Below are 68,181 nucleotides of genomic sequence, written 5' to 3'. Positions count from 1 at the left end.
TCAGTGCCATTGGTTCCTGATAATATGCCACCTCCTCAAGTGGATGAATGTCGGTTACTTCTTTTTGGTATAGTGACTCTGTGTATTTCTTCCATCTTCTTCTGATGCTTCCCGCATCTTTCACTATTTTCCCCATGGAATCCTTCACTATTGCAACTTAAAGCTTGAGTTTTTTCTTCAGTTTTTTTCAGTTTGAGAAATAATGAGCTTCTTCTTTCCTTTTGGTCTATCTCTGGGCTTTTGCACATATCATTATAATATTTATTTGTCTTCTCGAACTGCCCTTTGAAATATTCTGTTCACCCCTTTTACTTCATCATTTCTTCCTTTTGCTTTAGCTACTTGATGTTCAAGAGCAAGTTTGAGAGTGTCTTCTGACATCCATTTTGGTCTTTCCTTTCTTTCCTGTCTTTTAAAAGACCTCTTGCTTTCTTCATGTATGGGGTCCTGTTAGCATTCCACAACTTCTCTGGGCTTCACTCATTGGTTTTGAATGCACCAAATCTATTCTTGAGGTGGTCTGCAAGTTCAGTAGGATATACTCAAGGTTGTACTTTGGCTCTTCAGGATTTGTTCTAATTTTCTCCAGTGCCTTCACTGTGGGTATTATCACCAACAACATTGTACTTCAGGGTAGATCTTCTAATTATCTTTTTGACGATGAATGCAACAGCATTTCTCTTCAATTTCTCATTCCTGGCATAGTGTACCATATGACTGTTCAATTCAAAATGGCCAATACCAGTCCATTGCCACTCACTAATGCCTAGGATATCAATGTTTGTGTGTTACGTTTCATTTTTGATGATTTCTAATTTTCCTAGTGTCATACTTCTTCCATTCCAAGTTCCTAGTATTAATAGATGTTTGCAGCTGTTTCTTCTTATTTTGAGTCATTTCACATCAGCAAATGAAGGTCCCGAAATGTTGACTCTATCCATGTCATTAAGGTCGACTCTACTACCAATTGAAATATTTCGACAAATGCATAGAGCACTGGAAGTGCTCACTCATCTATGCCAAGAAATTTAAAAAGACAGCTACCTGGGCCACCAATTGGAAGAGATCTATATTTGTGCCTATTCCCAAGGAAGGTGATCCAACCAAATATGGAAATTGTTGAACAATATCATTAATGTCATACACAAGAAAAATTTTGCTGAAGATCATTGAAAACTGGCTACCCAGTAAATCAACAGGGAACTACCAGAAATTCAAACCAGATTCAGAAGAGGACACAGAACCAAGGATATCATTGCTGATGTCAGATGGATCCTGGCTGAAAGCAGAGAATACTAGAAAGATATTTACCTGTGTTTTATTGATTATGCATAGGCCTTTGGCTGAATGGATCATAAAAAATTATGGATAACATTGTGAAGAATGGGAATTCCAGAACACTTAATTGTGCCCCAGAGGACCTATACATAAATCAAGAGGCAGTCTTTTAAACAGAACAAGGGGATAATGAGTGGTTTAGAGTCAGGAAAAGTGTGCGTCAGGTTTGTATCCTTTCACCATACCTATTCAAAAGAAAATTTTTTTTTTTTTATTCAATCTGTATGCTAACAAAATAGTCTGAGAAGCTGGATTATATGATGAAGAACAGGGCATCAAGATTGGAGGATGACTCATTAACAACCTGCATTATAAACATGAGATAACCTTGCTTGCTGAAAGTAAAGAGGATTTGAAGCACTTGCTGATGAAGATCAAACACTACAGCCTTCAATACGGATTACACCTCAACATAAAGAAAACAAAAATCCTCACAATTAGACCAATAAACAACATGATGAGAAACGGAGAAAGATTGAAGTTGTCAAGGGTTTTTCATTTTGCTCGTGTCCACAATCTACACCCATGGAAGCAGCAGACAAGGAATCAAAAGACACAATGCATTGGGCAAATCTGCTGCAAAAAACCTCTTTAAAGTATTGAAAAGTAAAGCAGTCACCTTGAAGACTAAGCTGCACCTGACCCAAGTCATGGTGTTTTCACTTGCTTCGTATGTGTTCGAAAGCTGGACAACGAATAAGAGAGAAGAATTGTTGTCTTTAAATCCCGGTGTTGGCATAGAATATCAGATAAGCCATGAACTTCCAAAAGAACGCACAAATCTGTCTTGGAAGAAGCACAACAAGAATGCTCCTTAGGAACAAGGATGGTGAGACTACGTCTCATGTACTTTGGACATATTTTCAGGAGGGATCAATCAGTCCCAGAGGAAGGATGTCATGCTTGGTAAATTAGAGGGTCAGTGAAAAAGAGGAAGATCCTCAACAAGATGGATTGACCTAGTGGCTGCAACAAGGGGCTCAAGCATAACAAAGATTGTGAGGATGGCTCAGGATGAACCAGTGTTTCATTTTGTTGTATATAGGGCCCATATGTGTCAGAACTGACTTGACGGCACCTAACAACAACAACAATGTAATTTACTAAATCATTTTGTGTACTGTGTTTCTTTATCATTGGAATGTAAGGTCTATGAGGGCAAAGACTTCTGTTTGTGTTTGTTTACTACTGTAGCCTTTGTAAATAAAACAATCCCTGGCACAGGGTGTTGTTGTTGTTTTGTTGTTTTTAGGTGCTGTTCAAATAACACCCTCACGTACAACAGAAGGAAACACTGCCTGGTCCTGCACCATCTTCACAATCCTTACTGTTTGTGCCCTTGTTGCACCCACTATGTGAATCCATCTCGTTGAGGGTCTCTCCTGTTAAAGTGTTCAAAACATGTAAGACAAAGTCTTACCATCCTCCGTTCTAAGGAGCATTCTGGCTTAAATTTCTTATCTAGGAGATGATGAAAATGAGATCTAGATGATTATTGATTATCCGTTTCCTGTAACAATATATTATATCTTATACTGAAACAGATATAACTGGATTTCATGCCTCAGTTTCCTTTTTACTGAGCCATGGTTATCATAGCTGAATGTGTTGGCAGAAGCGGTGAAGGGAATGGGGTCCTCTTAACCTAGAAGTTCAAATTGGAGCCCTTATTCCCTGTCCTTGGGTATGAAGAATGTGATCCAGATGGAGCTGGACTCACAAGGACACATCAACTGGGTCCTGAGATATAAAAACAATACTTAGCAAAACCTAGAAAACATCTTTTAGGGATACTTTTACATAAACAAGTCTTAAACAGAGCACAAAAGACCCACATATTTTCCACTGTTATCTTTGTCTATTAAAAACCCACTGCTGTCAAGTCGATTCTGACTCATAGTGACCCTAAAGGACAGGAAAGAACTGCCACCATAGAGTTTCCAAGGAGTAGCTGGTGGATTTGAACTAAGGACCTCCTTGTTAGCAGCTGTACCACTTAACCACTATGGCACCAGGGTTTCCCTTTGTCTATTAGTATTTAGTAACTGGCAAGGTTTGTCGGACCAGCTAAGACCTTCCTGACTATCATTACTCAAACCAGAACCAAGGATTACTAAGAAAGACAATTCAAAATGTAGAAACACGTGTATTCAACAATTTTTATCCAATCTGAAAAGGTAAACCTTTAATGATTTTCCTCATTTGTAATGTTATTATATACAGATGAATCTGTAACAGTCCTTGGACTCGGGCAGACATGGCTCTGGCAGTATGCTTTTCTGTTTCCCATTTTTGCCTCGTTGAACATTTATGGAGCAGAGACTTTATTCTTCCTTTATTATGCCTTTGTGGCGATTTTTACCCCAGGACAGCCCTCACTTCTAGGTTAGTTTCTATTATCAGAAAGATAGGTTTTTAACTTTTTTTTCCTTCACACTGTTTGGGATCAGCTTTCCCATCAGCAGCTAGCAAGTAACAACTTCCTCACATCACAACCAGCATTTATGAACATGTAGACTGGACCATGTGGGGAGGCTAGGCTGAATCAGCACCTCGTGCATAAGAAACTCACAGATCATTTGACCTAAAAGTGCACGATATAAGCACCAAAATGTTAAGGGTGTTGGGAATACAAGATAAACAGATTGAGCTCAGTTCAGGGGTAAATGAGGACAAGGAGGCCTGATTAGCATAGGAACTCAATACAAAACTTGAGATGGCCCCCCATCCTTCTGAAAGATTTGGATTTCACAATAATCCAGTATGAACAATTTATTTCTACATTTCCAGACAAGATAAATATAAAAACATAATTCCATCCAGATATTGCTGGTTTTAAAATCCAACAGCTTAGGTATTTGTCCTTCATACTATTGGGATAATGACACTATCCCAGACCAAAGACAAGTTTAGTTAAATGGGTTTTCAAATCAGTGAAGAACTGATTTTGAGAGAAGATTGGAAAATGCTTGGCCCCACAGAGAATCGCTTCTGAGGGAAAGATTTAATCTTTAGACTAGCCACATCTCCATGGGCTTCATACCACACTAAAATTTTGTGTCTACCTCACCTCCCCAAGAGAGCTGAAGGATTTCCTCCAATGTTTAGCCGAGATATTGATGTAGTAGGAACACTGGTGGTGTAGTGGTTAAGAACTCAGCTGCAAAACTAATATAGCAGCTGCTCCATAGAAACCCTGTGGAGCAGTGACTAGGCTTGATGGCAACGGGTGTCGATGTGCTATTGTGTGACAGTCACTGCCAATACAAAGCAAAACAGAAGTGGTTCCTGACATAATGATATAATGATGTCTTAGATTCCTATTATTGCTGTGACTGAAATATCACAAGTGCGTGGCTTAAAGAACAGAATTTTTCTTTTTCTTTCTCACAGTTTATAGGTCTAGAAGGCCAAATTCTATGTGTATCTCTAGGGGGAAGTCCTTCCTCTTCTAGTTCAGCTTTGTGTTGTTTTTTTCAGGCGCCATGGAGTTGGTTCTGATTCATGGCACAACTTACAACAGAACGAAATGCTGCCCGGTCCTGCGCCATCCTCACAATTGTTGTTATGCTTGAGGTCATTGTAGCAGCCACTACGTCAGTCCATCTCGTCGAAGGTCTTTCTGTTTTTCTCTGACCCTCTAATTTACCAGGCATAATGTCCTTCTCCAAGGACTGGTCCCTCCTGATAACATGTCCAAAGTATGTGAGACGAAGTCTTGCCATTCTTGGTTCTAATGAGCATTCTGGCTGTACTTCTTCCAAGACAGATTTGTTAGTTCTTCTGGCAGTCCATGGCAGTATATTTCCTGTGGTTCCATGGTGTAGTGGTTAGCACATTTGCTTTACACGCAGAAGGTCCTGGGTTCAATCCCCAGTGGAACCAACAGCCTTCAATCCTTCTACTTCCTGTACTTGTTTACAGATTCACTTCCTTCTGTTGTTTTCTGGTAGCATCCGCCTTCCCCCAGAGTGTGCTCCCTTCTCTCTGTGTCTAATCTGCTGTTTTTATATCAAGTATAAGTAGGTTTAGGATAAACCTTACACTTATCTGGCCTCCCTGACCCAACAAACAAACCCTATTCCTGAATGGGATTTCATCCACAGGTATGTTATTATTGTTGTTGTTGTTAGGTGCCATCGAGTCGGTTCCGACTCATAACGACTCTATGCACAACAGAACAAAACACTGCCCGATCCTGGCCATGCTTACAATTGTTGTTACACTTGAGCTCATTGTTGTAGCCACTGTGTTAGTCCACCTCTTTGAGGGTCTTCCTCTTTTCCGCTGACCCTGTACTCTGCCAAGCATGATGTCCTTCTCCAGGGACTGATCCCTCCTGGCAACATATCCAAAGTGTGTAAGATGTCAGTCTCACCATCCTTGCCTCTAAGGAGCATTCTGGCCGCACTTCTTCCAAGAAAGATTTGTTCCTTCTTTTAGCAGCCAATGGTATATTCAATGTTCTTCACCAACATCACAATTCAAAGGCATCAACTCTTCTTCAGTCTTCCTTATTCATTGTCCAGCTTTCACATGCATACGATGTGATTGAAAATAGCATGTCTTGGGTCAGGCGCGACTTAGTCTTCAGGGTGACATCTTTGCTCTTCAACACTTTGAAGAGGTCCTTTGCAGCAGATTTACCCAATGCAATGCGTCTTTGGATTTCTTGACTGCTGCTTCCATGGCGGTTGATTGTGGATCCAAGTAAAATGAAATCCTTGACAACTTCAATCTTTTCTCTGTTTATCCTGATGTTTCTCATTGGTCGAGTTGTGAGGATTTTTGTTTTGTTTATGCTGAGGTACAATCCATACTGAAGGCTGTGGTCTTTGATCTTCATTAGTAAGCGCTTCAAGTCCTTTCAGTAAGCAAGGTCATGTCATCTGCATAACACAGGTTGTTAATGAGTCTTCCTCTAATCCTGATGCCCTGATCTTCTTCATATAGTCCAGCTTCTCCAATTATCTGTTCAGCATACAGACCAAATAGGTATGGTTTAAGAATGCAACCCTGACGCACACCTTTCCTGACTTTAAACCAATCAGTGTCCCCTTTTCCTGTCCAAACAACTGCCTCTTGATATATGTAAAGGTTCTTCATGAGCACAATTAAGTGTTCTGGAATTCCCATTCTTCACGGTGTTATCCATAGTTTGTTATGATCCACACAGTCGAATGCCTTTGCATAGTCAATAAAACACAGGTAAACATCCTTCTGGCATCTCTGCTTTCATCCAGGATCCACCTGACATCAGCAGTGATGTTCCTGGTTCTATGTCCTCTTCTGAATCCAGCCTGAATTTCTGGCAGTTCCTTGTCGATATACTGCTGCAGATGTTTTTGAATGATCTTCAACAAAATTTTGCTTGCATATGATATTAATGATATTGTTCTATAATTTCCACATTCAGTTGGATCACCTTTCTTGGGAATAGGCATAAATATGGATGGTCCTGTCAGTTGGTCAGGAAGCTGCCTTCCATATTTCTTGGCATAGAGGAGTGAGCACCTCCAGCACGGCATCTGTTTGTTGAAACATCTCAATTGATATTCCATCAATTCCTGGAGCCTTGTTTTTCGTCAGTGCCTTCAGAGCAGCTTGGACTTCTTCCTTCAGTACCATTGGTTCCTGATCATATGCCACCTCTTGAAATGGTTGAATATTGGCTAATTCTTTTTGGTATAATGACTTTCTGTGTTCTTTCCATCTTCTTTTGTTGCTTCCTGCATCATTTAATATTTTCCCCCATGGAATCCTTCACTATTGCAACTCAAGGCTTGAATTTTTTCTTCAGTTCTTTCAGCTTGAGAAACACCGAGTGTATTCTTCCCTTTTGGTTTTCCATCTCCAGCTCATTGCACATGTCATTACAATACTTTACTTTGTCTTCTCGAGAGGCCCTTTGAAATCTTCTGTTCACTTCTTTTACTTCATCAATTCTTCCTTTTGCTTTAGCTGCTCGACGCTCAAGAGCAAGTTTCAGAGTCTCCTCTGACATCCACCTAGATCTTTTCTTTCCTTACTGTCTTTTCAGTGACCTCTTGCTTTCTTCATGGATGATGTCCTTGATGTCATTCCACAACTCGTCTGGTCTTTAGTCTCTAGTGTTCAATGCGTCAAATGTTTTCTTGAGATGGTGTACTAATTCAGGCGGGATATACTCAGTGTCGTATTTTGGCTCTAGTGGACTTGCTCTGACTTTCTTCAGTTTCAGCTTGAACTTGCATATGAGCAATTGATGGTCTGTTGCACAGTCGGCCCCTGGCCTTGTTCTGACTGATGAGATTGAGCTTTTCCATCGTCTCTTTCCACAGATGTAGTCAATTTGATTTCTGTCTGTTCCATCTGGCAAGGTCCGTATGTGTATAGTCGACGTTTATGTTGGTGAAAGAAGGTATTTGCGATGAAGAAGTTGTCAGTCTTGCAAAATTCTATCATTCGATCTCCGGCATTGTTTCTATCACCAAGACCATATTTTCCAACTACTGGTCCTTCTCTTTTGTTTCCAACTTTTGCATTCCAATCGCCAGTAATCATCAAGGCAGCTTGACCGCATGTTCGATCAATTTCATACTGCAGCAGCTGATAAAAATCTTCCATTTCTTCATCTTTGGACCTGGTGGTTGGTGCATAAATTTGAATAATAGTCGTGTTAACTGGTCTTCCTTGTAGGCGTATGGATATTATCCTATCACTGACAGCGTTGTACTTCAGGATCGATCTTGAAACGTTCTTTTTGACGATGAATGCAACACCAATCCTCTTTGAGTTGTCATTCCCAGCATAGTAGACTATATGATTGTCCAATTCAAAATGGCCAATACCAGTCCCTTTCAGCCCACTAATGCCTAGGATATCGATGTTTATGTGTTCTATTTCCACAGGTATAGGGTTTAGAATTTATAACCCATATTGTTGGAGGATACAATTCAACCTGTAACAATACATAAAAATTATAATTAACCCTTTAAAAAGCTGTGAAACTGTGTTTTAAAGTGGCTGTGTCATTTTACATTCCCACCAGCACTGTATGAGAGTGCCAATTTCTCCACATCCTTGGCAACCCAGGTTATCCTCTATGTTTTCTGGTAAAGAAATACAAGTAGGTGTGCAATGGTAGCTCACTGTGGTTTCATTTGTGCGTGCATATTGACTATGAGGAGCACTGGTTGCACAGTGGTTAAGAGCTACAGCTGCTAACCAAGAGGTCAGCAGTTTGAACCCACCAGCCACTCCTTGGGAACCCTATGGGGCACTTCAACTCTTTCCTGTGGTCCCTATTAGTTGGAATTGACTTGACAGCAGTGGATTTGGTTTTTTTTTTTTTTTTTTTTCGTTTAGTGACTGTGATGTTGAACGTCTTTTCCAGTCCTCATTAGCCATTTGTATTTTTTCTCTGGAGAAAAGTCCATTCAAATACTTTGTGTGTTTTAGATTTGGTCATTTATCTTATTGTTATTGATTTGTAAAAGTTCTTTACGTGTTCGGGATACAAGTCCTTCATGAGTTACGTGATTTACGGATATTTTCTCCCTGCCTACGGTTTCTCTTTTCATTTCCCTAATGGCGTCTTCCGAAGGGCAAAAGATTTTAATTTTGATTCAGTCCAGTTTATCAATTTTTTCCTTTATGGATAGTGCTTTTGGTGTTATATTTAAGAACTCTACCTCACCCAACGTCACAAGGATTTTTTCCAACGTCTTCACCAAAAACTGTTGTAATTTAAGCTCTTGTATTTAGGTCTATGATCCATTCTGAGTTAATGTTTGTGCACCATTGGAGGTAAGGTTCTAAATTCATCTTTTTTATGTGGACACCCAATTGTCCCAGCAGTATTTGTTGAAAAAGCTACATTTTCTGTGTTGAATTATCTGGGTATTTTTGTGAAATGGGTTGTGATGAGTCAGAAACCATCACTTGGCTACGAATCAGAAGATTCTATGTTTCACTCTCACTGGCTAAGTATCTTACAGAAAAAAAAAATTCATTTGTAGTTTTCATTTATAGAAATAGATCTAACTTTTTGAATGAATATTTTGGGTGAGAACAAATACCACCACTTTAATGTTCTCAATATTTTGCTCTTTGTTTCAGTCTTGAAAATATTTTCACAATAGCTCCTTAAAGACAGCAGAGTTCTACAGCCTATGGGGACAGATTCTGCTTTAGACACCGTCTTCAGAAGTGATTCCACCCACAGTCACATGGATTTCCTTTGCACCACTGGCCCCGACTAAGGATTACTGCTTCTTTCTTGTGGGAAAAGAAGCCATTTCCAATAATATTGAGGCATGTTAATCTCCACCATTTTAAATGAAAGCAAGCTATTGGCACAGTAATCAATTCATCTAATACTACATTCACTTAAAATATTATTTTAATGTAGTAAATAACTTCCATATCTCCAAATTCTACGTAAAAGAAATAGTTATAGGATGATCATAATTTTAGGGATTATATTTTTCTAGTTTCATTACCTAAGAGCATGTCAAGAATTGGATAAATGGTGGAATTTCTAAATTCATTGCCATTATTTTTAAGTATGAAGATTTATGTGCATATCAATTATAAATTGGGTACAATATTGTTTTATGACTTACCTATGCTCTAAAATCAAAACCAGGACAGTGAAATACACTTCTCACATAGTCATCACAACATTTCTCTGTGTCAGGATGTCGTCTTGGTGCTTTTTCAAAATGATACAAAATTTTTAACTCCCGAACTGCTACCAGTCTGGCCCAAACTACCTGCATCTCTTGCCTGAATTACTGTAGTAACCTGAAAACCGCCCTATTGCTGGTTAGCAGCTGCCTGCTAAGCCTGTCTCCAACCTTGATCTCTGTTTTGGTTGCTGGGTTGTGCCACCCAGATTTCTTTCTTTCAAGACCAAGGCATTCATTTCCTCAGCTGCCAGGAGTGTTGCTCCCTCATGGCACCAAGTTGAGGCCCTCTCTAGGAACTGCCCTCAGCTGAAAGGAACTGTCTCATTCAAGGTCGTGTTACCACTCTGAAAGCAGCCTACAGTAATGACTGCTCACTACATGTCTATAAAGGTCTGACTCTCTTGCCTCAACTCTGAAGGGCCATCCCATTTCCAGAGCTCCTTAGGGAATCACCTCAGGCCTCTGTTGCTGCCTGCCAACTTTTCCCCTTCTAATACTGCTTCCCTCACTCCCTCACAGGTATTGTTCCCATAGCATTCCCTGATAAACGTCTTGCACAGAAATATCTAATCCATGTGAAAGCAGCTTGTGCCAGGAGTGGTCCTAGGAACCATACAGTAAATGGGATTTTGGAACTGGATCACTCTCTATTGATATGGCAAGGAATCCTATGTCATTAATATAGTGAACCAATGTTATCCTCTCCAAATGTCCTGACAGTCTAAATATCCATGGACCACGTATGGCTCAGGATGTAATACTTCTCCTTCAATGGTTTCATAGAGGTACTCTGCCTTTATATTTTGCCCTAAATTGGAAATCATTCAACTTTAGTCTTTCATGGAGCACAAATAAGAGGCATCTCCCCAGGACTTAGGAATACACAGGGCAGATCCACCAGAGATCCTCCTTCCCATCTGGGGAGGAATCCTCATGCCCTGATCAACCTGATGCTGTCCCAGGTTTCAGAATCCTTCTCAAAGTCTCCTTGGGGTAGGCAGGATGAAGGAGCACTCTCTAGTGAGTTTTTCTCTCGGGATAAAATAGATAAGTTCTAGAACATCTTATTTTGCAATGGAGGAGTGAAGTTAGTTTGTACTGGAGGTAGTTTCTTTTTCTTTTTGTGGGAATGCAAAAAGAGGAATTAGAAAACAAAGAGAGAAGCTTGAAGAAAATAGTGTCATTTGCTCATAGTTAAGATTAGGTTAATGACAGTCTCCTTCGTATGAGTGAAGAGGGAGATAACAAACATAGTTCCTGGCACAGACTTCTTGGTGGTATGAGGATCCCATGTCTCTCTGTTCACTTCTCTCTTTTATATCTCAAAAGAGTTTGGCTTAAGACGCTAACTAATCTTGAGGACCTCATCGATATAACTGCTGCTAATCCATCTTATTACTTCACAGAGATAGGAGTTACAACGTATAGGGAAATCACATCAGAAGATAAAATGGTAGACAATCATACAATCATACCAGGGAATCATAACCTAGCTAAGTTGGCAGATATTTTGGAGGCATACAATTCAATTCATGACAGATTTTAAAAAAAAGAAAACAAAACTTTGCTGCACTCACTTCACACCCAGATGCACTTTGAAAATACATACTCTGATATAAAATCTAGATCAAATGTCAGCTTTATGTCTTTAATCCTCAGTAGTGACACCTACCCAATTACTCCCCCTCAAAATTGAGTGTGGTGAAGAGAAGAAACAGTTTTTGGAACAAGTGACATAACAGCTTAAGGTAGAAATTTTAGTTATAAAAGGAGGTTAGTAGTGGGGATGTCATTGGGGATGGGATGGATGTATGCTCATTCTACTCATCCTTTCTTCAGGGTCCAACGTACTGTGTTCCCACGTGACTGTCAAGTATTTTCTCTACCTGATTGTCTCCTCTACCTGACTGTCTCCTCATCCTTTGCGAGGCCTTTTCTTACTGCTGGAATAGGTACTTCTAGTTTTTTAGTAATCCCAGTGAAACACAATGCATATTTTCCTTCTTTCTTTCTTTTAATCTATCATTTGGCTTCCAATATAATCTCTGTCCATGAAGACAGATTTTCTTTTTTCCTTTTCTGGATCTGCAGAACCTAGAACAGTGCCAAAGTCAGAGTGAATGTGTGAAACTTCTTGATTTTCTCCTGACTTTCTTTTTTATCGTGCTACTCCCACGATCGTTGAAATACGCCATTTGTCTCTTATCTTAAAAATGCTTCTCTTGACCCAACATTTCCCTCTAGGTAGTGCCCTATTTCTCGGAGAACTTTATAAAACAAGCTCCTCTAAAGAGTTGTCCAGATTTGCTATCTCCAGATTCCCATCTGCTGTTTTGAAATCCACTACATTCTGGCTTTTTGACACCCCCAGTTCATGGAAACTTTCTGTCAAGATTACCAATGACTCTTCTCACTTTTTCAAGACCTTCTCTTCCTTGACTTCTCTTATGGATTCAGTTGTGTCCCCTCCATACGTGTTGGAATGAAAACCCCTGTAATGGGGATTTAATCTCATTTGGGAATTGGGAATTGGGTTTTCTTTGTTTTGTTAATGAGGCCATATCAGTGTAGAGTATGTCTTAGATGTAACCACTTATGAGTTACAGAAAGTACAGATTAGGCACTGAGACAAGGGAGGACTAAGTGGGGAAGACAGAAGCACATGTGAGGATCATCCAGGAACCCAGAAACTCTGGGGTTATAGAAACTGAGACAAGGATTTTCCCCAGGGCTGACAGAGAAAGAGCACCTTCCTTTGAGCTATGCCCTGAAATTGGACTTCCAACCTTCATACTTGTGAGAAAATAGAATTTCTGCTCTGTAAAGAAAACCACTTGTGCGATTTCTGTTACAAGAGCACTAAGAAACTAAGACAACTTCTCAGTGTCAATAAACACACTTACTGTCTTAAAACTTTGTTTTTTCTTTCCAGGACACTGCTGTCCTGACAGCCTTTCGACCTACCTCTCTGGTGAACCCTATTAATATTCTTTCAGTCTTTTGCCTCTCTTCTCCTGTTCTATAGTAGAGTGTCTCACAGATTGGTCCTTGAACTTCTTTTCTATATACACTCACTCCCTGGTAATTTCACCCATTCTCATGGTTTAACTCATTTATATGCCTAAATCATCTCATAGTGACCCTATAGGACAGAGTAGAACTACCCCATGAGGTTTCCAAGGCTGTAAACATTACGGAGCTTGTTTGCCCACCGGAAAGTCAGGGTTCGGAATCCACTAGCCTTGGCAACATGATGGGGCAGTTCTACCCTGTCCTATAGCTTAGTTTGAGTTAGGATTTACTCAACGGCAATGGGTTGGGTACAGTTTGAATCTTTATGGAAGCCAAATGCCACATCTTTCTCCCATGGGATGGCCAGAGATTTCAAACTGGTGACTGTTTCATTAGCAGTTGAGCACTTAGCCACTTGACAGTAAAGGGTTTGATTTTTTTGGTTTATATGCCTACAAATCAGAAAGTTGTATCTATAATCCATACAGCTACATTAAACTCCATTCTTGTATATACAACTGATTCCTTTGCATTACCATTTGGATGTTTTCTACTAGGCATATAAAAGTTAATATGTCTAAAACTGAACTCCCAATATTTCTTTAATAATCCTGCTATATCCATCTCCATTAGTGGCAACTCAGTTCTTTGATTTTTTCAGGCAAAAAACCTTCAAGCCATCATTGATTCCACTCTTTTTCTCACGTCTCACATTTATTTTGTCAGAAATTACTCTTGTCTCTGTCTTTAAAATATATACAGACTCTGACTACTTCTCACTACCTTGACTGTCACCATCTTCTACATGGTAGGAGAAGACTCCGGAAACAAATTTAACCAAAAGAGATTTTTATTAAGCAAAAACAAAGACAGTCGTTGCAATGAAGTATCTTCCAGTGTGCACTGGGCACAAGAGACTAGCAGAACCCACAGAATAATAAACAGGGCATCTGTAATATACTCTTGCAGAAAATAGTAAATTAAGGAAAATTTCATCATTGTCAAAGGTGGGAAACAGAATATATGGGAAGACATGCTTGGTTTAAGGAATCTTTGTTGGCTAGGTTCCATTTAGTTACTCTCGGAAGGTTCCCTTGGGAACAACCTAACAATACCTGCTCTTGGCTTAGCAACTGGCTATTGCTTCTCAGGTCAGTCAGGAGGAAATAGCAATACATTGCTTTGTGAGAGCTTAACTTCCCTGTATCATTGCAAAGAGTTAGGCATGTGTGAGGCAGAATATAAGGATGTTGGATGTCCCAGGGTTGGACTGTATAGAGTCCAGTCTTGCAAACCACTGCTACGCCATGTATCTGGCACGGAGGTAGGCATCAGGAGTCACCATCATTTTTTTTTCTTCTTTCCAAATGCTTTGTCCATTTGGTCTAATTAAAATGATGTATTAATCCTCTACAGATGTCCTGACAGTCCAAATATCCATGGACAATATAAGGCTCAGGAGATAAAAGTCTCTTTAGATGCTTTCACAGAGGTACTCTGTCTATTACATTTTGTCTAAATTAGAAATTAATCAACTTTAGCTTTTCTTTTTTTTTTTTCTTAGTGGTTCAATGACATTCGAGGAGAGCCATCAGTCCTACTTCCCCAGAACTCTTAAATGTCTACATTATTGTATGTACTGGATGCATTGACATCCTATCCCAGTTGGACACGGATAGATGTCTTAACAATTACACTACTACAACATGCTGAGGACATCCATATTCCACCCAGCGCTAGGATTGGGGTCTTCATTGCCATATGAATGGAGAGTAAGCCAGCTACAAAATCCCACTTAGTGTGTGGCTCCTTGGACCACTCCTGGCACAATCTGTAGTCACATGGATTAGATATTTGTGTGCAGGAAGTTTATTAGGGAATACTATGGGAATAGTACCTGTGAGGGTGTGAGAGAAGCAGGATTAGGAGGGGAAAAGTTGACAGGAAACAACAAGGCCTGAGCTGATCCCATGAGGAGCTCTGGAAATGGGATGGCCCATCAGAGTTGAGGCAAGAGACTTAGACCTTTATAGGCATGTCTAAAGCAGAATCTGTTTCCCCAGACTGTAGAACTCCATTGTTCTTAGTGAGATATGTTAGAAACATTATAAAGAATAAAACAAAGAGAAAAATATTAACAAAATCAGCTCAACTGAATAGTATTTTTTACAACCAAAAATATTTATTTTAGAAAATTAAATTAATTTTTGTAAACGAAAAATACAAGTTGTTTTTTTTTTCTGTAAGATTTTTAGGCAGTCAGAGTGAAACACAGAATCTTCTGATCAGAGGCAATTGAGTTTTTTTTAAACAACGATCCTCAGGCAATTCAACACAGAAAGGACTGTCTTTTCAACAAATAGTGCCGGGGCAATTGGATAACCACACCCAAAAAGCTGAATTTAGAGCCTTATCTCAAACCATTCAAAACATTGACAAAATGGGTCATAGACCTTATTGGAAAATGTTAAATTATAAAATGATAGAAAGTGCTTATAGAAATTGAGTAGTCCTAATACTGCCAAGAATTAATGAAGTAAATTTGTTCTGACAAAAGGTTTCACATAATATGTAACATTTTCTTAATGTGTCAAATTCAAAGCAGTCTCCAACATGTCTTTAAGTATGGAATGTGTTTTCTTAAAAGAATTTGGATGGATATAGGTAGTTGTAGAAGGTTGGAGGAAACTTGTAGAAAATTGAAAGGAGGTTAAACACCTGACAGTTTTGAAAAGATTTGTTTCTATTACATAAAGAGAAAAATACTACAAAAGTTTCTTTAGTATGTTATGAATTACATGAAACACATTGTCAAGTTGAGATTACCACATTTTCTTTGAGTTAAAATTTGTATGTCAGGATTTTATTATTTCAGTTGCTAACTTAGATAGGTACTGCTTCCTTTCAATCTAGCGTCATCAACATTGATAGTTTTGCCTTTCAAGACATGATTACTTTCTCCTTTGAAAAAAATTTTGATGCTATGTGTTTTCAGTCATGTTGAATCAAGGTCTTTCTGAATTTATGTTTTGAGTCATGAATTTTGATACATACTTTGTGGGCAACACATGTTCCAGCACAAGCTGCAAAATCCATTTAGTTGCATTGATTTTTCAAATATCTCACACACACACAGAGGCACACACACCCACAACCCAAAGACACCAGGGCTCCCTATCACCCACAGGAATCCATAACTATGCTTATAAGACTTACCTTGCTGTACACAAGCCAAAAGAGACAAAGGTTTGACCCAACCAGACTTGCTGGATGCACTGCCTCATACCTAAACCTTAGTGAATATTCTCAAGAACTTTTCTACCGTTTTTCAACCTCCACTGGAGGGCAGCCAATGCTTTCAGTGGGAAAGTTCCCTTCCAAGGATCCTAAAATCCCCATGTGTGAACTCTTTTATTCCAACGTGCCATGAAAGTGTTTTAACTGGGAAATCCTCATTGTTTACTCATGAAATTTTTTACTACTATTCAGAAGTTAAAAAACTTAATAATCTTGATATAATCTTGGTATTTGCTAACTATTTAATATTATGTTCCAAGATTATTATCTGTTATATCTGAAGGTCTCTGAAATTAATGTTAACTGTTATGTTTTAAAAATATTTTCACCTAAAATTTTTAAAATTTACTTTATTTAACCTTAAAACAAACAAATAAAACCTAGCCTTACATTAGTTAAATAAATAATTCCTCTAAAGTCTTTCACTTTTAAGAATTAACATATTAACGACATCATGTTAATTAAACCAGATGAACAAGACCTTTGGAAAGATGAAAATATTGATGGAGATTTCTGATGACACTTGACAACCGAGGCCCTAGCGCTCGATTTCAAAGCGGAGCCCTTTCCTTCTAGGCATTTGGAACCCTCCCTTGACAGAAAACCTGGACATCCCAGGCTCTGAATCTGAAGGGAGCCAGGTCCAGGGGCTTCACGCAGACCGGGAACTGTGGGGCGGGCAACTTCTTATCCTGAGACCCGCCTCCACCCACTTGGAAACCAGGGAAACAGAGAGGAACCAGGCAGGGGAGGCGCTTGCAATCGCTGGGAGCTGGTGGAAGACCAGAGTTTCAGCCAGTCTACTGACTTGCAGTGGGTTTTTTTGAGGGACAAGATGTACTGCTTTCCAGTTCAGGACCACACAGAGGGCAGGAGAGTTGGTGCGTTGGTCACAGTATATGGGATCTTATATGTTGGGTTAGCAGGGAGACTCTCCCGTATAAACTTAGTTCCTTTCTAAGCTCAAAAACACATGTTTTCCCACCCTGTTTCATAGCAAGGCCTTTCCTATATTCGGCAACCCGGTAACCGCAATTACGATGAAACTGGCCTTCCCTTTACAGAATAGAGTTTTTCTAGATGTCCCAGGCTGGATAATCTCAAAGCCCTCTTTTCCTCTAGGAAATTCTCACAGTGATGGTACACTTCTTTCACTCACACTTTTTTCGAATTAAAATAAACAACCAAACTGTACTATTCATAACAAAGTTTTCCCTCATGGACCCGATTCCTTTATAAACACAGGCAGGCTGGCGAGAGGGAAGGGATCATTTGATTTCAAGAAACTCTTCAATATTGTCCCATGTGTATACCTCTCTAGCGAAAGAAAATTATTCTTTAAGAACCAGGGCCCCAGACTCTCAGGACTGAACTCTGGAAGTCCGTGGGTCCTCACTAGGGGCCGGGCACCTGCAGGGATGTGACCCTGTAATGTCAAGCTGCAGGCCAGATACATGAGGTGGGGGGTGAATTTCAAAAGTGGACTCTCCATTGTCCAGCCCTGGGACATCACACACCTTTATGTTCGGCTTCACAAGTGCCTAATTCTATGAAACGTGTGTGCAGTTTCTTCTTCCATTTATTTGATTTACTGGAGGAGAAGGAAAACTATGATATATTTTCCTTTTCTTTCGTCTTCCCGCAGTTTTCACTATCTTCCCCTAACATTCCTTTTTTTTTTTTTTTTGCTTTTTGCTTAGCTAGAAGGGAGCTTCCTTTTTCCAAGTTCTGCCTTAAGTATCGCTTAGGATAGCCTACCCACACACTCTGTACTTAGTTTAGAGATGGCAGTTGCTCCCAGATGAGTAGGGAGAAGATGGTGGCATCTGCGCTTCTCCACTCCACAGTCCATTTTTCTGGGGGTGGCTGGGGCAGAGAGAGCAGCTTGAAACCTCCGAAAGAATCAGAACGTCGTGACCTCCACTGTTTGAATCCTGCAGGTAATGATTAAAAGAATATATTGGCCAGTTAGCAAAAGCTAGAGCCTTTGTTTATTTTTCCAAAACCTGATCCCCAGCAAAGATGATATTCTGTACACTTTTTCCCATTCGTGAACTGAAATTATTGAGCAATCCACCATGGTGTGTGGGCACCAGGGATACCAGAGGAGTAAAGAACTAGACAACACAGTCCTCGGTCTCAGGGAAAGGAAACAGTGACATGAGCCGTTAATCACAATAAAATCCTAAAATGGACCAACAGATCCACGCGGCAGGGCGTTTTCACGGAATGCAGAGAAGGGGCATCTGGCCAAGATTTAGGAACAGGCAGGGAAGATTCATCCGGGACTTTCCTTTCCTTTCTGGAGGGAAATTCTCACGACGTGAGCGGGGACCAATCTACCAGATTCTTCTTGGGGGCAATCTGAATAGTTCTCAAAGGCTTTCTAGAGTAGGATGAAGGAGCCCTCTGTAGTGAATGTTTCTCTTGGGACGAAATCGAAGAGCTGTAGTAAGTTATTTTCCATGGGAGAAGCGATTTCATCTTTGCTGCAGGTAGAGATTTTGTTTCTTTTTCTTTTTCCGGGAGTGAGGAAAGGGGAAATAGAAAAAATAAAGAGAAGCTTCAAGAAATAGTGTGATTTAATCATAGCTAAGATTTTTTTTTTTATACTTAAGATTATTTAAAAGCGAGTATATCCACGGCACTGGCTGTGTTTGGTTATGTTTTGGACAAGTGAAGAATGAACAATCCTTGTACTTTTGAAAAATGAAGACTGCTGTCTCAGTGGTGGCCGGTTAGCTCGGTTGGTTAGAGCGAGGTGCTAATAACGCTAAGGTCGTGGGTTTGGGCCACTGAAGGGACCTGCTTTTTCATTAAAAAAAAAAAAATCTTGGTGTCCTCGTTTTACACCCCTGATTCCACTTTGAAAATAGCCTCTGTGACATCAAATCTCTCTCAAACGTCGTCTTTATCTTCTTAAGCCTCAGTAGTGACACTTAAAACCTCTTTGTTCTCCTTCTTTGGGAGGCGGAGGGGAGGGCAGAGGAAGAAAAAACGTTGTTTTTTTTTTTTGGAACAACTGACTTAAAGCCTTAAGACAGAAATTTTAGTGACGAAAACTAGCCAGGAGTCTGGATGGTCTTGGAGATGGGGTGTGTTTCTGACGGCCACTGTCCATTTGAGCATCTCATTCTCCTTATCCCTTCCTCAGGGTCAGCTCACTGTGTCTCCGTGTGGTCACACAGCACTTTCTCTACCTGATTATCTCCTCTACCTGAGTGTCTATTCATCCCTTACACTTTGCTTTCCTACTCTTGAACATGGTATTGTTAGTTATTAAAATAAGGACAGTCAAATACAACACATATTTTCATTTATTTTTAAACTACTGGCTGGCTTCCAGTATAATTTCTGTCTGTAAAGACAGATTTTTTTTTTTTTCCTGGCTCTCCAGGACCTAGAAAGGTACCAAAGTCAGAGTGAATGTGTGAAACCTCTGGTTTTTCTCTTAACTATCCTGTTATTCCCATGAACATTCACACATGTTCTTTGTCTCCTATCTTAAAAAGGTTTCACTTGACTCAACATATCCCTATGGCTTTATAACAAAATCTGCTCTAAAGGGTTATCCAGATTTCCTATCTCCAGTTTCTTTCCTGTTCTTTTGAAATCCAGTATATTCTGTTTTTTTGACACTATGTTTTCATGGAAACTTCTGGTCAAGGTCACCAATGACTTCTCACTTTTTCAAGACCTTCTCTTCTTTGACTTTTGTTATGAGTTCAATTGTGTCCCCACAAAATTTGTGTTGATATCCAAACCCCTATACCTGGGATTTGATCCCCTTTGGAAATCAGTTTTCTTTGTTATGTTACTGAAGCCATTATCAGTGTAGGGTATGTCTTAAATGTAACCAGTTCTGAGATACAAAAAGAACAGATTAGGCACTGAGACAAGGAAGTACAAACCGAGGAAGACAGAAGCACATTAAGGATCAACTAGGACCCCAGGAACTCAGAGACTATGGAAACTAAGGCAAGGATCTTGCCCCAGGGCCAACAGAGAGAGAGAGAATTCCCCTAGAGCTGTGGCCTGAATTTGGACTTCCACACTCCTTAACTGTGAGAATATCAACTTCTGTTCCTTAAAGAAAACAACTGTAGTATTTCTGTTACAGTAGCACTAAGGAAGTAAGACAACTTCTCAGTGTCAATGAACACACTTACTGTCTTAAAACTTTTTTTTTTTTTAATTTCACTTCCAAGACACTGATGTCCTGACTCTCTTTCTACCTCACTGGCTCATCCTTCTCAATAGTTTTTGTTTGTTTCCCCTCTCCTCACCTATTCTATAGTAGATTATCTCACAGATTGGTCCTTGAACCTTTTCTCTATATACACTCACTCCCTGGTAATCTCACCCATTCTCATGGTTTACATCATCTGTATGCCTATATCATCTCATAGAGATCCTATTGCACTCAGTACAACTACCCCATAGGGTTTCCAAAGTTATAATCTTTATGGAAGCAGACTGCCACAAATTTCTCCCATGGAGTGGCTGGTGGCTTTGAACTGGTGACCCTGTGCCTAACAGACAAGCTCTTAACCACTTGACTAAAACTGGTTTTTGGTCTATGCCTACAACTCACAAATGTGTATCTGCAGACTAGACCACTCCATTAACCTCAGGTCTTGTATAAACAAATGATTCCTTGGCATTACCACTTGGACGTTTTATACTAGGCATCTAAAAGTTAGCATGTCTAAAACTGAACCCACGTTTTTCTATAATAATCTTACTCTATCCAATCTTCCCCATTTCAGTTAATGGCAACTCAATTCTTTCTCTCTTTCAGGCAAAAAACCTTGGAAATCATCATTTATTTCACTCTTTCTCTCATATCTCATATCCACTTTGTCAGGAATTTCTCTTCTTTCTGTCTTAAAACATATCCAGTCTCTGACTACTTCTTGTTAACTTGACAGCCACCATCTTGTCTTGCATAGGGATAAAAGACCCCAGAATCAAATTTATTCAAAAGAGATTTTTGTTGAGCAAAGACAAAGATGATCATTCCCACGAGAGATTTGCCTGTGTGCACAAGACACAAGAGACTAGCAGAATCCCTGGAATCACAATCAGAGACTCTCTAATATACTATTACAGAAGGAAGTAAATTAAGAAAAATTACACTATTGTCAAAGACAGGAGACATAACATATGGGGATACACGATTGGTTTAAGGATTCTATGTTGGTTATGTACCATTTAGTTACTATGGGGATGTTTCCTTCGGAACAACCCAACAACATCCACTCTTCGCTTAGGGACTTGGAATGGGTTGTCAGAAATTGCAATATGCTCCTTTGTGAGACCATAATTTCCCTATAGCATGGCCTCTTTGTTGGCTAAGATAAAGTACCCTTCATGGACCATTCCTCCCCTAGGTATAAGAAACAATAAACCATGAGTTTCAGTGTGTACTCTCATTTCATTCTGGAACTATTCATAATGATTTTAACAAATGTCCACGCCAAATGGATTCCCGCTTTAACTATTACCCCTTAACAAACTTTTGTATAAAACTGGATTCTAGCCCCTGGACCTTACTTCAGTCTCACTACTTCTGGTCAGGCACCTATAGAAATTTAAGGTCCTCTACGTTTTTACATTACGTCCAGAACCCTGGTGGAGCTGTGGTTAATAGCAATGGCTGCTAAACAAAAGCTCAGCAGTTTGAACCCAGCAGCAGACCTTGGAAACCTTATTGGGACAGTTAAACTCAATAACAAAAATGGCAAAAAGTTTGACTTTGGGGGGGGTGTGATATTCAAGCTATTGGCATTTCTTACATGTAGCATGAGGAAAGGGACTTAACAGATCTCCTCGAATCTGTTCTTTTCTCTGTAAAAAATATTCTCCACAGAACAGGCAAAGGGACTTTTAAAAAATATGTCACAAAGAGTTACTTCAGCTCTTAAATCCCATCATCTCCTCATTTTATTAGTAACGGTGGCCTTCAAAAATGGCCTGTGACAAGGTCATGGAAGCTCCACACACAACCAGACTCTATAAGGGACCAAATTTCTGGGCTGAAGGCTGTGGGAACCATGGTCTCGGGGAACATCTAGCTCAAATGCCATAACATAGTTTAGAAAGAAAATGTTCTACATTCTATATTGGGGAGTTGATGCTGGAGTCTTAAAAGCCTGTGAGGGGCCATCTAAGATTCTCCACTGTTCTCACCCCTTCAGGAGCAAGAAAGAATGAAGAATGAAGAAAACTAAACATACAAGGGACAGATTAGTCCAAAGGACCAATGGACCACATCTACCACCAGAATAAGTCCAGTACAGCTAGATGATGCCCAGCTACCACCACTGACTGCTCTCACAGGGATCACAAAAGAGGGTCTGGGACAGAGCTGGAGAAAAATGTAGAATAAAATTGAAACTCACAAAAAAGACCAGACTGACTGATCTGACAGAGACAGAAGAAACTCTGAGAGTACGACGCCCAGGAACTCTTTCAGCTCGGTAATACAGTCACTCCTGAGGTTCATCCTTCAGCCAAAGATCAGACAGGCCCAGAAAAGAAAACAAGACTAAAGGGGCACAACAGCACAGGGGCAAGGACTAGAAGGCAGGATGGGACAGGAAAGCTGGCAATAGGGAACCCAAGGTGGAGAAGGCAGAGTGTTGACATGCCGTGCATTGTGAACCAATGTCATAGAACAATACGTGTACTAAGTGTTTAAAGAGAAACTGGTTTGTTCTGTAAACTTTCATCTCAAGTTCAATAAAAAAAAGAACATGCATGTGCCCAATTCACTGCATGAAAGAGAAGCCAAAACAGACTCTTCTCATTTCAATAAATGAGTGAATGAATGAATGAATAAATAAAGGCCTGTGAAAGAACACATTAAAACTGAGATGCTTGACATGACTGACTGACTCACGTTTGAATCGAAACTTCCCTTTGTCTTATACCCCCTTTTCTTCTGCTTTCAGCATATGTGCATCCTCTACCTCTTGAGTGAACAACTACATATTCGTTCTATGCTGAATATATTTTGTTCTAAGAAAGAACACTTTCAACTGATGTATGACAAAGTTGTGGTTCATGAATAAGCAAGCAATAGAATGTTTCAGGAACGTAATGACCATACTGTTCCATAGAAAGTTGTTTATGTACACATTTTGCTCACAGAAAATCTGATGATTAACTGACCTTGTGAAAAGTTTACTTGTGACTCATACGGAACACATGTGTAACACGCAGTCCTCATGCATAAAATTCTCCCTCCCCTTTCACAGTTTGAAGCACCTCCCAGTGCTAAGGCAACACAGGAGTCCTTCTCAGTGTTACCCCAAGCTGGGTTGTTGTTTTGGTTGTTTTCTATTCTACAATAAAATCTACCATTTCTCTCCTTACAGATTTCTTGTTAGTTTTACACTTTGATGTATTCAGTGTCACAAGTGGGATTTGATGTTGCGTTATCTTTCACACACCCGCGAATTTGAGGACCCAGACTCTGGTCTCCAATTCCATAATTTCTCAGGGTCTGCTTAACCTAAATAACCTCATGAAAATGAACTCTGCTTGCTTGCATCAAAGTTTTTTGAGTTGTACTGTAGACTTGTTTGGGTTCTTGCAATTTTTATTGTTTCTTTGGTCCTTGGGTAGATTTTTTGGTTCTTGTTTTGATTCTTGTAGGCAAAAGTTTGTATTTGGATTTTTATTTGAGCTTCTTAAAGACAGGTTTTGTTTTTTTTGGTTTTTCCTTTCTTGCAAGACACTGTCTCTAAATTACTAAACAGAATAAAGAATAAAGAATTGCAGGGTTAAATTTCAATTCCTACCCTCTCTGTTTCATTGCCAAAGCTTCCTCCTTCTTTGCTTCTGATAACAAAGCTGACTCAAGTTCCCTTCTATTCCAAGTAACTAGGAAATAAATCTCTCTTTCAAGTGCCTTTTAAAATCTGTCCTAATACACTAATTTAGAATTTCAGGAATCACTTTGGGAAAATGAGTTCCTATTGGTACCTGTGTTTTCTTTCCTCTGAGCAACTTTTTCTTTAATTCTCAGCTTTAGTCAAAAAATCTAAATAAAATCCATCCATCTAAATTTATCAAGCTGTACAAAACCCAAAAGAGACAAGAATTTGACCCAGTCACACTTCCTGGTAACACTGCCTCCTACCTAAGCCTCCTACCTTAGTAAATATTCACCAAAGACCTTTTCTTTCATCTTTTGAACATTGATCAGGCTCCCACTGGAGGACAGCAAATACTTTCAGTGGGAAAATTCCCCTTCCAAGAAACCTGATCTCAAAAATATTTGTGGGCAGGTTCTGGCCCACATGGCATGAAAGGGTTTTAATGGGAAATTCACATTATTTATCCGGAAAATTTTTTATTGCTATTCAGATGTTGTTAAAAAAAAAAAAAAAAAAACCTTAGTAATCTTGGTATATTCTTGGTATATCCTAAGTATTTAATATTCTGCCCCAAGATGATTATATGTTATATCTAAAGCTCTTTGAAATTTCATTAATCATTATGATTAGCAATATTTTTATCTGAAGAATTTTTAATTAAATTCGTTTAACCTTACATTAGTTATATAATACATTTCCATCAAGTCCATCACTTTTTAGAATTATTATAAGTCATCTGTAGCCATTTGTAAGTTTGACATTTGCAAGTAAATTTTACTTTTCCCTGAAAATGTTTGACCATAATATTTCAATATATTTGACTCTATTGTACTTATGAAAAGGACCATAATTAGCTCTCTTCACCATTCCATGTACAAGCAAGCTCCAAAAATTATACCTTGGATCATTTTATCTCAATTTAAGAAAGCCAAGAACATCCCTTTGGACCCACCGTCCTTCTGGGAAATTCAAGATTCTATCCAAAGGCCCCAGTGGCCAGAAGCTGACTAGATCTGAAGTAGACAACTTCACATCAAGGAATCAGACCTCATGCACATTGCTGAATTTTAAGGATTTTGTTTAGTATTTGTCTGTGCCATTGCTAATACTTCTTGTTATGACTAGGTAAACACTGCAGGGAGAAATGCAACAACATATCAGAAAAATTCTCCAAAAAGCGACTTAACTTCATTCAGTGCCTCCTATGCCTGATACGCCTTTTCTTAATATGCCTACGAAAACCAAAGTTGTAGGGAATTCTAGTTTCAAACCGTGAGTTAGTGTTTTGAAAATGCCAAGTTATTCCTTCAAATCTGGCCTTGCTTTATATGTACCCCCAACCAGACCATCACAGAAGCAAAGAATATGAGTTATGGCATGGTAAAAGAGGGCGTCTGTATATGATCTTTTAAGTACAGAAGGAAAACATCCATAGAGTACATCCATGCAAAAGAAAAGAAAACAAAAAGCACTCAAACCCATGGCTGTTGAGTCGATTCAGACCTATAGCAACCCTATGAACACAGTCTAACTTCCCGATGAGGTTTCCAAGGAGCAGCTGGTAGATTAAAACTGCTGATCATTTAATTAGCAGCTGAACTCTTAACCACTACACCACCAGGGGTCCATGGAAAAGAAAGCATGAATGTAGTGGTATTAAGAATTCTCAGTGGAGATTCATGATCAGAGGAGTTATTTGTGAAAGAGCACCTTAAAACTGGGTTAATGGCATGACCCACTGGCGCACGTATGAATTGAAACTTCGCTTTGTGCTTTATCCCTTTTTTTCTTCTGCTTTCAAAATAGGTGAACCCCACCTTAAGTGAACGACTATGTAGTCATATGATAAAAATATTTTTCATCTCAGAAAAATCCCTTGTAACTGATGTATGACAAAATTGTGATTTTTGCACAAGCAAGTGATAAGAATGTTCCAGAAAGGGAAAGATGAGAATATTCCCTGAAATGATGTCTGTGCATACCATTTGTCTCCCAAAATCTGTGATCATTCACTGACATTATGGAAGGTTTATTTACACCTTTTACGTATCTCAGGGAGCCTGGGTGGTGAAGTTTTTAAGAACTTGGCTGCTAAAGAACTTTCCTGAATAAACCGCATGCTTCAAAGGCCATTGTAGCAGGGGCGGGGGTTTGGCGACAATGGTTTCAGGGGACATTTGTTCAATTGGCATAATAAAATCTATTAAGAAAACATTCTTCATCCCATTTTGGAGTGTGGCGTCTTGGGCCTCAAACCCTAGCAAGCAGCTATCTAAGAGGCAACAACTGGTCTGAACCACGTGGAGCAAAGGAGAATGAAGAACACTAGAGACAGGAGGTAAGTATGAGCCCAAGAGTCAGAATGGGCCACATACACCAGGGACTACATCAGCCTGAGACGAGAAGAACTAGATGGTGCCTGGCAACAACCGATGACTGCCCAGACAGGGAGCACAACAATGAATCCCAGAAGGAGCAGGACAACAGTGAGATGCAGACTTCAAATTCTTCTAAAAAGACCAGACTTAATGGTCTGACTGAGACCAAAAGGACCATGGAGATCATGGTCCCCAGGCCTTCTGTTAGCCCAAGGCAGGAACCATTCCTGAAGCCAATTCTTCACACAGGGATTGGACTGGACTATAAGACAGAAAATGATACGGCTGAGGAGTGGGCTTCTCGGATCAAGTAGACACTCGGACTATGTGTGCAGCTCCTGTCTGGAGGGGAGATGTAAAGGCTGAGGGGGACAAAAGCTGGCTGAATGGACACGGAAATACACGATGGAGAGAAAGAGTGCACTGTCTCATTACTGGAACAGTACCTAGGAGTATATAGCAAGGTGTATATTAGGTTTTGTATGAGAGACTACCTTGATTTGTAAAGTTTCACTTAAAGCACAATAAAAATATTCAAAAAAGAAAAGAACTTGGCTGCTAACCAAAAGGTCAGCAGTTAGAATCCACCTGCCTCTCCTTGGAAATCCTATGGGACAGTTCTACTCTGTCCTATAGGTCGCCATCCGTCTGAATCAACTTGACAACAACAGGTTTACCTATCTCATCTGTGGTCCCTAGCCCTCATGCATAAAAATACTTCTCTTCTTTCAGAATTTGAAGACCTCCCAGTGATACCCTGACCTGGGTTGTTGTTGTTACCTATTCCGCAATAAAACACTATCATTTCTCTTCTTAGAAAATTCTCCTTACATTGACGCGTTGACAGACCTAACAAGCGTCCACTGGATTTGTTTGGTCGTGCTACTCTCTCCACCTTGCTCACTCTGCTGCAGTTACAATTGGCTTCTTGATCCTTCTTGCATACAGCAGCCACACTGCAGTCTCAGGACACTTCACTCTGAATCTTGTGCCCAGAACTGATGGGAACCTCGCCTCCTCCTATGGCTAGCTACTGCAGTGGGTGCACAATACATTCTAACCGAATAGAAAACCGAGGACCTGTCAAGGTGCTGTGGGCAGACAAGGAAGCAAGTGGGCTATGTTATTCTGGTGATTTAAAGTCTGGGGTTGAAAAGGCAACGTGAAGCTTATGGCGTTGGTTGAAACCTAAGCATATGCAGATGAAGAGTTTCTGGGGCAAATTCAGAACTCAAAAAAAGAATGACCAGTCTGTTTCCGCCCGGTTTCGAACCGGGGACCTTGCGCGTGTTAGGCGAATGTGATAACCACTACACTACGGAAACCTATTTGTGCTGATACCTTTCTGCTTGAAAGATGCTTAATCTGAAATTTGTGCCTTTGTATCAGGATACGTCTGCAGGATTGAACAGTATTTTTCTCCCCTCACACTTTCCGATTCTTACAATCAACAATATCAGAACAAGATAAATCATAGCCAAGCACACGCCCAATGACCCTATCCCTTTCCCAGCACGAGGTAGAAGAATCTCGGGCGAGTTCCAATGACTTTCTTCATAAGTTCTAGGCTCATTTCTTTGGCGGTGCAAGGGGTAATTATCTTCATCTCCAGGTGTCCCAACTGGAACCTTTAGGAACTAGTGCGAACCATCTGAGCTCAGTAGGGCTTCTGCACTTTGTGCCCCGGTAGTAGCGCAAGCGATTGAGGTCCACAGGGCATGGTGTCAGGCTGTGCCCAGTTCTGTGTCGTGGCCGTAGTGTGGACTTTGTGGAAGTGAAATCTGTGGCGAGTGAGTCTATTAGACATCAAATGAACTTCTCTTCAGTTTTGTCTCACTCATACCCGATAAACTCGGTATCCGATACCTTTTAATCTGTTTTATACTGGGCAAATGACCTTCATGATGTACCTGACTCTTCTTTCTTCTTCACTCCATTTCAGCTGTCTTAAATCACTGTCCTTCCCCAAGATGTTGGAAACAATTAGCTTTCTACTAGGTTCTAAATTAAACTTTCTGAAGGCAGAATCTTGGTGAAAGTGCTCACCAACGAAAATGTGCTTGTCCCGGAAGTATTAGAAACTCTTGACAGGAGAGCTTTCTCAGCCTCTGAAAAAGGACACAGTATGTCTCCTTCTGTGGCAGCTAAAACACGAACTGATGAAAATATTGTGGGTAAGGAGGGGAAAAGTATGTTTCTTTCTTATTAGCACAATCTCAAGCCTGCCTATTTTTTTTTGAGATCTGATCAGCAGGATAAACAGAGATTCCATTTGACACACATGTTAGTTTGTTAACTTCTCTCAAAAATTGCTTTAAGGTTTATTTTAAAGAAACTATTGAGCAGCCCAATCCCATTGTGGTCACTGGAAGTACCTGATGTCCTTAGGGAAATGGCAAACTAGAAAAAGGGAAGGGACACCTCAATTGATCTTGAAGACAAATGTTCCCACAGTGATTTAGTAATAATAAACTTACTGAGTAGAATGACGGATACGAATCACAGTGTTTCCTCACAGAAGCACAGAAAAGAGGCATCATCCCGAGTCCTACTGATCACAACTTGCTGGACTAATTGTTGGCTAATCTATACTTTACTGAATTTAAAAAATAAGTAAAGTTGTTGAAGAGTAGTTGAATGGAGGGGGAATTCAAGCCTTGGGTGAATATGGAATAGAGAGTAAGTGGAATGTGGGAAGCTGCAGTTGTAGGTTTCAATCAGACTGTGCAGAAAAGAGAAACTAAGTTGAATAATAGGTGCAGAAACAGGGAGGTCAGGGAGGGTCCTTCACAGTAGGGAGGTTGGATTTTAATCTGAATGTGGTGAATAGGAAAGAAGTGACTGTTTTATGGAGGAACATGACATTGCCTGTTTTGATCCAAAGACCTCTTTGGCTTTTGAGTAAACACTGGAATGTCTCAGAGCTCAATCCTTAGGCCTCTTCTCTTCTCCATTTTTTCTAATCCCCTGGCTAAACTCATTGTCTAATGATTTCCCTTTCCCATGGTCTTCATCTGAGTGCCATTGTGTACCTCTAGCCTAATGGATATCTCCTCTTTGAAGTCTTACAATAAGCATTTTATAGTTAACATATCCCAAACCGAGTTTCATATCTATCCTCTGAAACTGTTCCAACCATATTGATCCCTGTCTAACTTAACTGCAGCTCTCTTCCTCCAGCTGGTTAGGACTACGAATTTGGGATCTTCACTGACTCCATTTTTGTTCTATTCCCCAGATCCAGTCACTCAGAAAACTTTCATTGCTTTGTCTTTCAAATATATCTGCAATTTGGCCACTTCTCCACACTTTAATTCTTATTAACATTCCCCAAGCCGTAATATTCTCGGATGTGGAGTATTATTAGTATTTCTCAATATGTCTTGAGTTTTCCTCCATTTACTTTAAAAAGATGCTTTCTACAGAACGCTTAGGGGGGTCCTTTTTAAAACCCCAAAAGGACTCCTTATTGTATTCAATGCTTAAAATCCAGCACTGGCTCCTTACTGCACTCAAAAAAATAAAAAAATAAAGTCAAAATTCTTATACTTATACTGACCTGCAAGGTGCTGCGTAATCTCCCTGCTCCCCACTCAATTTCCTCTCTGGCCCTTTCTCCTACTACTCTCCCCATTGCACTGTGCTGCCATTACTATTGACTTTCTTACTCTATTTTAAATACACCAGGCATCATTCTGGTATATAATGCACCAGACATCCTTCTCACAATATTAATAACATCATGTTAATTAGACCAAATGAACAAAACATTTGACAAGAAGAAAAAAATCAATGGAGACTCCTAATGACATTGGTCTTGACTCTGAAGGCCCCACTGTCTCATTGCAGAGGAGCTATTTCCTTCTAGAATTTGAAACCTTCACTTGGCATGAAGCAGTAAATCCCTCTCTCTGGATTCTGAAGGGAGCCTGATCCACTGCCCCTGCAGCCTGGGATTTCTGGGGGAGGCACCTCATTCTGTTGACACCCACCTCCACCCACTTGGAGTCCAGGGAATTAAAGACAATTGGGAGGATGGGAGGGGCTGGCAAGCCCTGGGGGTGGAGCAATCACCTGGATGCCAATGTCTCTAGGGACACACTGCCCTGCTTTCAAGCCCAGGACTTCAGAGAGGGTGTGAGGTTTTTTGAACGTTGATCAAAATACATACACTCAGATGATGGGTGGAAACCCTGGTGGCAAAGTGGCTAAATGCTAAGGCTGCTAACCAAATCCCCCAGGCTCCACTTAGAAACTCTCTGGAGTAGTTCTACTCTGCCCCATAGAGCCACTAGGAGTCAGAATCGCCTGGACCACAAGGGATTTGGTTTGGTTTTTATTGGTGGGATTAGAAGTGAGGATCTCTGATACAAAACGAGTTCAGTTCTAACTTTCAAAAAACAGACATTTCCCATCCTGTTGCAAAGCAAGGTCTTTCCTGCATTGGGCAAACACAATCACCGCATTTACAAGGAAACTTGCTTTCAGTCACAACTTCTCTGCACAGGATAAACTAGAGTTTTTCTAGATGTCCCAGGCTGGATAATCTCAAAGCCTTGTCCTTCAGGAAATTGTCACAGTGACGGTGTGATTTGTTCACTCATACTATTTGTGTATTAAAATTAACCACACTCCCAAGTACCCAATTCCTTTGTAAAGACAAGCAGGCTGGCATGGGGGAAGGGAGGATTTGATTTCAAGAAACTCCTCAATACTGTCCCATGGCAATTTCTCCTGTATATTTTTACCCTCTCTAGTGAAAGAAAATGATCCTTTAGAAGCCAGTGTTCAAGGTTCTTAGGACTGAACTCTGGAGGCCCATATGTCAGTACTTGGGGCTCAGCAGCTGCAGGGTTATGACCCCGGAATGACAACCAACAGGGCCAGATACATAGGGATTTAGGTGGTTTGCAAGACTGGGCTCTATACTGTCCAGCTATGGGGCATCAAACATCCTTATATTTTGCCTGACACACGCCTAGTTTTTTGTAATATGTCTGCAGTTTCCTTGTTCCATTTATTTGATTTACTGGAGGAGAATGTAAACACTGACATACTTTTCTTTCTTCTACCCTTCCTTTTCAGTATGTGTTGGAATCCAAACCCCTATACCTGGAGATTCAGTCCCATTTTGGAATCAGTTTTCCCCTAACAGACTTTTTGTATTCTTCTTAGCTAGGAGTGTGCTGCCTTTTTCCAGGTTCTGCCTTAAGCATCACCTGGCATGGCTGACCCACACACTTTGTGCTGAGTTTAGAGATGGCATTTGCCCCCAGATCAGCCCACAGAATATAGTGGTGTCTGTGCTTCTCTTCCACCCCGGAGTCCCTTTTTGTTCTGGGGGTGCTTGGGAAAGAGAGAGCAGCTTGACACGTCTGAAATAATCTGAGCGTTTTGAACTCCACTGTTAGAAAATTGCAGTTAAGGATTAAAGGAACATATTTTCTTTTTAGCAAAATCTAGAGCCTTCTTCTGGTTTTCTAGGACCTGAACATTGCAAACATGATTTACTGTATGCCTTTTCCCAATTGTGAACTTAGTTTATTGAGCCAACCACCCTGCTGTGCGGGCACCGGGGATGCCAGAAGAGTGAAGAACCAGAAAATACAGTCCTCGTAAGCAGCTAATGACAATAAAATCGCAAAATGGACCAACAGAGATTCACACCGCAGGACGTTTTCACGAAGCACAGACAAGTGGCATCACCCCGGGATACAGGAGCCAGCAGGGCAGATCCACCTAGGAAGTTCCTTCCCATCTGGAAAGAAATTCTCATGCCCTGAGCTGGGAACTAATCAACTAAATCCTTCGGTGGCGATGGGGGTGTGGAGGAGTGTCTCCAGTGAATGTTTCTGTCCGGACGAAATCCACGAGCTCCAGAACGTCTAATGTTCTATAAAAAAAAAAAAAAAAAAAAATTTTTTTTTTTTTTTAATGTTCTATAGAAGGAGTGAATTCATTCCTGCTGGAGGTAGAGTTTTTGTGTTTCTTTTTCTCCTTGCGGAAGTGCGGAAAGGGGAAATAGAAAACATAAAGAGAAGGTTGAAAACATAGTGTCATTTAGTCATAGTTAAGATTATGTAAAAGAGAGTATCCTTTGGATGAGTGAAGAGGGAAGGAGCAATCTTTGTGCATTCTGAATGTGGAGGAAACATTGCACGGGTGGCTGCTTAGCTCAGCTAGCTAGAGTGTTGGTGGTAAGGCCGAGTTTGTGGGTTCGATCCCCGTAGGGGCCAAGGAAGAAGTTGCTTTTCCATTAAAAAGATTTTGCTGTCCTTCCTTTGCACTCAGCTGAGCTTTGAAAATAGCCTCTGTGACATTAAATCTGGATCAAGTGTTGACTTAATTTCCTTAATCCTCACTAGTCACACTTATACCCGCTTTGCTCCCCTTTTAGCAGGGGTGGGAGAAAAAAAGGCAAAACAGTTTTTTGGAACAAGTGACATAAACCCTTAAGACAGAAATTTTAGTGAAGAAAAGCAAACTGGGAGTGGGGACGGACTTGGGGGTGGGGCGTGCCTCTGATGGTGGCTGTCCTTTTGAGCATCTCTTTCTCCTTCTCCCTTTTTCAGGGTCCAGTACACTGCATATCCGTGAGGCCGTCAAGCACTTTATCTGATGATGTCCTCTACCTGACTGTCTGCTTACCTCTTGCACTGCCCTTGACAGCTGTGGAAATTGATGTTTAGCTGCTAAAGTAATCACAGTTAAACATAATACATATTTTCCTTTTTTAAAAAATTTTAACTACCAGTTGGCTTTCAGTGTAATATTTGCCCATGAAGGGAGTTTCCCCTCTCCCCTCTTACCATTATCTAGATCCCTGCCAAAGTTAGAGTGAATGTGTGAAACTTCTCAATTTGCTCCTATCGTGTTATTCTCATGAACATTCAAATATGCTGTTCATCTCCTATCTTAAAACGGTCTCTCTTGACCCAACACATCCCTCTACCTACTATACTATTTCTCAGATGGTCTTATAAAAAATCCCCTCTAAAGAATTATGCAGATTTACTGTCTCCAGTTTCTCTCCTGCTGTTTCTAAATCCCCTGCATTCTGCTTTCTTGACACAACCAGTTCTTGGAAAGTTCTTGTCAGGATTACCAATGACTTCTCACTCTTTCAAGACCTTATCCTTCTTAACTTTTCTTATGGATTCAATTAGGTCCTGCCAAAATATGTGTTGGAATCCAAACCCCTACACCTGAAGATTTAATCCCATTTTGGAAGCAGTTTTCTTTGTTATGTTAATGAGGCCATAACAGTGTAGGATATTTCTTTAGTTACTTTTGAGATACAAAAACAACAGATTGGCACTGAGATAAGGGAGAACAAACAGGGAAGAAGACTGAAGTCCATGTGAGGATTACCAAGGAACCCAGGAACCCTGGGGCTATAGAAACTGAGACAAAGATTTTCCCCCAGGGCCAACAGAGAAAGAGCATTCCCTTAGAGCTGGCTCTGAATCTGGACTCCTAAACTGAGAAAATAAATTTCTGTTGCTTAAAGAAAACCACTTGCGGTATTTCTGTTACAGCAGCACTGGGAAACTAAGACAACTTCTCAGTGTCAATAAACACACTTACTGTCTTAAAACTTTTTTTTCTTTTTTACTTTGGAGACACTGCTATCCTGACTATCTTTCTACCTCCCCAGCTTATCCTTCTCAATATCCTGTGTTTGTTTTGCCTCTCCTCACCCATTCTATAGTAGAATCTCCCAAAGATTGGTCCTTGAATCTCTTCTCTATATACACTCACTACATACCCTCACTCCCTGGTAATCTCACCCATTCTCGTGATTTAAATAATTTGCATGCCTACATCATTTCATAGCAACCTTATAGGACACAGGGTAGAGTTCCCCACGGGGTTTCGAAGGCTATGATCTTTAGGGAAGCATACTGCCACATCTTTCTCCTGTGGAGTGGCTGGTGGGTTTGAACTGGTGACTTTTTGACTAGTAGCCAAGCCCTTAACTACTTGATGAAAATGGGTTTGGTTTATATGTCTACAACTCACACATTTGTATCTGCAGTCTAGACCACTCCATTAACCTCATGTCTTCTATACACAACTGATTCCTTGGCATTACCACTTGAATGATTTATACTAGGCATCTTAAAAGCTAGCATGTCTAAAACCGAACTCCCATTTTTCTCTAAGAATCCTGCTACATCCAATCTTCACCATTTCAGTTAATGGCAACTCAATTCTTTCAGTCTTTCAGGCTAAGAAACCTTGAAGTCATCATTTATTTCATTCTTTCTCTCATACCTCACATCCAGTTGGTCAGAAATTTCTCTTTTCTCTTTCTTGAAAATATTTCCAGACTATGACTACTTCTTCCTACACTGACAGCCACCATTTTGTCTGTCATGAGGAAAATGACCCCAGAATCAAATTTAATCAAATGAGATTTTTATTAGCACAGACAAAGATGATTATTGCAATGAGGTATTAGCCAGTGTGCGCTGGGCACAAGAGACTAGCTGAATCCACTGAATCACCATCAGGGAGTCTCCAATATACTATTACGGAAGGAAGTGAATTAAGAAAAATGACATTATTGCCAAAGGTGAGAAAGATAACATGGGAAAACATGATTGATTTAAGGAGTCTTTTTTGGCTAGATTCCATTAAGTTACTAAGCCGAGCTTTCCCTGGGAACAAACTGGCAACATGTGTTCTTGGTTTGGTGACTTACAATGGGTTCTCAGTTCAGTCAAAAAGAAATTGCAATATGCTCCATTGTGACAGCATAACTTCCCAGTGGCATAGTTCTTTGTTGGTTAAGGTAGAGTACCCTTCATGGAACGTTCCAGGTCTAGGTAGGGAAAACAAAGAAACAATGAGTTTCCGCTTGTACTCTTATTCCTTTCTGGAACTTTTCATAATGATTTTAAGAAAACCTCACACATAATGGTTTCCACCATTAACTGTAACCCCTTACCAAACTTGTATATAAAAATAGATTCTAGTAACCCTGCTTTAGCCTCGCTACTCCTGGCCCTGCACCTGTATATCTTCTAAGATCAGCTGTTTCATTTTCAGAAACCCTGGCAGTGTAGTTAAATGCTATCGCTGCTAACCAAAAGGTCACCAGTTGGAATCCACCAGGCGCTCCTTGGAAACCCTATGGGGCAGTTCTACTCTCTGCTGTAGGGTAGCTATGAGTTAGAATTGACTTTAGGGCAAAAGGTTTTTTTTTTTTTTTTTTTGGTACTGTAGTTAAGAGATACGGCTGCTAACCACAGGGTCAGCAGTTCAAATCCACCAGCAGCTCCTTGGAAGCCTATGGGACACTTTTCCGTGTACTCTTGGCTCGCTATGGCTTGGAATCCACTCGACCGGCAACAAGTTTGTTTTTGGGTATCTTCCATATCCCAAGCCTTGGTGGTGATTTGGTTAACAGCTGGGGTGTTATGCAGAAGGCCAGCAGTTCCAGTGCACGAGCCGCTGTGGGAAAATCAATGGGGACATTATGCTCTTTCCTATAGCTTCAATTTGAGTCGCAATGGACTCGAGGGCATGGTTGTTTTTTTTTTTGCATACATCAGCCACACTATTGTCTCAGACTCTTCACTTTGAATCCTGTGCCTGAAGACGATGGAGACCTCGCCTGTCTCTCAGCTGCAAATATTTTCCAACCCAATGGAAAATGGAGTGCCTGTCAAGCATCTGGGGGCGGGCTAGGAGGCGAGTCAACTACATTCTACTTTTAATTTAAAGTCTGGTGCTACAAAAGGAAAGCGAAGGTTAGGTGTTTGGTTGAAGCATGTTCAGATGAAGAGTTTCTGGAGGAAAAGTCAGAATTCACAAAAAGAATGAGAAGTCTGTTTCCGCCCGGTTTCGAACCGGGGATGTTTTGCCTGTGAAGCGAATGTGATAACCACTACACCACGGAAACTTGCTTGTCAGAGCAATATGCGGTTGCAAAATTGATTCATCTGAAATTTCTGCTTTTCTTCAGGACATTTTCATGGTCGAGGAGCGGTCCCCCCCCCCCCCGCTTACACTTTCCGATTCTTAAAATTAACAGTATCATAAAATAAATCATAGCCAAGAAATGCTACTCACAGGCTCCCAATTCCGTCACAAACACTCGGTAGGGAAATCTCGGTCAAGTTCCAAAAAATGTTTTGAAAAACGCTAGCCTTGTTTCTCTGCCGGTGTAAGTCGCTATGATCTTCAATTCCCCATGACTGGACTTGATCCTTTAGGGACTGGGACAAAAGGACCGGGCTCAGCATGCCTTCTGCACTTTGTGCCCTGGCAATAGCAGGAGACACCGAGGGGCAGAGAGTGTGGGTGTAAGTCTGTGCCAAGTTTTCTGCCAAGACAAGGTCGTGGACGTGGTGGGGACTTTATGCAAGTGGAATGTGTGGCGAGTGAATGTATTAGACGTCAAATGAACACCTCTGTTGTATAAGAGGAAACCTTGGTGGCATAGTGGGTAAGTGCTACGGCTGCTAACCAAGAAATCAGCAGTTCGATTCAGCCAGGTGCTCCTTGGAAACTGTATGGGGCAGTTCTACTCTGTTCTATTGGGTTGCTATGACCGAGGGCAGTGGGTCTGGGTTTTTTTTTTTTTTTTTTTCGTTGTAAAAGAGTCATATTTTCTGCTCTGGAATGTGTAAACTGGAGCAGCTACATGGGCTGCTTGGCCGCAACAGGTGGCACCCCCACAGTGGCCTTCGTCGCCGCCTCTGAGCTCGTGCCCTTCCGCCGCCTCCACCGGGAGCGCTTGGGCTTCTGCCGCGCCTGACGGGGTCCAAAGACGAGCCGCAGATGGTGCCAGTGGTACCGAGCTTCGGCGAGAGTCGGCAGTAGTCGCCGATTGACAGGGACACCCAAGCGCACATCAAGGCAGAGCGCAAACGGTGCGCTAACCCTTCACCGCCTTCAAGTACCGCAAGGGCCAGCTGGAGCTCATCCCGCTCCTGGAGGAGAAAGTGAAGACGCTTAATACCCAGAACACTGAGCCTAGTCCAGGGCCAGCCTTGCTGAGCGAGCAGCTGGCTGGACTCAAGCGGAAGGCCCTCAGTCAAGTCAGAGCGACTGCAAGCTGCTTTCCCAGCACCAGGTGCCTTCGTACTGAGCCAACCTGAGGGGCTCATGCGTGGCCCACACCCTAAGAGGCAAGCTCCGGAAAGGGGGCGTGGGCGCTCTGAACCCGGAAAGGGTGCGGACCATAGGAGCCCCAGTGGGCACGCGGGACTTGGAGGGGGGCCCAGGACTTGCAGAGGGCGCGGTCCCGGAGATCTCCCCAGGGTGCCCAGGACTTGGAGAGGGCGCTTCGGACTCGACAGGCTGGATGCCCCGCTTGCGGGGGATGGGGCGAACACTTGACCCCTAGCCCTCGAGATGCCTCTGTAACCCGCGAGTGGCCACCCTGCATTGCAGAAACCGGTGCGCCCCAGCAGCCTCTTTGCACACCGCTGAGAACCGGGATTCAGCCGGTGCACAGGTGCAACCCTGCGTACCCTTTTCCTTTAGTTGTTTGTTTGTTTTTGTCTTTAGAAGAGAGAAAACCAGTGGTTAATTCTTCCCTATTTATGTTTCTACTCCGGAACAAAAGTTCATTGTGTGCGTGTGTGTTTTCTTGTGTTGGTTTTTAAAGAAATGGGGGCGGGGGGACCTCCGCATCCCCTCTCCTCGCTCTCGCTCTCTCCTTCCCTCCTGGCGACACCCTACCTCGTTTTTTGTCTTGCTACGAGTCCACAGACCTATACATAACCCTTGATTACCCTGGTTTTCCTTTTTCAGTAAAGCCTGGTTAAGCTCCCCCCACCCACTCAAAGGCTCTTCTTTGTTATTCCTTCCATTTCAACTGTCTTAAGTCACTGTCCTTACCCCGGGTATTGGAAATAATCTGCTGTCTACTACTTTCTAAAATTAAATTTTGATAAGGCTGAGTCCAGTTAAAGATGATCAGCAGCCAAAACGTGTTTTTCCCGAAGTACTAGAAACACGTGACAAAAGAGAGCCTTCTAAGGCTCTGAGAAAGGTCGCATACCTGATGGCAATATTGTGGGTAAACATGGGAAAAGCACGTTTCTCACTAGCAGAATCTCCAGCCTCACCCTCTTTGTTTTGAAATCGGATCAGCAGGATAAACAGTGATTCCAATTAGCACATATGTTTGGTAATCTTTGTCAAACTTTGGTTGAATATTTATTTTAAAGAAATTTTTGAGCAGCCTAGTCTCATGGTGATCATTGGAAGTACCTGACGTCCTTAGGAAAATGGCAAACTAGAAAGAGGGAAGGGGCACCTAAACCAATCATTATGACAAATTTTCCAAAAGTAATTTAGTTACAATAAAATTCCTGAGTAGAATTACAGATAAAAATTACAGGATTTTCTTATAGGAGAACAAAAGAGGGGCAACACACCCAGTCCTAATGATCAAGACTTGCTGGGGAATTGGTGGCTAACTTATACTTTATCCAATTAAAAAAAAGAGTGAGGTGGTTGAAGAGCAGTTGAATAGAGGGGGAATTCTGGCCTAAGTGAACATGGAATCGAGAGCAAATGGAGTGTGGGGAGCTTCAGTTATAGGTGTGAACCAGAGTGGGCAGAGGAGAGAAAGTAAGCAAAATAACAGGTGCAGGATCAGGGAGGTCAGGGAGGGTCCTCCACACTATGGAGGTTAGATTTTAATCTGAATGTGATGAGTAGGAAAGAAGTGACTGTTTTAAAGAGGAACATGACGATACCCATTTTGATCCAAAGACCTCTTTGGCTTTTGGATAAACATTGGACCGTCTCAGAGCTCAATTCTTAGGCCTCTTCTCTTCTATATTTTTTCTATTTACCTGCCTAAGCTCATCATCTCATGGTTTATATTTTTTTTAATTAACTTTTATGAAGCTTCAAGTGAACATTTACAAATCCGATCAGTCTGTCACATGTAAGTTTACATACATCTTACTCCCTTCTCCCACTTGCTCTCCCTCTATTGAGTCAGCCCTTTCAGTCTCTCGTTTTGTGCCAATTTTGCCATGTTTCCTCTCTCTCTATCTTCCCTTCCCCCCTCCAGTCAAGAGTTGCCAACACACTCTCCAGTGTCCACCTGATTTAATTAGCTCACTGTTCATCAGCATCTCTCTCCCCCCCGCTGACCAGTCCTTTTCATGTCTGACGAGTTGTTTTCGGGGATGGTTCCTGTCCTGTGCCAACAGAAGGTCTGGGGAGCATTGCCGCCGGGATTCCTCTAGTCGCAGTCAGACCATTAAGTATGGTCTTTTTATGAGAATTTGGGTTCTGCATCCCACTGATCTCCTGCTCCCTCAGGAGTTCTCTGTTGTGCTCCCTGACAGGGCAGTCATCGATTGTGGCCAGGCACCAACTAGTTCTTCTGGTCTCAGGATGATGTAGGTCTCTGGTTCATGTGGCCCTTTCTGTCTCTTGGGCTCTTAGTTGTCGTGTGACCTTGGTGTTCTTCATTTTCCTTTGCTCCAGGTGGGTTGAGACCAATTGATGCATCTTAGATGGCCGATTGTTAGCATTTAGGACCCCAGACGCCACATTTCAAAGTGGGATGCAGAATGTTTTCATAATAGAATTATTTTGCCAATTGACTTAGAAGTCCCCTCAAACCATGTTCCCCAGACCCCCGCCCCTGCTCCGCTGACCTTTGAAGCATTCATTTTATCCCGGAAACCTCTTTGCTTTTAGTCCAGTCCAATTGGGCTGACCTTCCTTGTATTGAGTGTTGTCTTTCCCTTCACCCAAAGCAGTTCTTATCCACTGATTGATCAATAAAAAACCTTCTCCCTCCCTCCCTCCCCCCTTCGTAACCACAAAAGTATGTGTTCTTCTCAGTTTTTTCTATTTCTCAAGATCTTATAATAGTGGTCTTATACAATATTTATCCTTTTGCAACTGACTCATTTCGCTCAGCATAATGCCTTCCAGATTCCTCCATGTTATGAAATGTTTCACAGATTCGTCACTGTTCTTTATCGATGCCGTAGTATTCTATTGTGTGAATATACCACAATTTATTTACCCATTCATCCGTTAATGGACACCTTGGTTGCTTCCAGCTTTTTGCTATTGTAAACAGAGCTGCAATAAACATGGGTGTGCATATATCTGTTTGTGTGAAGGCTCTTGTATCTCTAGGGTATAGTCCGAGGAGTGGGATTTCTGGGTTGTATGGTAGTTCTATTTCTAACTGTTTAAGATAACGCCAGATGGATTTCCAAAGTGGTTGTACCATTTTACATTCCCACCAGCAGTGTATGAGAGTTCCAATCTCTCCGCAGCCTCTCCAACATTTATTATTTTGTGTTTTTTGGATTAATGCCAGTCTAGTTGGTGTGAGACAGAATCTCATCTTAGTTTTAATTTGCATTTCTCTAATGGCTAATGATCGTGAGCATTTTCTCATGTATCTGTTGGCTGCCTGAATATCTTCTTTAGTGAAATGTGTGTTCATATCCTTTGCCCACTTCTTGATTGGGTTGTTTGTCTTTTTGTGGTTGAGTTTTGACAGAATCATGTAGATTTTAGAGATCAGGTGCTGGTCTGAGATGTGATAGCTGAAAATTCTTTCCCAGTCTGTAGGTGGTCTTTTTACTCTTTTGGTGAAGTCTTTAGATGAGCATAGGTGTTTGATTTTTAGGAGCTCCCAGTTATCGGGTTTCTCTTCATCATTTTTGGTAATGTTTTTTATTCTGTTTATGCCCTGTATTAGGGCTTCTAAGGTTGTCCCTATTTTTTCTTCCATGATCTTTATCGTTTTAGTCTTTATGTTTAGGTCTTTGACCCACTTGGAGTTAGTTTTTGTGCATGGTGTGAGGTATGGGTCCTGTTTCATTTTTTTGCAAATGGATATCCAGTTATGCCAGCACCATTTGTTAAAAAGACTATCTTTTCCCCAATTAACTGACACTGGTCCTTTGTCAAATATCAGCTGCTCATACATGGATGGATTTATATCTGGATTCTCAATTCTGTTCCATTGGTCTATGTGCCTGTTGTTGTACCAGTACCAGGCTGTTTTGACTACTGTAGCTGTATAGTAGGTTCTGAAATCAGGTAGAGTGAGGCCTCCCACTTTCTTCTTCTTTTTCAGTAATGCTTTGCTTATCCGGGGCTTCTTTCCCTTCCATATGCAATTGGTGATTTGTTTCTCTATCACCTTAAAATATGACATTGGAATTTGGATCGGAGGTGTGTTATTTGTATAGATGGCTTTTGGTAGAATAGACATTTTTACTATGTTACGTCTTCCTATCGATGAGCAAGGTATGTTTTTCCACTTAAGTATGTCCTTTTGAATTTCTTGTAGTAGAGCTTTGTAGTTTTCTTTGTATAGGTCTTTTACATCCTTGGTAAGATTTATTCCTAAATATTTTATCTTCTTGGGGGCTACTGTGAATGGTATTGATTTGGTTATGTCCTCTTCGGTGTTCTTTTTGTTGATGTAGAGGAATCCAAGTGATTTTTGTATGTTTATTTTATAACCTGAGACTCTGCCAAACTCTTCTATTAGTTTCAGTAGTTTTCTGGAGGATTCCTTAGGGTTTTCTGTGTATATAATCATGTCATCTGCAAATAGTGATAGCTTTACTTCCTCCTTGCCAATCCGGATACCCTTTATTTCTTTGTCTAGCCTAATTGCCCTGGCTAGGACTTCAAGTACGATGTTGAATAAGAGCAGTGATAAAGGGCATCCTTGTCTGGTTCCCGTTCTCAAGGGAAATGCTTTCAGGTTCTCTCCATTTAGAGTGATATTGGCTGTTGGCTTTGCATAGATGCCCTTTAGTATGTTGAGGAATTTTCCTTCAATTCCTATTTTGGTAAGAGTTTTTATCATAAATGGGTGTTGGACTTTGTCAAATGCCTTTTCTGCATCAATTGATAAGATCATGTGGTTTTTATCTTTTGTTTTATTTATGTGATGGATTACATTAATGCTTTTTCTGATATTAAACCAGCCTTCCATACCTGGTATAAATCCCACTTGATCAGGGTGAATTATTTTTTTGATGTGTTGTTGGATTCTATTGGCTAGAATTTTGTTGAGGATTTTTGCATCTATGTTCATGAGGGATATAGGTCTATAATTTTCTTTTTTTGTAATGTCTTTACCTGGTTTTGGTATCAGGGAGATGGTAGCTTCATAGAATGAGTTGGGTAGTATTCCGTCTTTTTCTATGCTTTGAAATTCCTTCAGTAGTAGTGGTGTTAAGTCTTCTCTGAAAGTTTGGTAGAACTCTGCAGGGAAGCCATCTGGGCCAGGACTTTTTTTTGTTGGAAGTTTTTTGATTACCGTTTCAATTTCTTTTTTTGTTATGGGTCTATTTAGTTGTTCTACTTCTGAATGTGTTAGTTTAGGTAGGTAGTATTTTTCCAAGAATTTATCCATTTCTTCTAGGTTTTCATATTTGTTAGAGTACAATTTTTCATAGTAATCTGAAATGATTCTTTTAATTTCATTTGGCTCTGTTGTGATGTGGTCCTTCTCGTTTCTTATTCGGGTTATTTGTTTCCTTTCCTGTATTTCTTTAGTCAGTCTAGCCAATGGTTTATCAATTTTGTTAATTTTTCAAAGAACCAGCTTCTGGCTTTGTTAATTCTTTCAATTGTTTTTCTGTTCTCTAATTCATTTAGTTCAGCTCTAATTTTTATTATTTGTTTTCTTCTGGTGCCTGATGGGTTCTTTTGTTGCTCACTTTCTATTTGTTCAAGTTGTCGGGACAGTTCTCTGATTTTGGCTCTTTCTTCTTTTTGTATGTGTGCATTTATCGATATAAATTGGCCTCTGAGCACTGCTTTTGCTGTGTCTCAGAGATTTTGATAGGAAGTATTTTCATTCTCGTTGCATTCTATGAATTTCCTTGTTCTCTCCCTGATGTCTTCTATAACCCAGTCTTTTTTCAGGAGGGTATTGTTCATTTTCCAAGTATTTGATTTCTTTTCCCTTGTTTTTCTGTTATTGGTTTCTAGTTTCATTGCCTTGTGGTCTGAGAAGATGCTTTGTAATATTTCGATGTTTTGGACTCTGCAAAGATTTGTTTTATGACCTAATATGTGGTCTATTCTAGAGAATGTTCCATGTGCGCTAGAAAAAAAAGTATATTTTGCAGCAGTTGGGTGGAGAGTTCTGTATAAGTCAATGAGGTCAAGTTGGTTGATTGTTGTAAGTAGGTCTTCCGTGTCTCTATTGAGCTTCTTACTGGATGTCCTGTCCTTCTCCGAAAGTGGTGTGTTGAAGTTTCCTACTATAAATGTGGAGGTGTCTATCTCACTTTTCAATTCTGTTAAAATTTGATTTATGTATCTTGCAGCCCTGTCATTGGGTGCATAGATATTTAATATGGTTATGTCTTCCTGATCAATTGTCCCTTTTATCATTATATAGTGTCCTTCTTTATCCTTTGTGGTGGATTTAAGTCTAAAGTCTATTTTGTCAGAAATTAATATTGCTACTCCTCTTCTTTTTTGCTTATTGTTTGCTTGATATATTTTTTTCCATCCTTTGAGTTTTAGTTTGTTTGTGTCTCTAAGTCTAAGGTGTGTCTCTTGTAGGCAGCATATAGACGGATCGTGTTTCTTTATCCAGTCCGTGACTCTCTTGTCTCTTTATTGGTGCATTTAGTCCATTTACATTCAGCGTAATTATAGATAAAGAAGTTTTTAGTGCTGTCATTTTGATGCCTTTTCATGTGTGTTGTTGGCAATTTCATTTTTCCACAGACTTTTTTATGCTGAGACGTTTTTCTTAGTAGATTGTGAGATCCTCATTTTCATAATGTTTAACTTTATGTTAGTTGAGTCGTTACGTTTTTCTTGGCTTTTTTCTTGAGTTATGGAGTTGATATTCCTTTTTGTGGTTACCTTATTATTTACCCCTATTTTTCTAAGTAAAAACCAAACTTGTATCATTCTATATCGCCTTGTATCACTCTCCATCTGGCAGTTCAGTGCCTCCTACATTTAGTCCCTCTTTTTGATTATTGTGATCTTTTATCTATTGTTTTCCATGATTCCCTGTTATGTGTATTATTTTATTGATTTATTTTTTTTCAGAATTAATCTTAATTTGTTTGTTTTTGTGCTTTCCCTATTTGAGTTGATATCAGGACGTTCAGTTTTGTGACCTTGTATTGTGCTGGTATCTGATATTATTGATCATTTGACCAAACAATCTCCTTTTAGCCTTGGTTTGGTTTTTGCAAATTCTCTAAACTTGTGTTTATCTGTAAAGATCTTAATTTCTCCTTCATATTTCAGAGAGAGTTTTGCTGGATATATGATCCTTGGTTGGTAGCTTTTCCTCCTTCAGTGCTCTGTATATGTCGTCCCATTCCCTTCTTCCCTGCATGGTTTCTGCTGAGTAGTCTGAACTTATTCTTATTGATTCTCCCTTGAAGGAAACCTTTCTTTTCTCCCTGGCTGCTTTTAAAATTTTCTGTTTATCTTTATTTTTGGCAAGTTTGATGATAATATGTCTTGGTGTTTTTCTTTTTGGATCAATCTTAAATGGGGTTCGATGAGCATCTTGGATAGATATCCTTTCGTCTTTCATGATGTCAGGGAAGTTTTCTGTCTGAGTTCTTCAACTATTTTCTCTGTGTTTTCTGTCCCCCCTCCCTGTTCTGGGACTCCAATCACTCGCAAGTTTTCCTTCTTGATAGAGTCCCACATGATTCTTAGGGTTTCTTCATTTTTTTTAATTCTTTTATCTGATTTTTTTTCAGCTATGTTGGTGTTGATTCCCTGGTCCTCCAGATGTCCCAGTCTGCATTCTAATTGCTCGAGTCTGCTCCTCTGACTTCCTATTGCGTTGTCTAATTCTGTAATTTTATTGTTAATCTTTTGGATTTCTACATGCTGTCTCTCTATGGATTCTTGCAACTTACTAATTTTTCCACTATGTTCTTGACTAATCTTTTTGAGTCCTTCAACAGTTTTATCAGTGTGTTCCTTGGCTTTTTCTGCAGTTAGCCTAATTTCATTTGTGATGTCTTGAAGCATTCTGTAAATTAGTTTTTTATATTCTGTATCTGAGAATTCCAGGATTGTATCTTCCTTTGGGAAAGATTTTGATTCTTTTGTTTGGGGGGTTGTAGAAGCTGTCATGGTCTGCTTCTTTATGTGGTTTGATATGGACTGCTGTCTCTGAGCCATCACTGGGAAACTAGTTTTTCCAGAAAATCCGCTAAAAAAAAAAATGCAGTCAGATCCCTATCAGAGTTCTCCCTCTGGCTCAGGCTATTCGGATGTTAATGGATCCGCCTGGGGAGGGTGGGGGAGGGATCAGAGAGCTAGGAGTGTAGCACCTCAGAATATAGCCAGAGTTGTTTGTCTTAGTTGGAATGACTCATATCTGAGATTTCCGCCGGTCGCGTCGCCTATATATACTGGCTGTGTGGAGATTGCCCCCCGGGGGGTCTGGCCAGCTGGCGTCTCGGTCAGATCCTCCGCTGTCAGCCCCACCCCCAAGGTTAAGGCTCCCCTACTGGGACGGTGCACTCTCGACTCCAAAATCAGTCGCTGCCTCCTGGGGACCCCCCCTCCTGCCAGCCGCGTCACGCACCGCTCCGCTAACGGGGTGGGCTCCCCGCCCCAGGTCAGCTCAGGAGAGCAGAGCAGCTCCCTGCGCCTGAGCCGCGACTGAGCGTCCTGGCTGGGACGCCGCTCTCCCTGCTCCAAGACCAGCCACTGCCTCCCCGGGACTTCTTCCACGGGCTGCGCCGCCCCACCGCCCGGGCGAACCGGCTGGCCCTGAGCGAACCGGTTGGGACCGCCCCGGGGTCAATTCAGGGGGATGGAGCTGCACCCCGCTCTCACACCCCGCCTGCGCCCACCAAAATCCCGGAGGAACAGCTCTCCGGCTGGGATGCTGCTCTCCCCTCTCCAAGACCAGTCACTGCCTCCCGGGGACTTCTCCCTCCAGCGCGCCACGCTGCTGGCGCGAACTGGGTGGGCGCCGCCTGCAGGAATGGCTGGCCCCCCCCCGGGTCAATTCAGGGGAAAGTAGCTGGTCCGGGCACTCGAGCCATGCCCGCTCCCCACCAAAATCCCGGCGGGACGGCTCCCCAGTTGGGACGCTGCTCTCCCCGCTCCAAGACCAGTCACTGCCTCCCGGGGACTTCTCCCACCGGCTGCGCCACCACACCACCCGCACCAACTGGCTGGGCTCCCTCCCGGGATGAGTTCGGGGGCTAGGGCTGGGCCCCTTGTCTGTGTTGTCTGCCCCCCTGGGCTCTGCCCCAAATCTGGCTCCCAAGGTCACCTGACTGGTACGCTGGCTCCTGGCTCTGAAAACAATTGCTGTCTCTCCGTATTTGTTCCTTCTCCATCTCTAAATCTGTGTTTGGTGTTCAGAGTTCGTAGATTGTTAGGTATGTGATCGATTCACTTGTTTTTCCGAGTCTTTATTGCAAGAGGGATCCGTGGTAGCATCCACCTAGTCTGCCATCTTGGCCCCGCCTCCCTCATGGTTTATATTTTACATGGTCTTATTTTGAGTACCATTGTGTATCTCTTGGCCTACTGGATATCTCCTTTTAGAAGTCTTACAATAAACATCTTAAACTTAACATATCCCAAGGTGGAATTCCGAAAATGTTCTAACCATAGTGATTCGTATCTTATTTAACTGCATCTTTTTCCTTCTAGGTGTTTATGATAAAGAATTTGGGACTTTATTGACTCCGCTTTTGCTCTATTGCCCATATCCAATCACTCAGAACATCTTTTTTGCATTATCTTCAAAATATATCTGGAATATGGCCACTTCTCAGCACTTTCAGTGCTAATAGCCTGGCCCATGACATAATATTCTCTGATGTGGAATACGATTACCTGTTGTGGAGTCGTTTCTGACCGTAATGATCCCATACGGTCTCCAAGGAGCGGCTGGTGGATTCAAAGTGCTGGTCTTTTGGTTAGCACTGAGCTGTTAACCACTGTGCCACCAGGGTTCAGAATATTATTAATGTCTTAATATGTCTTGACTTTGCCTCCATTTCCTTAAATAGGGTACTTTCTAAAGAATATTTAAAACCCAGCAATTAATCCTTGTTTTACTCTCAGCTTGGCTTCTTACTGAACTCAGGAAAAAAAAAAAAAAGTCAAAATCATTGTAATGACCCTACAAGGCTCTGCATTAGCTCCCTGCTCCTCACTCAATTTGCTCTTCCCCTTGCTCATGCTGCTGCAGTTACAATGACTTTTTGCTCCACTTTAAATACATCAGACATCCTTCTGCCTCAGGGCCCTTGCACTGACTATTCCCTTAGGTTGCAATGCTCTTTTCCGTATATGTATACAACCAACTCTACTTCTTCAAATATCACATTATTAGTGAAGACACCCTGAACTTCCAGGCTTCCCCTACTCCTGAACTCCTTATTCTCATCTGTGATTTTGTTCTCCAAAGCACTTATCTACTTTTTTCAAAATTGTGCTTTAAATGAAGGTTTACAGTTCAAGTTAGTTTCTCATACAAAAGTTTATACACACATTGTTATGTGACTATATTTGCTCTCCCTGAAATGTGACAGCACACTTCTCTTTTGCATCCCGGATTTCCTGTGTCCATTTAACCAGCTCCTATCTGTTTCTGCCTTCTCATCTTACCTCCAGATAGCGGCTACGCATTTAGTCTCATGTATCTGCTTGAACTAAGAAGCACACTCTTCATGAGTATCATTTTATGTCTTATAGTCCAGTTTAATCTTTGTCTGAAGAGTTTGCTTCTTGAATGGTTTTAGTTTTGGGCTAACAGGGAGTCCAGGGGCCATGTCTTCCAAGATCCCTCCAGTCTCAGTCAGACTATTAAGTCTCATCTATTTACTAGCATTTGAGTTCTGCACCCCACTTTTGTCCTGCTCTGTCAGGGACTCTCTGTTGTGTTCCCTGTCAGGGTGGTCCTTGGTAGCCAGGCACCATCTAGTTCTTCTGGTCTCAGGCTGATGGAGTCTCTAGTTTGTGTGGTCCTTTCTGTCTCTTGAGCTCATATTTTCCTTGTGTCTTTGGTGTTCTTCATTCCCCTTTGTTCAAGGTAGGTTGGGACCAATTGATGCATCTTAGATGGCCAATACCTAGCTTTTAAGACACCAGAGGTCACTCACCAATGTGGGATGCAGAACGTTTTCTTGATAAACTTTGTTATGCCAATTGACCTAGATGTCCCCTGAAAACATGGTTGCTAGACCCCTGCCACTGCTACTCTGTCTCTTTAAGTGTTTGGTTGTATTCGGACAGGTTGTTAGCTTTTGGTTTGGTTCAGTTGTGCTGACTTCCCCTGTATTGTGTGTTGTCTTTCTCACCACCTAAGATAATTCTTTTCTACTATCTAGTTAGTGAGTACCCCTCTTCCTCCCTCCTCACCCTCGTAACCATTAAAAACTGTTTTCTTCTGCAAAACCCTAGTCTGCTTTGAATGAACTATGTAATTTACTTCAAATTCTATCAATTCCGGAAACCCTGTTTTTCATCAATGCCTTCAGTGCCATTGGTTCCTGATAAAATGCCACCTCCTCAAGTGGATGAATGTCGACCACTTCGTTTTGGTATAGTGACTCTGTGTAGTCCTTCCAACTTCTTCTGATGCTTCCTGCATCGTTCACTATTTTCCCCATGGAATCCTTCACTATTGCAACTTAAAGCTTGAGTTTTTTCTTCAGTTTTTTCAGTTTCACAAGTAACGATCTTGTTCATTCCTTTTGGTCTTCTATCACTAGGCATTTGCACGTATCATTATAATATTTATTTTGTCTTCTCGAACTGCCCTTTGAAATGTTCTGTTCACCCCTTTTACTTCATCATTTCTTCCTTTTCTTTAGCTACTTGATGTTCAAGAGCAAGTTTGAAAGTGTTTTCTGACATCCATTTTGGTCTTTTGTTTCTTTCGTGTCTTTTTAAAGACCTCTTGCTTTCTTCATGTATGGTGTCCTGTTATCATTCCACAACATCTCTGGTCTTCACTCATTAATTTTTAATGCATCATATCTATTCTTGAGATGGTCTCCAAGTTCAGTGGGATATACTCAAGGTCGTACTTTGGCTCTTGAAGATTTGTTCTAATTTTCTCCAGTGTCTTCAGTGTGGGTATTATTACCAACAACATTGTACTTCAGGATAGATCTTGTAATTATCTTTTTGACGATGAATGCAACAGCATTTCTCTTCAATTTGTCATTCCTAGCATAGTGTACCATATGATTGTTCAATTCAAAATGGCCAATACCAGTCCATTGCTACTCACTAATGCCTAGGATATCAATGTTTGTGTGTTACATTTCATTTTTGATGATTTCTAATTTTCCTAGAGTCATACTTCTATGCATTCCAAGTTCCTAGTATTAATGGATGTTTGCAGCTGTTTCTTCTTATTTTGAGTCATTTCATATCAGCAAATGAAGGTCCCTAAACGTTGACTCTATGCATGTCATTAACGTCGACTCTACTACCAACTGAAATATTTTGACAAATGAATACAACACTGGAAGTGCTCACTTATCTATGCCAAGAAATTTAAAAAGACAGATACCTGGCCAACCAACTGGAGGAGATCTATATTTATGCCTATTCCCAGGACAGGTGATCTAACCAAATATGTAAATTGTTGAACAATATCCTTAATGTCATACACAAGAAAAATTTTGCTGAAGATCATTCAAAAGTGGCTACCCCAGTAAATCAACAGGGAACTACCAGAAATTCAAGCCAGATTCAGAAGAGGACACAGAACCAAGGATATCATTGCTGATGTCAGATGGATCCTGGCTGATAGCAGAGAATACTAGAAAGATATTTACCTGTTTTTTATTGATTATGCATAGGCCTTTGGCTGAATGGACCATAAAAAATTAGGGATAACGTTGTGAAGAATGGGAATTCCAGAACACGTAATTGTGCCTCTGAGGACCTGTACACAAATCAAGAGGCAGTGGTTTAAACAGAACAAGGGGATAATGAGTGGTTTAGAGTCAGGAAAAGTGTGTGTCAGGGCTGTATCCTTTCACCATACCTATTCAATCTGTATGCTGACAAAATAGTCTGAGAAGCCGGATTATATGAAGAAGAACAGGGCATCAAGATTGTAGGATGACTATTAACAACCTGCATTATAAAGATGACATAACCTTGCTTGCTGAAAGTAAAGAGGATTTGAAGTACTTACTGATGAAGATCAAACACTATAGCCTTCAATATGGATTACACCTCAACATAAAGAAAACAAAAATCCTCACAATTAGACCAATAAGCAACATGATGAGAAACAGAGAAAAGATTGAAGTTGTCAAAGGTTTTTCATTTTTCTCGTGTCCAGAATCAACACCCATGGAAGCAGCAGACAAGGAATCAAAAGACACAATGCATTGGGCAAATCTGTTGCGAATAACTTCTTTAAAGTATTGTATTGAAAAGTAAAGCAGTCACCTTGAAGACTAAGCTGCACCTGAACCAAGTCATGGTGTTTTCAATTGCTTCATATGTATTCGAAAGCTGGACTACGAATAAGAGAGACCAAAGAAGAATTGTTGCCATTAAATTGTGGTGTTGGCATAGAATATGGGATAAGCCATGAAATTCCAAAAGAATGAACAAATCTGTCTTGGAAGAAGCACAACAAGAATGCTCCTGAGAAACAAGGGTGGTGAGACTATGTCTCATATACTTTGGACATATTTTCAGGAGGGATCAATCAGTCCCTGAGGAAGGACGTCATGCTTGGTAAATTAGAGGGTCAGTGAAAAAGAGGAAGACCCTCAACAAGATGGATTGACATAGTGGCTGCAACAAGGGGCTCAAGCATAACAAAGATTGTGAGGATGGCTCAGGAACAAGCAGTGTTCGTTTTGTTGTATATAGGGCCTATATGTGTCAAAAATGACTTGACGGCACCTAACAACATCAACAATGTAATTTACTAAATTATTTTGTGCACTGTGCTTCTTTATCACTGGAATGTAAGGTCTATGAGGGGAAGACTTCTGTTTGTGTTTTTTTACTACTGTAAAAAAAAAAGTGGTGCTATCGAGTCGTTTCCGACTCATAGCGACCCCGGTAGCCTTTGTAAAAAACCAATCTCTGGCACAGAGTGTTGTTGTTTTTAGGTGCTGTTCAAAGAACACCCTCACGTACAACAGAAGGAAACACTGTCTGGTCCTGCACCATCTTCACAATCCTTACTATGTTTGTGCCCTGTGTTGCATCCGCTTTGTCAATCCATCTCGTTCAGGGTCTCTCCTGGTAACGTGTTCAAAACATATAAGACAAAGTCTTACCATCCTCCATTCTAAGGAGCATTCTGGCTTTAATTTCTCATCTAGGAGGTGATGAAAATGAGATCTAGATGATTATTGATTTTCTGTTTCCTGAGACAATATATTATATCTTATACTGAAACAGATGTAACTGGATTTTATGCCTCGAGTTCCTTTTACTGAGCCATGGCTATCATAGTTGAATATGTTGGCAGAAAAGGTGAAGAGGATGGGGTCCTCTTGACCTAGAAGTTCAAATTGGAGCCATTATTCCCTGTCCTTGAGTATGAAGAATGTGACCTAGATGGAGCTGGACTCACAAGGATGCATCAACTGGGTCCTGAGATACAAAAACAATAGTTAGCAAAACCTAGAAATCATCTTTTAGGGAAACTTTTACATAAACAATTCATAAACAGAGCGCAAAAGACCCACATATTTTCCACTGTTATCTTTGTCTATTAAAAACCCACTGCCGTCAAGGTGATTCCGACTTATAGTGACCCTATAGGACAGAGTAGAACTGCCACCATAGAGTTTCCAAGGAGCATTTGGCGGATTTGAACTAAGGATCTTCTGTTTAGCAGCTGTAGCACTTAACCACTATGGCACCAGAGTTTCCCTTTGTCTATTAGTATTTAGTGAATAGCAAGGTTTGTTGGACCAGCTAAGACTTTCCTGACTGTCATTATTCCAACCAGAACCTAGGATTACTAAGAAAGACAATCTAAAATGTAGAATCACGTGTATTCAGCAGTTTTCAGCCAATCTGAAAAGGTGAAACCTTTAATGATTTTCCTCATTTGTAATGTTATTATATACCGATCATTCTGTAACAGTCCTTGGACTCGGGCAGACATGGTTCTGACACTATGCATGTCTGTTTCCCATTTTTGTCTCGTTGATCATTTACAAAGCAGAAACTTTCTTCTTCCTTTATTATATCTTTGTGGTGATTTTTACCCCAGAACAGCCCTCACTTCCGGTTAGTTTCTATTATCAGAAAGATGGGTTTTTAACTTTTTTTTTTTTTCCTTCACACTGTTTGGGATCAGCTTTCCCATCAGCAGCTATCAATTAACAACTTCCTCACATTACAGTGAGCATTTCTGAACATGCAGACTGGACCATGTGGGGAGGCTAGGCTGAATCAACACCCCGTGCATAAGGAACTCACAGATTCTTTGACCTAAAAGTGCACAATATAAGCACCAAAGTTTTAAGGGTGCTGGAAATACAACTTAAAGAGATTGAGCTCAGTTCTGGGGTAAATGAGGACAAGAAGGCCTGATTAGCATAGGAACTCAATTCAAAACTTGAGATGGCCCACCACCCGTCTGGAAGATTTGGATTTCACAATAATCCAGTATGAAGGATTTATTTTTGCATTTCCAGACAAGATAAATATAAAAACATAATTCCATCCAGATATTGCTGGTTTTTAAATCCAACAGCTTAGGTACTAGTCCTTCATACTTGTGGGGTAATGACACTATCCCATACCAAAGACAATTTTAGGTAAATGGGTTTTCAAATCAGTGAACAACTGATTCTGAGAGAAGATTGGATCATGCTTGGCCCCACAGGGAATCGCTTCTGAGGGAAAGATTTGATCTTTAGACTAGCCACATCTCCATAGGCTTCACACCACACTAAAATTTTGTGTCTAGTTCACCTCCCCAAGACAGCTGAAGGATTTTCTCCAATGTTTAGCCGAGATATTGATGTAGTAGGGACACTGGTGGTGTAGTGGTTAAGAACTCAGCTGCAAAACTAAAATATCAGCTGTTCCATAGAGATCCTGTGGAGCAGTGACTGGGCTTAATGGCAACGGGTATTGATGTACTATTGTGTGCCAGTCACTGCCAATACAAAGGTAGCAAAACAGAAGTTGTTCCTGACATAATGACATAATGATGTCTTAGTTTCCTATTAGTGCTGTGACTGAAATATCACAAGCGCGTGGCTTAAAGAACAGAATTTTTCTTTTTCTTTCTCATATTTGAGGGCTCTAAAAGGCCAAATTCTATGTGTGTCTCTAGGGGGAAGTCCTTCCTCTTCTAGTTCAGCTTTCTGTTGTTTTTTTCAGGTGCCGTGGAGTTGGTTTTGGCTCATGGCACACCTTACATCAGAACAAAATGTTGCCCAGTCCTGCGCCATCCTCACAATTGTTGTTTCGCTTGAGGTCATTGCAGCAGCCACTGCGTCAGTCCATCTCATCGAAGGTCTTTCTGTTTTTCGCTGACCCTCTAATTTACCAGGCATAATGTCCTTCTCCAAGGACTGGTCCCTCCTGATAACACGTCCAAAGTATGTGAGACGAAGTCTTGCCATTCTTGGTTCTAATGAGCATTCTGGCTGTACTTCTTCCAAGACAGATTTGTTAGTTCTTCTGGCAGTCCATGGCAGTAGATTTCCTGTGGTTCCATGGTGTAGTGGTTAGCACATCTGCTTTACACGCAGAAGATCCTGGGTTCAATCCCCAGTGGAACCAACCTAGACTCTTAGCAGCTTTTGATCCTTCTACTTCCTGTGCTTGTTTACAGATTCACCTCCTTCTGTTGTTTTCTGGTAGCATCTGTCTTCCCCCAGAGTGTGCTCCCTTCTCTCTGTGTCTAATCTGCTGTTTTTATCTCAAGTGTAAGTAGGTTTAGGATAAACCTTACATTGATCTGGCTCCCTCACCCAAAAAACAAACCCTATTCCCAAATGGGATTTCATCCACAGGTATGTTGTTGTAGTTTTTGTTGTTGTTGTTAGGTGTCGTCAAGCCGGTTCCGACTCATAGCGACCCTATGCACAACAGAACAAAACACTGGCCGGTGCTGTGCCTTCCTTACGATCATTGTTATGCTTGAGCTCATTGTTGTAGCCACTGTGTTAGTCCACCTCATTGAGAGTCTTCCTCTTTTCCGCTGACCCTGTACTCTGCCAAGCATGATGTCCTTCCCCAGGGACTGATCCCTCCTGACAACATGTGCAAAGTGTGTAAGATGCCAGTCTCACCATCCTTGCCTCTAAGGAGCATTATGGCTGCACTTCTTGCAAAAAGGATTTGTTCCTTCTTTTGGCAGCCCATGGTATATTCAATATTCTTCGCCAACACCACAATTCAAAGGCATCAACTCTTCTTCAGTCTTCCTTATTCATTGTCCAGCTTTCACATGCATATGATGTGATTGAAAATACCATGGCTTGGGTCAGGCGCACCGTAGTCTTCAGGGTAACATCTTTGCTCTTCAACACTTTGAAGAGGTCCTTTGCAGCAGATTTACCCAATGCAATGTGTCTTTGGATTTCTTGACTGCTGCTTCCATGGTGGTTGATTGTGGATCCAAGTAAAACGAAATCCTTGACAACTTCAATCTTTTCTCCGTTTATCATGATGTTGCTCATTGGTCCAGTTGTGAGGATTTTTGTTTTGTTTATGTTGAGGTGCAATCCATACTGAAGGCTGTGGTCTTTGATCTTTATTAGTAAGTGCTTCAAGTTCTCTTCATTTTCAGCAAGGAAGGCTGTGTCATCTGCATAACGGAGGTTGCTAATGAGTCTGCCTCTAATCCTGATGCCCCGATCTCCTTCATAGAGTCCAGCTTCTCGTATTATCTGTTCCGCATACAGATTAAATAGGTATGGTGAAAGAATACAACCTTGACGCACACCTTTCCTGACTTTAAACCAATCAGTATCCCCTTCTTCTGTCCGAACAACTACCTCTTGATCTAAGTAAAGGTTCACTGAGAACAATTAAGTGTTCAGGAATTCCCATTCTTTGCAGTGCTATCCATAGTTTATTATGATCCACACAGTCAAATGCCTTTGCATAGTCAATAAAACACAGGTAGACATCCTTCTGGCATTCTCTACTTTCAGCCAGGATCCATCTGACATCAGCAATGATAGCCCTGGTTCCACGTCCTCTTCTGAATCCAGCCTGAATTTCTGGCAGTTCCCTGTCGATATACTGTGCAGCCATTTTTGAATGACCTTGAGCAAAATTTTGCTTGCATGTGATATAAATGATACTGTTCTATAATTTCCACATTCCATTGGATCACCTTTCTTGGGAATAAGCATAAATATGGATATCTTCCAGTCAGTTGGCCAGGAAGCTGTCTTCCATATTTCTTGGCATAGAGTAGTGAGCACCTCCAGTGCTGCATCTGTTTGTTGAAACATCTCAATTGATATTCCACCAATTCCTGGAGCCTTGTTTTTCCTCAGTGCCTTCAGAGGAGTTTGGGCTTCTCCTTCAGTACTATTGGTTCCTGATCATATGCCACCTCTTGAAATGGTTGAATATCGACCAATTCTTTTTGGTATAATGACTCTGTGTATTCCTTCCATCTTCTTTTGATGCTTCCTATGTCGTTTAATATTTTCCCCATGGAATCCTTCACTATTGCAACTCGAGGCTTGAATTCTTTCTTCAGTTCTTTCAGCTTGAGAAATGCCAAGCGTGTTCTTCCCTTTTGGTTTTCCATTTCCAGCTCTTTGCACAGGTCATTATAATACTTTACTTTGTCTTCTCGAGAGGCCCTTTGAAATCTTCTGTTCAGTTCTTTTACTTCATCAATTCTTCCTTTTGCTTTAGCTGCTCGACGCTCAACAGCAAGTCAGAGTGTCCTCTGACATCTGTCTTGGTCTTTTCTTTCTTTCCTGTCTTTTCAGTGACCTCTTACTTTCTTCATGGATGATGTCCTTGATGTCATTCCACAACTCGTCTGGTCTTCATTCACTAGTGTTCAATGCATCGAATCCATTCTTGAGATGGTCTCTAAATTTAGGCGGGGTATACTCAAGGTGATATTTTGGCTCTCATGGACTTGCTCTGATTTTCTTCAGTTTCAGCTTGAACGTGCATATGAGCAATTGGTGGTCTGTTCCACAGTTGTCCCCTGGCCTTGTTCTAACTGATGAGTTTGAGCTTTTCCATCGTCTCTTTCCACAGATGTAGTCAATTTGATTCCTGTCTCTTACATCTGGCGAGGTCCATGTGTATAGTCGCCGTTTACATTGGTGAAAGAAGGTATTTGCAATGAAGAAGTTGTTGGTCTTGCAAAATTCTATCATTCGGTCCCCGGCATTGTGTCTATCACCAAGGCCGTATTTTCCAACTACTGGTCCTTCTTTGTTTCCAACTTTTGCATTCCAATCGCCAGTAATCATCAATGCATCTTGATGGCATGTTCCATCAATTTCAGACTGCAGCAGCTGTTAAAAATCTTCTGTTTCTTCATCTTTGGCCCTAGTGGTTGGTGTGTAAATTTGAATAATAGTCGTATTAACTGGTCTTCCTTGTAGGCGTATAGATATTATCCTATTTCTGACAGCATTGTACTTCAGGATAGATCTTGAAACATTCTTTTTGATGATGAATGCAACACCAATCCTCTTTGAGTTGTCATTCCCAGCATAGTAGACTATATGATTGTCCGATTCAAAACGGCCAAGACCAGTCCATTTCAGCTCACTAATGCCTAGGATATTGATGTTCATCTGTTCCATTTCCACAGGTATAGGGTTTAAAATTTACAACCCATATTTTTGGAGGATACAATTCAATCTGTAACAATGCATAAAAATTATAATTAACCCTTTATAAAGCTGTCAAATTGTGTTCTAAAGTGGCTGTGTCATTTTACATTCCCACTAGCACTGTATGAGAGTGCCTATTTCTCCACATCCTTGGCAACAGGGGTTAACATCTATGTTTTCTGGTAAGGAAATACAAATAGGTGTGTAATGGTATCTCATTGGGGTTTCATTTGTGCGTGCATATTGACTATGAGGAGCACTGGTGGCATAGTGATTAAGAGCTACAGCTGCTATCCAAAAGGTCAACAGTTTGAATCCACCAGCCACTCCTTGGGAACCCTATAGGGCAGTTCGGCTCTTCCCTATGGTCCATATGAGTTGGAATTGACTTGATAGCAATGGATTTTTTTTTTTTTTTTTGCTTAATGACTGTGATGTTGAACATCTTTTCTAGTCCTCATTAGCCATTGTATGTCTTCTCTGGGGAAAAGTCCATTCAAATACTTTGTGTGTTTTAGATTTAGTAGTTTGTCTTATTATTATTGAATTGTAAAAGTTCTTTACGTATTCTGGATACAAGTCCTTCATGAGTTACACGATTTACAGATATTTTCTCCCTGCCTACTGTTTCTCTTTTCATTTCCCTAATGGTGTCTTCTGAAGGGCAAAAGATTTTAATTTTGATTCAGTCCAGTTTGTCAATTTTTTCTTTTATGGATAGTGCTTTTGGTGTTATAGTTAAGAACTCTGCCTAACCCAAGGATCACAAAGATTTTTTCCAACGTTTTCACCTAAAACTTTTATAATTCAAGCTCTTATATTTAGGTCTATGATCCATTCCGAGTTAATGTTTGTGTACCATTGGAGGTAAGGCTCTAAATTCATCTTCTTGTGTGTGGATATCCAATTGTCCCAGCAATATTTGTTGAAAAAGCTACATTTTCGTTGTTGAATTACCTGGGTATTTTTGTGAAATGGATTGCGATGAGTCAGAAACCATCACTTGGCTACGAATCAGAAGATTCTATGGTTCACTCTCACTGGCTAAATATCTTACAGAAAAAAAAAATCATTCCTAATTTTCGTTTATAAAAATCGATCTAATTTTTTAAATGAATATTTTGGGGATAACAAATAGCACTATTGTAATGTTCTCAATATTTTGCTCTTTGTTTTAGTCTTGAAAATATTTTTAAAATAGCTCATTAAGGACAACACAGTTCTACAGCCTATTGGGACAGATTCTGCTTTAGACACTGTCTTCAAAATTGATTTCATCCACAGTCACATGGATTTCCTTTGCACCACTGGCACTGCCTAAGGATTACTAATTCTTCCTCATGGGAAAAGAAGCCATTTCAAATAATATAGAGGAATATTAATCTCTGCCATTTTAAATGAAAGCAAGCCATTGGCACAGTAATCAATTCATCTAATACCACATTCACTTAAAATATTATTTTAATATAGTAAATAACTTCCATATCTCCAAATTCTACATAAAAGAAACAGTTATAGGATGATTATAATTTTAGGGATTGTATTTTTCTAATTTCAGTATCTAAGAGCATTTCAAGAATTGGATCAATGGTAGAATTTCTAAATTCATTTCCGTTATTTTTGAGTGTGAAGATTTATGTGCATATCAATTATAAATTGGGTACAATATTGTTTTATGACTTACCTATGCTCTAAAATCAAAACCAGGACAGTAAAATACATTTCTCATGTAGTCATCACAACATTTCTCTGTGTCAGGATGTTCTGTTGGTGCTTTTTCCAAATGATACAAAATTCTTAACTCCTGAACTGCTACCAGTCTGGCCCAAACTACCTGCATCTCTTGCCTGAATTACTGTAGTAACCTAACAACCATCCCACTGCTGGTTAGCAGCTGCCTGCTAAGCCTGTCTCCAACCTTGATCTCTGTTTTGGGTGCTGGGTTGTGCCATCCAGATTTCTTTCTTTCAAGACAAAGGCATTCATTTCCTCAGCTGCCAGAAGTGTTGCTCCCTCTTCGCACGAAGTGGAGGCCCTCTCAAGGAATTGCCCTCAGCTCAAAGGAACTGTCTCATTCAAGGTCATGTTCCCTCTCTGAAAGCAGCCTACTGTAATGACTGCTCAATACATGCCTATAAAGGTCTGACTCTCTTGCCTCAACTCTAAAGGGCCATCCCATTTCCAGAGCTCCTTAGGGAGTCACCTCAGGCCTCTGTTGCTGCCTGTCAACTTTTCCCCTTCTAACACTGCTTCCCTAACTCCCTCACAGGTATTGTTCCCATAGCATTCCCTAATAAACTTCCTGCACACAAATATCTAATCCATGTGAATACAGCTTGTGCCAGGAGTGGTCCAAGAAACCATAGAGTAAATGGGATTTTGGAGCTGGATCACTCTCTATTGACATAGCAATGAATCATACGTCATTAATATAGTGAACCAATGCTATCCTCTGCAAATGTCCTGACAGTCTAAATATCCATGGACCATGTGTGGCTCGCAAGGTAAAAATTCTCTTTAGATGCTTTCACGGAGGTTGTGTGCCTTTACATTTTGCACTAAATTGGAAATTAATCAACTTTAGCCTTTCCCAGAGCACAAAGAAGGGGCATCGCCCCAGCACTTAGGAATACACAGGGTAGATCCACCAGAGATCCTCCTTCCCATCTGGGGAGGAATCCTCATGCCCTGATCAACCTGATGCTTTCCCAGGTCTCAGAATCTTCTCAAAGTCTCCTTGTGGTAGGCGGGATGAAGGAGCACTCTCTAGTGAGTTTTTCTCTTGGGACGGAATAGATAAGTTCTAGAACATCTTATTTTCAATGGAGGAGTGAAGTTCGTTTGTGCTGGAGGTAGTTTCTTTTCTTTCTGTGGGAGTGCAAAAAGAGGAATTAGAAAACATAGACAGAAGCTTGAAAAAAAAATTTTTTTTTTTTTTGATGAGTGAAGAGGGAGACAACAAACATAGTTCCTGGCACAGACTGCTTGGTGGTATGAGGATCCCATGTCTCTCTGTTCCCTTCTCTCTTTTATATCTCAAAAGAGTTTGGCTTAAGACACTAACTAATCTTGAAGACTTCATCGATATAACTGCCACTAATCCATCTTATTACATCACAGTGATAGAAGTTACAACGTTTAGGGAAATCACATCAGAAGATAAAATGGTAGACAATCATACAATCATGCAAGGGAAGCATGACCTAGCTAAGTTGGCAGATATTTTGGGGGGATACAATTCAATCTATGACAGATTTAAAAAAAAAAAAAAAAAAAAACTTTGCTGCACTCACTTCACACCCAGCTGCACTTTCAAAATACATACTCTGATATAAAATCTAGACCAAATGTCAGCTTTATGTCTTTAATCCTCAGTAGTGGCACCTACCTGATTACTCCCCCTCAAAAGTGAGTGTGGTGAGGAGAATAAACAAACAGTTTTTGGAACAAGTGACATAATGCCTTAAGATAGAAATTTTAGTAAAGAAAAGGAGGCTAGTAGTGGGGATGTCATTGGGGATGGGATATGTGTATGATCCTTCTACTGGTCCTATCTTCAGGGTCCAAGCTACTGTTTTCCAACAGGACTGTGAAGTATTTTCTCTGCCTGATTATCTCCTCTACCTGACTGTCTCCTCATCCTTTGCAAGGCCTTTTCTGACTGCTGAAATAGATACTTCTAGTTTTTTTTTAGTTTTATAGTAATCCCAGTCAAACACAATGCATATTTTCCTTCCTTTCTTCTTTCTTTTTTTTAAGCTATCATTTGGTTTCCAATATAATCTCTGTCCATGAAGACAGATTTTCTTTCTTCCTCTTCTGGATCTCTAGTACCTAGAACAGTGCCAAAGTCAGATTGAATGTGTGAAACCTCTTGATTTTCTCATGACTATCGTGCTATTCCCACGATTGTTTAAATATACCATTTGTCTCTTATCTTAAAAATGCTTCTCTTTACCCAACATTTCCCTCTAGGTAGTGCCCTATTTCTCAAAGAACTTTAATAAAACAATCTCCTCTAAAGAGTTGTCCAGATTTGCTATCTCCAGTTTCCCGTCTGCTGTTTTGAAATCCACTACATTCTGCCTTTTTGACAACCCCAGGTCATGGAAACTTCCTGTCGAGATTACCAGTGACTCTTCTCACTTTTTCAAAACCTTCTCTTCCTTGATTTCTCTTATGGATTCGGTTGTATCCCCTCAATGCGTGTTGGAATGAAAACCCCTGTAATGGGGATTTATTCTCAGTTGGGAATTGGATGTTCTTTGTTTTGTTAATGAGACCATATCAGTGTAGGGCGTGTCTTAGATATAAACACTTATGAGATACAGAAAGAACAGATTAGGCACTGAGAGAAGGGAGGACAAAGTGGGGAAGACAGAAGCACACGTGAGGATCATCCAGGAACCCAGGAACTCTGGGGTTAGAGAAACTGACACAAGGATTTTCCCCAGGGCTGACAGAGAAAGAGCACCTTCCTTTGAGCTATGCCCTGAAATTGGACTTCCAGCCTTCAGACTTGTGAGAAAATACATTGCTGTTCTGTAAAGAAAACCCCTTGTGGGATTTCTGTTACAGCAGCATGAAGAAACTAAGACAACTTCTCAGTGTCAATAAACACACTTACTGTCTTAAAACTTTTTTTTTCTTTCCAGAACACTGCTGTCCTGACAGTCTTTCAACCTACCTCTTTCGCAAACCCTATTCAATATTCTTTGAGTCCTTTGCCTCTGTTCACCTGTTCTATAGTAGAGTGTCTCACAGATTGGTCCTGGAACTGCTTTTCTATATACACTTACTCCCTGGTAATTTCACCCATTCTCATGGTTTAACTCATCTATATGCCTAAATCATCTCATAGTGACCCTATAGGACAGAGTAGAACTACCCCATGAGGTTTCCAAGGCTGTAAACTCTATGGAGCTTGGTTGCCACCCAGAAAGTCAGGGTTAGGAATCCACCAACCTTGGCAACATGATGGGGCAGTTCTACCCTGTCCTATAGCTTACTTTGAGTCAGGATTTACTCAACGGCAATGGGTTGGGTACAGTTTGAATCTTTATGGAAGCCAAATGCCACATCTTTCTCCGGTGGGATGGCCAGAGAGTTCAAACTGGTGACTGTTTCATTAGCAGCCAAGCACTTAGCCACTGGACTGTAAAGGGTTTGATTTTTTTGGTTTATATGCCTACAACTCACAAAGTTGTATCTACAGTCTATACCACTACTTTAAACTCCATTCTTGTGTTTACAACTGATTCCTTTGCATTACCATTTGGATGTTTTATACAAGGTATATAAAAGTTAATATGTCAAAAACTGAACTCCCAATATTTCTTTAATAATCCTGCTGTATCCATCTCCATTAATGGCAACTCAGTTCTTTGATTTTTTCATGCAAAAAACCTTCAAGCCATCATCGATTCCTCTCTTTCTCTGACACCTCACGTCTGCTTTGTCAGAAATTTCTCTTGTCTCTATCTTTAAAATATATGCATACTCTCACTACTTCTCACTACCTTCACTGTCACCATCTTCTACATGGTAGGAGAAGACCCCAGAAACAAATTTAATCAAAAGAGATTTTTACTAAGCAAAAACAAAAACAAAGACAGTCATTGCAATGAAGTACTTTCCAGTGTGTACTGGGCACAAGAGACTAGCAGAATCCACAGAATAATAAACAGGGGGTCTCTAATATACTCTTCCAGAAAATAGTAAACTAAGGAAAATTGCATCATGGCCAAAGGTGGGAAACATAATATATGGGAATACGTGATTGGTTTAAGGAGTCTTTGTTGTCTAGGTTCCATTTAGTTACTCTGGGAAGGTTCCCTTGAGAACAACCTAGCAATACCTGCTCTTGGCTTAGCGACTTGGAATTGCTTCTCAGTTCAGTCATGAGGAAATAGCAATGCGTTTCTTTGTGAGAGCTTAACTTCCCTGAATCATTGCAAAGACTTAGGCATGTGTGAGGCAGAATATAAGGATGTTGGATGTCCCAGGGATGGACTCTACTATAGAGTGTAGTCTTGCAATCCACTCCCACCCCATGTTTCTGGCCCTTCGGGTAGACATCGGGACTCTCCATCTTTTTTTTTTCTTCTTCTTCTTTTCACATGTCTTCTCCATTTGGTGTAATTAACATGACCTATTAATATAGTGTTATCCTCTACAGATGTCCTGACAGTCCAAACACCCATGGACAATATAAGGCTCAGGAGATAAAAGTCTCTTTTGATGCTTTCACAGAGGTACTCTTCCTAATCCATTTTGCTCTAAATTAGACATTAATCAACTTTAGCTTTTTTTTTTCTTAGTGGTTCAATGACATTCGAGGAGAGCCATGAGTCTTTCTTCCCCAGAGCTCTTAAAAGTCTGCATTATTGCATCCACTGGATCCATTGGCATCCTATCTCAGTTTGACACGGATGGATGTCTTAACAATTGCACTACTACAACATTTTGAGGACAGACATATTCCACCTAGCACTAGGGATGGGGTCTTCATTGTCATATGAATGCAGAGTAAGCCAGCTACAAAATCCCACTTAGCGTGTGGCTCCTTGGACAACTCCTGACAAATTGTGTATTCCCATGGATTAGATATTTGTGTGCAGGAAGTTTATTAGTGAATACTATGGGAACAGTACCTGTGAGAGAGTGAGGGAAGCAGGATTAGAAGGGGAAAAGTTGACAGGAAGCAACAGAGGCCAGACCTGATCCCATGAGGAGCTCTGGAAATGGGATGGCCCATCAGAGTTGAGGTAAGAGAGTCAGACCTTTATAGGCATGTATTGAGCAGTCACTATGGTGGGCTGCTTTCAGAGAGGGGGGATGAGTTTGATTGAGGCAGTTCCTTTCAGCTGAGAGCAATTCCTCCAGGGGCCTCAACTTTGTGCCATAAGGAAGCAACACTTCTAGCAGCTGGGAAAATGAATGCCTTGGTCCTGAAAGGAGGGGACCTAGTAGCACAACTCAGCATACAACACAGAGAACAAGGTTGGAAGCAGGCTTAGGAGGCAGCTGCTAACCAGCAGTAGAAAGGTTGTTTGGCTATTGCAGTAATTCAGGGAAGAGATGCAGGTATTTTGGGCCAGATTGGTATCAGCTCAGGAGTCGAGAATGTTGCATCATTTGAAAGTGGCACCAACAGGACATCCTAACAGGAAGAAATATTGTGATGCCTATGTGAGAAGTGTAGTTCGTTGTACTGCTTTTGATTTTAGAGGATAGGTAAGTCATAGAACAATATTATATCTAATTTATAATTAATATGCACATGAATCTTCATACTCAAAAATAATGGGAATGAAATTAGAAATTCTATCACTGATCCAATTCTTGAAATGCTCATAGGTAATTAAAATAGAAAATTATAGTCCCTAAAATTATAATCATGCTATGACTTTCTTTATAACTTCGAAATATGGAAGGTATGGTGTTAAGATAACAGGTTTAGATGAAGGTGGTACTAGATGAACTGATTACTGTGCCACTGGATTGCCTCCATATAAACTGATAGAGATTACTATTCCTCAATGTTCTTTTAAATAGCTTCTTTTCCCACAAAGAAGAATAAGTAGCCCTTACTCAGGGCCAGTGGTGCAAAGGCGATCTGTCTGACTGTGAATGAAACCAGTTTTGAGGGCAAAGTCTAAAGCAGAACCTGTTTCCCCAGACTGTAGGATTCCGTTGTTCTCAGGGAGACATTTTAGGAACATTTTAAAGGATCAAACGAAGACAAAAATATTAACAAAATCAGGTTAATGCTATTTTTTACAACCAAAAATATTTATTTTAGAATATTAAATTAATTTCTGTAAATGAAAAATACAAGTTTTTTTTTTCCTTTAAGATTTTTAGGCAGTCAGAGTCAAACAGAATCTTCTGATCAGCGGGAATTGAGTTTATTTTTTGTAAACAACGATGCCCAGGCAATTCAACACAGAAAGGACTGTCTTTTCAACAAATAGTGCCGGGGCAATTGGATAACCACACCCAAAAAGCTGAATTTAGAGCCTTATCTCAAACCATTCACAAACATTAACTCAATGGATCACAGATCTTAATGTAAGACATCAAATTAAAAAGACAAGAAATTTTAAAGGCTTGTTAAAAGAATGAATTTGATTGATATAGTCAAAGTTCTTATATTGCTACAGCTGATGGTTTGATGAGTTAATTCATGAGAATTTTTGAAAACTTTAATATGAAAAAACAAAAGAGAGAATTGAGTTTCTTCTGTTAAAATAACAAACTTTTCCTTGTTCACTGATTTAAAGAGTTGGTTTTATTCTTGTGCAATCTGCCTTCAAAGTAAGAGTTCTAACACAATAATTTCCCAAACATGATAAACACCTGACAATTTTGAAATGTCATAGAAAGCCACAAAAGATTTGTTTCTACTTCATAAAGAGAAAAATACTACAAAATTTTCTTTAGTATGTTATGAATTACATGAAACACATTGTCAAATTGCGATTACCAAATTTTCTTTGAGTTAAAGTTTGTGTGTCATGATTTTATAATTTCAGTTGCTGACTTAGATAGTTACTGCTTCCTTTAAATCTAGTATTATCAACATTGAGAGTTTTGTCTTTCAAGACATGATTACTTTGTCCTTTGAAAAAAATTTTGATGCTATGTGTTTTCAGTCATGTTGAATCAAGAAGTCTTTCTGAATTTATGTTTTGAGTCATGAATTTTGATACATACTTTGTGGGCAACACATGTTCCAGCACAACCTGCAAAATCCATTTGTTGCATTGATTTTTCAAATATCAGACACACACACACACACAACCCAAAGATGCTAGGGCTCCCTATCACACACAGGAATCCATAAATGTGCTTATAAGACTTACCTTGTTGTACACAAGCCGAAAGAGACAAAGGTTTGACCCAACCAGACTTCCTGGATGCACTGCCTCATACCTAAACCTCCTACCTTAGTGAATATTCCCAAGAACTTTTCTACCATTTTTCAACATTACACCAACCCCCACTGGAGGGTAGCAAATGCTTTCAGTGGGAAAGTCCCCTTCCAAGAATCCTAAAATCCCCAAATGTGGACAGTTTGTTTCCAAAGAGTCATGAAAGTGTTTTAACTGGGAAATCCTCATTGTTTACCCATGAAATTTTTTACTACTATTCAGAAGTTTAAAACTTTATAATCTTGGTATGTCCTAACTATTTAATATTATGTTCCAAGATTATTATATGTTATATCTGAAGGTCTCTGAAATTAATGTTAACCATTATGTTTTAAAGATATTTTCATCTAAAAAATTTTTAAATTTATTTAGCCTTAAAACAAACAAAAACCCTAGCCTTACATTAGTTATATAAATAATTCCTCTAAAGTCTTTCACTTTTAAGAATTAACATATTAACACATCATGTTAATTAAACCAGATGAACAAGACCTTTGGAAAGATGAAAGAAATTGATGGAGATTTCTCATGACACTTGACAACCGAGGCCCTAGCGCTCGATTTCAAAGCAGAACCCTTTCCTTCTAAGCATTTGAAACCCTCACTTGACAGAAAACCTGGACATCCCAGGCTCTGAATCTGAAGGCAGCCAGGTCCAGGAGCTTCACGCAGACCGCAGACTGGGAACTGTGGGGCGGGCACCTTCTCCTGAGACCTGCCTCCACACACTTGGAAACCAGGGAAACAGAGAGGAACCAGGCAGGGGAGGCGCTTGCAATCGCTGGGGGCTGGTGGAAGACCAGAGTTTCAGCCAGTCTACTGACTTGCAGTGGGTTTTTTTGAGGGACAAGATGTACTGCTTTACAGCTCAGGACCACACAGAGGGCAGGGGAGTCCGTGCGTTGGTCACAATATATACGATCTTACATGTTGAGTTAGTAGGGAGACTCTCCCGTATAAACTTAGTTCCTTCCTAAATTCAAAAACAGATGTTTTCCCACCCTGTTTCATAGCAAGGCCTTTCCTATATTCGGCAAACCCGATAACCGCAATTATGATGAAACTGGCCTTCCCTTCACAGAATAGAGTTTTTCTAGATGCCCCAGGCTGGATAATCTCAAAGCCCTCTTTTCCCCCAGGAAATTCTCACAGTGATGGTACACTTCTTTCACTCATACTTTTTTCGTATTAAAATAAACAACCAAACTCTACTATTCATAACAAAGTTTTCCCTCATGGACCCCATTCTTTTATAAACACAGGCAGGCTGGCGAGAGGGAAGGGATCATTTGATTTCAAGAAACTCTTCAATATTGTCCCATGTGTAATACCTCTCTAGTGAAAGAAAATTATCCTTTAAGAACCAGGGCCCCAGACCCTCAGGACGGAACTCTGGAAGTCCGTGGGTCCGCACTAGGGGCAGGGCAGCTGCAGGGATGTGACCCTGTAATGTCAAGCTGCAGGCCAGATACATGAGGTGGGGAGTGAATTTGAAGAGTGGACTCATCCAGCCCTGGGACATCACACACCTTTATATTCGGCTTCACACGTGCCTAATGCTATAAAATATGTCTGTAATTTCTTCTTCCATTTATTTGATTTACTGGAGGAGAAGGAAAACTATGATATATTTTTCTTTTCTTTCTCCTTCCCGCAGTTTTCACTATCTTCCCTAACATTCCTTTTTTTTTTCTTTTTGCTTAGCTAGAAGGGAGCTTCCTTTTTCCAGGTTCTGCCTTAAGCATCGCTTAGTATAGCTGACCCACACACTCTGTACTTAGTTTAGAGATGGCAGTTGCCCCCAGATCAGTAGGGAGAAGATGGTGGCGTCTGCGCTTCTCCACTCCACAGTCCATTTCTTCTGGGGGTGGCTGGGACAGAGA

The 68,181-nt window shown here is 40.6% G+C and overlaps 4 non-coding genes across 4 annotated transcripts; 2 read left to right on the top strand and 2 right to left on the bottom strand.

The window, feature by feature from the left end:
* Positions 1-5,150: 5,150 nt before the first annotated feature.
* Positions 5,151-5,223, top strand: TRNAV-UAC (transfer RNA valine (anticodon UAC)). The gene has a single exon. It is a non-coding gene; the product is annotated as a tRNA-Val (tRNA).
* A 22,612-nt stretch (positions 5,224-27,835) lies between these two features.
* TRNAV-AAC (transfer RNA valine (anticodon AAC)) lies at positions 27,836-27,908 on the bottom strand. The gene has a single exon. It is a non-coding gene; the product is annotated as a tRNA-Val (tRNA).
* An 8,512-nt stretch (positions 27,909-36,420) lies between these two features.
* TRNAV-CAC (transfer RNA valine (anticodon CAC)) lies at positions 36,421-36,493 on the bottom strand. Its single transcript has one exon. It is a non-coding gene; the product is annotated as a tRNA-Val (tRNA).
* A 17,752-nt stretch (positions 36,494-54,245) lies between these two features.
* TRNAV-UAC (transfer RNA valine (anticodon UAC)) lies at positions 54,246-54,318 on the top strand. The gene has a single exon. It is a non-coding gene; the product is annotated as a tRNA-Val (tRNA).
* Positions 54,319-68,181: the final 13,863 nt, after the last annotated feature.

Source organism: Loxodonta africana, chromosome 1 (genome assembly GCF_030014295.1).
Source record: "Loxodonta africana isolate mLoxAfr1 chromosome 1, mLoxAfr1.hap2, whole genome shotgun sequence".
NCBI lineage: Eukaryota > Metazoa > Chordata > Mammalia > Proboscidea > Elephantidae > Loxodonta > Loxodonta africana.
This window is presented reverse-complemented; position numbering and strand designations above follow the sequence as displayed.